The following is a 70,020-nucleotide window of genomic DNA, read 5'->3' as shown; positions in this document are numbered from 1 at the left end:
GATTTCATGTGATGGGATGAACAACCAGCTCATAAAATTCTAGAAAATTTTGTAATCTGTTTTCACAAGCAGATACAAACTGGCTTCAGCACATCATTTCTCAAGAGGAAGTCTGGTAGGGTCTGCTGGGGACTCTTGGGAAAAATCTTTGGTTTAAAAAAAAAGAGAAAGACACATACACACATATACCTTTGCTTCTTTGCTGTTGAATATGGTTATAGGATATAATGTGTGCAGCTGAGGCAGCCAGTCTGTGATAATGAGACCAAAAAACCCAACAGTTAGGCTGATGGAACCAAAGGATACAAAAAGCCTGTAAATATACCAATAAACGATTTTCAACAAGGGTGCCAAGACTGTTCAATGGGGAAAATATATTGTTTTAACAAATCCCATTGGGAAAACCAGATAATCACATGCAAAAAAAATGAAATTAAACTCTTACCTTATACCATATACAAAAATTAAGTCAAAATGGATCAAAGAACTAAATGCAGGAGCTAAATCCACTAAACTCTTAGGAGAAAATGTAAGGGAATGGAGTTTGGGAATTGAGTTTGGGAATGGAGGGAGTCTCAGAGAGGGTATTTAGATCAAGATTAAGATTGGTATCAGGAATGGGAGTTGGAGTTGGAGATGAGGTGGAGGGGAAACCAGGGTTGGGATGGCAACTTGGGATAAAGTTGAGAGTTAGAGAAGGATGAATTTGAGGAATAAGAGAGATTGAGAAATAGGGAGAGGGTGGACATGGGGTGAGTAAGACTCAGGGAGGGTCAGGATGAGGTTGGGAACAGATGTGGATGGAGGCTTAGGAATGGGATGAGTGTGGGGGTGTGGGGGGTCTCCAGCAGCACATCAGAAATGGCATGAATGCCAGGAGTGGGGTTAGTGGCCACAATAGTAGCCACTCCTGTTCAGTCCAGTTAGTGACTGGAGCAAAAAGAGGTCACATCCTCTCCAGAGCCATGTCTGAGATGCACTTCCAGGGCAAGTCCAACTTGAGGCTCTCCAAGTAGGTTGATGAAAAAGAGTTAGGAACACAAGCCCTAAAATACAGATCTGATTCAGGAGAGAAGACAGAAGAACGTGGCAAGAATCCAGGAAGTAAGTCTGAGAAGTGGGCTCAGAACCTCCTCTTCCTCACCCCCCCCCCCACAATCCCCAATCCACTGTACCTTAATACCCATCTTCCTTCATCCCATGCCACCTGTGAGATAACTCAGCAGGGGATTTTGTAAGCAAATAAAGATCCACACTGGGTCTGGGGAAATACAAATGACTAACACACACCTGAAAAATGCTTGGTCTCTCTAATAAAGCAGGACTCAAACATCAGTAAAATAACTTGGAAGTGTTTTAAGCAGGGGAGGCGTGTAGTCAGAACTCTTCAAACAAATGCCACATTATTGGATCAGATTTTTAAATTCAGTGTAGAATTTTCTGGCTATAGCTCAAGACACAAATGGTTTGGATTTCAGCTCTATAAAAATGTGAGGATGACGGGCATCCCTGGTGGCGCAAGGGGTTGGGACGCAACCTGTGAAGCTGTCCACAGCCACTTCAGCACAAGTTCCATCCCCGGCCAGGGAGATACCCACATGGTGCAGCAGACCTCTCCTGTCTCACCAGCTGCTCCCCTCAGCAGTGTATTTCAGTATATCTGCCTGTTCTGCTCCCCACTCTGTCTCTGGTGAATCCTCTCACCCCCCATACCTCTGACCTGTGCCCCAGTTCTTGTATGCATAAATAAATAAATCTTTAAAAAATTAAAATTAAAAAAAAATTAAAATGTGAGGATGTTGTACTGAAATTATGTGGTATATCAAAATATCAAAAACTGGTGTTTTGATCACTAGGTAAAGTAAGGATTAGACATCTGGTCAAGGCAGGGAGATGGTTCCCTACAGGGAGAAGCTCAATGTCCCAGGTGGGGCTGGATTCAGGACTGGGTGCAATTTAGGACAGGAGTAGGAGTTTATATGGGTAGGCAAGAGTTAGGATGGAATTGGGGTTAGAGATGGGATAAATATGAAGGATAGAGTTGGAGACAGGAATTGGGATGTGAGTTCTGCACAGTGCTTGATTTAAAAAATATTTTAATTTCCTTTGCAGGCTTAGTTAAAATGTTCCAGTCTCCAAGTAATTATAGGAAATATACTAATTCCCCTTCTGACCAACCATAGCCACCTCACCGTCTCTTGCTCCCCTATCCTGTGGTGCATTACTGGTTCCAACAAAAATATTAGTTGATAGTCAGGATTTTAAGCCATAGGGGTTTAAGATGACCTCTTCCCCAGCAACTTGCATTTTTAATTAAGGTTTTGGAGAAGCTGAGCTGTCTCAGAGATGCAGATGAGATAAAATGCCTTGTATAGTCTACAAGCCTGCCCAGAGATATCACTTCCCAAAAACTGTGATAGAGCACAGTCTTCTGTTGCTTCAGCTCTGTGCCTGGAGGGGCCAAAGATCTCTGGGCCAGAGAGATGAAATTGGCCAACAGCTATTCACTCACTGCTATTGCTTCTGTCATCCTGGTATTTGGTTTTTAATCTCAAGATCCTTCTTTCAACCTGGAGGGTAGAAATGACTTAAAAAAATAAAAAAATAAACAGTATGTTAGTTTGGGATTTCTAAAATTAGTTTTTTTTTTAATCAAAGTATTTCATGTACTTTATTTTAAAAAGTGAAATAGCTGTGATTAAAAATAGCAGCCCTCTACCCCCCATTTCCCTAAGGCAAAGGCTTTCAACTCCCGCACTTATTTCATCTAATCATGGTCTGCATATTTCTAAATATTATGCTTATTCTACTAGTTCTTGAATCTTCCCTCTCCCTCCAGTTTTAGATATAATCTATTGGCTTTCTATTTTGGCTTCTGAGGCTTAAAACTCTCTCCAACTTTTACCCCTGTCCAACACAAATATAAAGCAAATATAAATACAGTCTCTCCCATTGTCCCAGGACACAGATGCCACATTATTTGATTAAATCAACAGTTGATGCCTTGGTTATATGTAGATGTAAAACATTATTCACGGTTGGCTACAGTGTTTACATTTCCTTTCTTTGTACAAGTTGTGTTTTCCCTGGAATTAAGATAGGGTTTTCGATGTACTTTCCATGACGTCAATACCAAATGTCTCCCTCACATTCATTAGGTAATCTACCATTTTTTTTCTTTCTTGAAAACCTCTTTCCTGGAGCCCTTCACAGTCCTGTTCTGATCTGGACAAGTTACTCTACAGACCTGTTTCCTTTTTTTCTAAATAGTTTTAATTATTATTTCCAAGTGAATTTTAGGATCTGCTTATCAATTTCTACATGTTATTATCGTACTAAGATTTTGACTCGAATTGTATTGAATCTATAGAGCAATTTGGAGAAAACTGACATATTAAGAATATTGAGTCTTCCAATACATGAGCATGGTAATGCTCTTCAATTATTTAGGACTTTTCTAATTTATGTTGACAAGGTTTCATACTTTAAAATATATAGCTCTTGTAGATATTTTGTTAAATGTATCCATACATACTTTATGGTTTTATGGATACTATTATAAATGGATACTATTACAATGGTATTAACATTTTTCATTTTATATTTTTTTCTTACTTGTGTATATAATGTAATTGAGTTATATATCTTGACTTTGTATTCCAGGGCCTTAATAAATTCACTTATTGGCTCTAGTAGTTTTATCATTTAAAGATTCTTTTGGATTTTCTATGTACACAATCATGCTCTCTGAGAATAAAAACAGGTTTATTTCTTCCTTTTTGGCCTGGTTTTTATTTTTCTTATCTTGTTTCATTGGTTAGCCCCTCTAATATAATCTGGAGAGAAATTGTGGAGTAGACATGCTTGCCTTGTTTGCAGTATTAGGGATTAAGCATATAATCTTTCTTTATTAATTGTGATGTTAGCTGTATATTTTGCACAGAGGCCCTTTCTCATGTTGAAGAAGTTCTTTTCAAGAATGGGTGCTAAATCTCCCCCTTTCTATGACAACGTGGAGCCAGATTACTATGGTTTACAGTTTTTGTAACTACAAGTAGATTACTTCACCTCGTAAAATGTAGATAATAATAAAGTTTTATCTGTTCCTAGAGGATTAAATTAAATGAGCACACACATGACATTTAGAATCCTTAGCATATAACAATTACTATCTAAATGTTTGCTGTCATCATTCTTTGGTTTTACGCCTTAACTTGCTAGATTACAGGATTTTACTAAAGAAGGATATTTAGAAGATAATTTTTTGGACACCTTGAATTAAAAAAAAAAAAAAAAAAGCCTTGGGCCTGCCTCCCTGGTGACGCAGGCAGTTGAGTGCCACAAGTGAAGCTGTCCATAGCCTCTGCAGCACAGGTTCTATCCCTGACAGCCAGTGAGAATCCCACAGGGTGAAGCAGATCTCTCCTGTCTCGCCCACTGCTCACCTCAGTAGTGTATTTCATCAGTCCGCCTGTTCTGTTCCCTGTTCTGTCTCTGGTGAATCCTCTCACCCTCCTGCACATCCGGCCTGTACCCTGGTTCTGGTATAAATAAATAAATCTTTTTTAAAAAATTAAAAAATGAAAAAAAAGGCTTTATTCTGCTTTCACAATGGATTGGTATTTCAATAAAGTATTGAATTGCAGGTTGGAATTTATTTACTTTCAGAATTTCTTCTTCATTTCTCCTGGCTCGTAGGGTTGCCATTGAGACTTCTGATGTTATTCTCATTCTTTAGCTACTGTATGTGACTGAATTTTCTCATAGAGCCTTTCAGGATATTCTCTTTATCATTTTACTTTTAGAATCCATAGTAGTGATGTACCTGTGCCAGGCACTTGGTGAATCCTTTTAATGTGGAAACTCAGCTTCAATGATATTTTCTTGTATCATTTCTTTGATACTTTTCTACTTTTCATTTTCCCTATTCTTTTTTTCTAGGATTCCTTTTGAGAGATGAATTCTCTATTTTCTTATCACTTTTGTCTGGTTTTTCAGTATCTTCATTTTTATTATCTCCATGAAATTACCCATATTTTTTCTCTTCCAGTCTTTCATTGCAATTAAAATTTCTGCTGTTACGTTTTAAATTTCTAATAGGGATTTTTTTTTTCTGCCACCAATGTAACCTTTCATAGCCTCTCTTTCTTGCTTCAGGGATATGGTATTTCCTCTTATCCTTTATGGTTTTGTGAGCATCCTGTTTTATGGTTTTTGTGAGCATTTCTTTAGCTTCCTTCGTTGTTTCTGTCTTTTCTGGTCTTTTAAGTGAGTCACTGCTCTATATCTACTTTCTGACTTCTGTTTAAAAATATTTCTTTTATTTTCTCTCACATCTCTTTTTTATTTTACCTTGTGGGATCATGCCTTAAAAATCCCTCCAGGGTCATTTTTTTGGTGGATTTTTAGAAGCAGCAGAGGTTAAAAAAAAACAAAACATTCCTCTAATACCTTGTTTTTGATATAAAATTCTGATTTAAAAAGCATACTTATTTTATTTTAAAGTCATGTTTGGATTACTCTATTATCTTTAGTTCCTCAGGTGTGATTCTCCAGTTTGTTATGTTGGCTGCCAGTTGCAGTGGTTGTTAGTTCTTTGAAATATTTGACTGTGAGCTTATTTACTGAAGAGCTTTTTTTCATGAGAGTCTTGCGCGTGTCCCAGATCATGGAGAAGTCTACATGGCAGTGGCTGTCCTCACTGCAATTCTCCTGGGTCACAGGTTCAGAACATTTTCTTCTGTTGTTGTTATTGGTCTTAGGTTTCTACCCCAAAGGGCAGATTTGCCTCCTAGGCTTGGGATTCCAGATTGTTCCTGAGATGACGTCTTTCCCCTAGCACCCGGGGCAAGCAGCTCACTCTGGAGTCATGTCTCAGAGCTGGCAGGTGCTATCCCCAGTCAAGTATGGGCCAATTGTTCCCTAGTTACTGGCTTTTTGCAGGGAATCCAGTTCAAGTTCCTTGCTGGGCATGGGGTTTGTGGACCCACAGTCAGAAGTGACTGATTTCCCATCCTGAAGGTGCAGCCTCTGGGTTCTTATGGCTTCAACTCCCACTCCCTGATATGTCCATGAATCCCTAAACTCCCTTTTTACTCTTGGCCCTTTAGATTGATCTCTCTCCTCCCTCTTTCTGCTCCCCCCCCACACTTTTTTTGCTTTTGATCTCAGATATTTATTTTAAAAGCAAAAGTATACATTTCCTAATATTCCTCCAGTGAGCATGTGTGTGTTCTTGCTTTCTCGGCCTTCTCAGTTCACCATCATGACATGATCTCAGTAAAAATTCAAACAGTACTCAAAATAAAAACAAAGATTTCCTTTCTGGTCTTTATTTCCTTTCCTTCAAGATAAGCGTTGTTACCACTTTCTCCCAGTGAGTTTCAAATGCCAACCTGGAGGACACCCTGTCCCAATGTCCAGCGAACTCTCAGTGTGAGTGTGTTTGCGTGTGCTGCCTACACTTGTTTGCATGTTTGTATGTGTCCGAGTGATAGATTCTGCACTTTCCCAGAATTATCATCTCTTTCTTTGGGCTGGGCTCAAATCAGAGGGTGGCAGAAGTAAGAGGTAGAAGGTAAGTGGGGAGGTGCCTCTGAAGAAATCCAGTCACTTCCGACATGGGAAGAAATCATGTTGCCCAAGAGAAACCTATGAGGCCACATCCGTACCTCTCTCGGTTCCCATATTGTAAACAAGACTGTCTTCCTGAAAGAGCTGGCTTTGGCCCAAATTTGAAAGTGTTGAGGGTAGAGAGGGCCTTCGCAAGTAAGACCTGAGGGCCACGCAGCATGGGGCTCCCTACTTTCCCTGTGTCCCTGCGAGCTCCTCCTAGATGGGATTCTGATGCCACTCAGCCGTCACTGTTGTTGGGGTATCAGTTAATAGAATTAAAATTCAGTCTCTGCACTTTGCTCAGTGGAACAACGTTGGAGACACAAAATAGATAAACAAGGAAATGATAGAGTTGCCATGGGAATATGGCCATGGGTCCACATGACCAACAGGTAGCTATTGAGAATTCCGGGAACCCACAGGACACCTCCTGTGCAGAAGGCCCACCTATAGCATAGGTCCCAGCAGATAACAAATAGCAGAGATGGACTTCCCCATCATGAAAAGTCCCTTGGCAAAAGGACAAGGCCCCTGGGTAAGGGGAATACTTTTCTTTAGTCATTAAGCCTGCTGTGAAGGGGGTTTTAGAAATCTTGCAGGAGATCCTCTTTTCTGATCCTTCAAGGTTATAAAACAAGCCCCAAATCCTTCTTGGCACTCAGAATTCTACCGTCTTGCCCACTGCTTCTCTTAGCAGTGTATCAATAGTGTATCAGTAGTTCAATAAATCCGCCATTTCTGTTCTCCACTCTGTCTCTGGTGAATGCTCTCATTTCCACGCCTGTGGCCTACACCCCTGTTCTTCCCCACAACATTCACCAAGGCCCTTTAGAAAACAAATTATTAAGTAAAGTTCAGAGAAGCAGTTAACTAATAATGTATCAAAGAACTACGATGTACCCAACTTTGGGCTGGACCCTTGAAACAAGGTCAGGTGCTACAGAAATGAAAGCGGGACAAAGGAAAATTGAGAATGGAGAAGTGAGGAGTTGGCAAAATTTCCTGGAGTGTCAGGGTCAGTGGAAAAAGAGATCTCTCTGAGGGCCCCAGTGCACCACAAGCTGAATCTGAAGATTTGGAAAATGCTTCTTATTAGATAAAAGAGAAAATAGCTGCATGACATTCCAGGAGATGAGGTTTGATTAGGGAAGCTCCCGTTCTCAGAGCAGATGCTCCAAATCGGAGATTCTACAGGGTTGCACAAATCGGGCTATAGTTACACATGAACTGGGCGTGAAGCTTCTCTCTTTGCTCTGATCACGGTTATTAGTAATTTGGGGTTTCATGGAGGCCACTTCTTTGTACACTTTCTGGGCAATTTCTGACCAGGTCTAATATGAAAAACTCTCTTTCATCCGCCTCTCCTCCTCCATTTTCCCTTCCTCCATCCTCTATGCCTCCTTCCCTTTTTCATCTGACAGTAATTCATTCTTTTTTTTTTTTTAAGATTTATTTATGCATACAAGAACTGGGGTACAGGCCAGAGGTGTGGAGGGTGAGAGGATTCACCAGAGACAGAGTGGGGAACAGAACAGGCAGATCAACTGAAATATGCTGCTGAGGGGAGCAGTGGGCGAGACAGGAGAGGTCTGCTGTGCCATGTGGGTATCTCCCTGGCCAGGGATTGAACTCATGCTGCAGTGGCTGCGGATAGCTTCATGGTGCTGACGCTTAACCCCTTGCGCCACCAAGGAGGCCCCAATAATTCATTCTTTTGGGGTAGGCAGGCCCCTTGGAAAATGAGCAAGTACCCCTCAGTGAGGGGAATGTTTTGTTTCCATCATCAACCTGCAATGAGAAGGGGCTTTAGAGATTGTGCAAGAGGTCCTCTCTTTCTAGTCCTTCCAGGTCCTGAGCTGGCTTGCATGCACCAACGGGACACGTCAGCATGGCCTCTTGCTGATAGATGGGTCTGTGTCACCTGCGTGGCCACACGGGACTTAGGAGCAGCCTCTTACATTATGACTTTGCTGTGTGAGAGATATATTTTTTAACGGGAGAGAGGAATGTGGGGTTCCTGAGGGCTTTGCGGCCAGGGAAGAAGCCAGAGCTGTTGACAGAGGCCAGAGATATTTCTTCTGGCCTAGTTGTGAAATTGTCACTTTGATCTGTAAGTTCTATTGTAGATTTTATAACCAAAGGGGGGGCCTCCCCGGTGGCGCAGCGGTTGAGCGTTGGGTTGCGAAGCTACCCGCACCCGAGACTCCGGTTCGATCCCCGGCTGCTCCCCGGCCACCGGAGGAGGGTCCCACGTGGTGCGCAGACCTCTCCTGCCGCTGCTCCCTCAGCAGTGTACGTCGGTCCTTCTGCCTGCTCTGCTCCCCGCTCTGGCTCTGGTGAATTCTCTCACCCTCCCGTGCTTCTGACTGTACCCAGTGCATGTATAACAAAAACAAACAAACAAATAAATATAACCAAAGGGGAGCCCATGTCTAAATCCTTCCATGCAGAGTGTGCTCTCCATGATATGAATCAAGAGACATGAGAACAAAGATCTGCTGGAAGCACCTTTTACACTAACTATTTTCTTTCATGCTCACCAAGCGCCGTGGCAGGAGTGGTTATCAACCCAGTTTACACATGAGGAAAATAGGACCCAAGGGGATTGTGTACCTCATCCCGGGTAACCTCCCCACAGATGTTGATAGGGGGATAGGATGTCCTGAGCTAACTCCATGCAGGCTTTGTGGACTCCACCCCCATGACAGTGGGAATTACAAATCCTATGATCACCAACGGGAAGGTTACGAGGACCTGAGGGCAGAGTTAAGCAACTGCTCTCTGTTTGGGTATTTAACTAGCCATGTGGCGGGGGGGGGGGGGGGGGGGGTGGTCTCTGGCTTGGCCACGAGGCATGCTAGGTTTTTGTCAGCTCAGGGGGTCATTGGGACTCCAGGTCAGAGGAACGAACTTATCTCCCTCTTCTTCTCCCTGAGTTACTCATTTCCCATTTCCCCTTCCCTTGTAAATAAACCTTTTATCAACCTTTTGTGTGTGTCTGCAGTTTAGCATTAATAAGTCCCCTTTAAGGGCGCGGGTGAGGACCCACAGCCAGGCAACCCCATTTTACGTCAGGGTTGCCCTGTAACAATGTGACAAAGCTAGAGTTTACACGGAGTCTGAGTTCTCAGCTGCTGGTGATGCTGGTGCTGTGGTGCAGGAAGAGGCAGGTTCGAGACAGGCTGGGTCCTGATCTGGAGGAGTGACTTCCCTTCTCTGAACCCCTGCCTCCTTGAAGGGAGGAGAGCATTAGAAGTTTGTTGTTAGGAGTGGGCTTCCCTGGTGGCGCAAGGGATTAAGACGCAACCTATGAAGCCATCGCAGACACTGCAGCACAAGTTCAATCCCCAGCCAGGGAGCTATCCATATGGCACAGCAGACCTCTCCAGTCTCACCCGCTGCTCCCCTCAGCAATGTATTTCAGCATATCTGCCTGTTCTGTTCCCCAAATCTGTCTCTGGTGAATCCTCTCACCCCCCCCCACACCTCTGACCTATACCCCAGTTCTTGTATGCATAAATAAATCTTTAAAAAAAAAAGGTTTATTGTTAGGGTTCAAGGTAATGGACGTTGGGCTCCTGAAATAGACCAGGGCCTCCATAAATGACAGACTTTATTATGGTGGCAGAGAGGCTTGCAAAGGCGAGTCCATTGAGAACTGGCAAATAAGCCCAAATCTCATCACTTTAAGGGCAGTGTTTCCTGCATGAAGGCACAGGATCAGGGAGTAAGGGGAGAGTTGGGAAAGACCATTGTCAAGGGCGTTGGGCTGATCTGAGAGGAAAAGACAGTGTGGAAAAGGGATCATAGTCTTCCTTTGTGTTCCCACAAGGCCCATTCCCTCTTCCCTCGGGTCATTCCATTAGCACAAAAGCTCCCATTTCTATTAATCCCTCCCCACCCCACCCTGGGAACTCAAATCCTGTACTCCCTCATCCCCCCCTCAGCTCCAGTCCTATCCAGTTTGCAGCTAAGATCTGAGACTTACCACTCAGGAGAGCATCAGGCTGTGAAGGGATAGGAGGACATTCAGCAGAGTCTCAGCTGAAACTGATCTGGGCCCCTCCAGGGTTCCTGTAAACCTGGGAGTCTCCCAAAGGAAAGAAGGGTCAAAGGTGCTTCAGGGAATAATAAGCTTGTCCCCAAGGGCCTGCAGAGGGCAACAACTCAGGGTTGGGGCAAGGGAGATCTTGAGAGCTAGAGGGTGGGTGCTGCAGTTAAGACCAGCTCTGGTGCAGGCATCCCTGCCCGTGGACACTCACCTGATTGTGAGGGAAGTGAAGCTGGGTGTGAAAATGAAAAAAGCTGGGGATTTTGGCAATGCAAGCCACCTACTCAGGGAGACTGGCCCAGTTCCATTCCAGGTGGTTGGGCTGGAATTGGCAAAGGGGTGAAGGCATACTTGGCAAGAAGGCCCAGGAGCCTCCAGGAGGCAGGTGGGAAGAGCATCTTGGAGAGGTTCCCTGAGGTGCTGAATCACAGGCTTGCTCACTGGGTGCACATATACCGCTATAAACAAAGAAAGAGCTCAGAAAGAAAAAAGATGGTTAGATTTCAGCCCCCACTAGTAGTGAAAGAAAGCAAGGCCCACACACTCCACATACCCCCCCCCTTTCTTTTGACAAGATCTTATGGAAGTAACATTAGTTTATCCCATTACTAAGCATTGTAAGCCCACATCTGTCTGTACTTTCTGTTCACCACCAAAAGCTGAATTTCCACCCATCACCATACAATTGACTCCCTTTATCCGATTCACCTACCTCCTCCCCACTTCCTCTCTGGCAACTCCTATTGTGCCCTTATGGTCTAAGAGTTTGGTTTTTTTTGTTTTGTTTTGTTTCCTTATCTTCCACATATGAGTGAAATCTTATATTTGTCTTTCTTCCTCTGAATAATTTCACTTAGGCTAATACTCTGTGTGTTGGTGCAAATAGCAGCATTTTTTTTAATAGCTGAGTAGTATCCAATTATGTACATATAACACATTCTTCTCGATCCACTCATCCGTTTTCTGGCACTTAGGTTATTTCTAAATCTTGGCTATTGAGAATAATGCTGCGATGAACACAGGGGAGCACAGGTCTCTCTGAATCAGTGTTTCTTACTCTTCGATGAATACCCAGAACATACTTCCTCTTTCCTAAAGGAGTATTTGCCCTGGGCTCCTGCTTTCTTTCTGCATCTTTGGCATCTTTTTAGTTCTTTGGAAGGCTCCCTCTTCCTCTTCTGATCCCTTAAATGCTGACATTCTTCCAGATGCTGTTCTCTCTTGTCTATTCGTTCTTTATTATCCACTTGCCTTGGGTGATGTCGTCTGCCATCTCTGAAATGATTTCCAAAAAATGTGTTTATAGGTTAGCAATTTCTCCTGAACTTCCACAGTTAGATTTTTCTTTCCTTTTCCCTTCCTTCTTTCCTTCCTTCTTTCTGACTCCAGACGTGTTTTACTTCAATAGCAGTAGTAGCCATTGCAGAGCTAGATTTTTCAGTGCATAGTGAAATCCCTACTGGTGTCTTCATTGTAAGTCCAGAAATAGTGCCAGTGTTTCCTTCCCAAACCTGCTTCCTTTAAGCTATTTGTCTAAGCTATGGGTAGAAGAACACTTTTTGACTCCCTCCCTCTTTCTCACTGCCCCCAACCCATCCAATTGTTATCCAAATCCTGTTTGTTTGCCCTTAAAGATCTCTTAAACTCACCCCCCCCACCCCCACCCAATTTGTACTACTTTGCCCAGATCCTGCTGTTTCTGCTAGAGCCTTCTAACTGGACTCCTGCCTTGAGATTTTCCCCTGTCAGCCTATTCACACACTACTCAGGGAGCAACCTGATTGCATTATTCATCTGCCCAAAACTTTTTCAGAGTTCTGTTGCCTGCTACAGCTCCAACAGTTAGCATGACACTCATGTCTTTGGTGGGGTGGCCTTGCCTACTGGCCCAGTCCTCTCTGTCTCATCCCCATATCTGGAATGACTTTTGCTTTGACCATACTGTGTTCCTTAAAATTCCCATACAGTGTGCTGTACACCTCAGTCTGGATTTCTTTGGCTGTAAGTAACAGAAGTCTGCTTTAAAGAAATTGAAATGCCCTACAGGGAATTTAGTGGAAGGATCCCAAGGGTCATGAGATGCAAGGAGGGATCAGAACCAGGAGCAGGAAGGGGTCTTTTTTCTTGGGCTTTTTGGGAAGGACACTGATTCATCATCTGTACTTCATCTAGCAGGTCTTTTCCACTGCTCCCCCTAAGCACACTGGTTTTCTCCACTTCTTTCTATCCACTGGTACTCCATGAATCGCTATCATCCCCAATCAATGGAAAAGCCCAGGTAACACCCCAGTCTTTCATTTCCAGCTGTGGCCAGGGAGGCAGATTCAGGTAGACACACATAACCTGGAGTGGGGAGTTTTGGATGATACCCACAAGAAGTCTCTAAATTCTCATTGCTGAGCTTTTTTGGCATATAACATTCTATTTCACTGATGCCCTTCCTGTCTTTCCATCTGGCTAAAGTCTATTCATCCCTATAGAGTTAACTCAAGAGTTAGAACTTTTTGAACACCTTTCTAGGCTGAGATTGACTTTTTCCATAGTTCCCATAAAATCATTACATACTGTGTTCCTTAAAACTCTCTAACGCTTAACACATTTGGATTGTATGAATTGATTTCTTGACTGTATCCCCACTGGGCCTTGAGATCTTGTTTGTAGGGAAAGAGCCAGGTCTGAAATGGAAGTAGATTTAACTTTTAATTGAACTACTAGTTCATCCATCACATACAGGTACTTTGGGGACAGGATGGGAAAAGAAAATACCGCACTGGCTTATTCCAAGGGCAGTGTGTTCATCAGAGTCTCCTGAATAGCAGCCCTCAAGAAGCTGCACATTTTAGGAACTGCAAGTTTGCAGGGTGTGACCTCCTAGATGAAAATTGCATAACTGGATTTATTAGCTGGTATAAATAAATGAATAGCTAGAAGCAGAAAAGATCTGGTTTTAGAACAGATCTTAAAACATCACCTTTAGGGCCTCCCTGGTGGCACAAGGGGTTAAGCATCGCACTATGAAGCAATCCGCAGCCTCTGCAGCATGGAGTTCTATCCCCGGCTGGCCAGAAAGCAGCCCACATGGTGCAGCAGACCTCTCCTGTCTCACCCACTGCTCCCCTCAGCAGTGTATTTCAGTCAGTCTGCCTGTTCTGTTCCCCACTGTCTCTGATGAGTCCTCTCACCCCCCACACCTCTGGCCTGTACCCCAGTTCTTGTATGCACAAATAAATAATTCTGCTCCCCGCTCTGTCTCTGGTGAATTCTCTCACCCTCCCATGCTTCTGACTGTACCCAGTGCTTGTATAAATGTATAAATAAATAAATAAATCTTTAAAAAAAAAAGCCTCTGCAAGATATTTTCATTGTGCCAGTGCTGATCACTAACCAGCTCCAGGTGTTTCTCTGCTTTGCATGATGGATGGGAACACGGAATAAGTGAAGAGTCACTTCAGGACTGCCCTCTATTTTGGGGGTTTTTCTTCCTTTGAGTCTTTATCTATGAATATTGGAAGAAAAAGGTCAGGAGCACCATCTGCTGTCTGCAACTGAGTTACCTGGTGGCTGGAGAGGTGGCTGCTTGGTGTAGTGAATGAAGAGGGTAAGGAAAGGGAACTGGAGGTCTGGGTTTAGTGCTGCTTCTATCTACCTACTCTAGGTCTCAAGTCCTTCACCTGTCAAAAGGCAGCATCAGTCTATAAGAGGATCTTTTTAGGAAAAGCAGCTCAGGGCCCCCACTTGTAGATTGGCAGTTTGGCACGGTCCAGCCCTGGGTGACATTGCAGAAGAATGATCTGTGTGTATATATCCTTAGCTGAATGCGTGGAATCTTCCCATAAACAGAGGGTGTTTGTCCAACCCTGACCCTGGTCCCCAGAAGCCACTGTCACTGAGACCGCTGAGTCTTTCAGAAGCTACCTGGGAGTTAGGGTTAGGCATTTTTGGCGATTGAGCTGTTCACTTGGGCAAGAGTGGAGCTAGGCAGGTGTCCACGGTGCTATGTGGTCTAGCGTGATAAATCCCTTAGCATAATGCTGGGCATCAACAAAGTCTTTTAGAAATGCTAGCTGGTGTAGGAATACAGAAGACACACAGGACAGAGCACTTGGTGGGAATCAAGAGTTTGACTGAAGTTCTGGGTTGGCTTGTCACACAGCTAGCTTTGATAGGAAGCTGGCCCTGCTGTTTCTGACCAAGGGAACACGTCTGACATCAGACTTTTGTAGGGAAATCAGGGGTGTGTCTTCTCCAGAAAGGTGCAAGTGTGTGTCTCTGAAGCTGCTGGGGGTGGGGCCTCGAGTTGGGCTGGATCTCTACTCCCTCTACTTTCCCCCTCCCCATCTTCTCCACCTTGAGAAGATAGAATTGTTGGGAGGAGGTTCCAGTGCTTTTGACTGGGATTCAGGCAGAGTTGGGGGTGCTTACAGCCTGGAAGTGTACACGGAGAGAGAGAGGAAATAGAATACATATCACAAAGGGAAAGAATTGCCCTTACAAGTGGTTCTAATTTGAACAGGACATTTCTCACCTCCAGTTTAGGCAGCTGTGCCTGTACTGCTTCTGGGTCAGTGGAGTTTAGACTTGAATCTTGATCAGACTCATCTGGGGCCCCAGATTCCCATTCAGTAGGAATGGGACCTTCCCCCTTACCTTAACCTTAAGCTCTGGTGGAGTTGGGGACCTTTCCTTTGTTCCTCCAGGTCCACTCTGCCTTTGTCTACCATCTGCTCAGGAATGCTGACCCATGTGGACTGCCTCCCTGGATTCCCCAGTTGTCTAGTGTCTGAGCTCAGCCAGTGGGAACCCTGGCAGGAGATTGCTGGGCTGAGCCTCAAGGGGGGACATTTATTTATTTATTTTTAAAGATTCATTTTATTTATTTATGCATACAAGAACTGGTGTGTAGGCCAGAGGTGTGTGGGTAACAGAATTCACCAGAGACCGAATGGGGAGCAGAACAGGCAGATATACTGAAATACACTGCTGAGGGGAGCAGTGGGCAAGTCAGGGGAGGTCTGCTGTACCATGTAGGTAGCTCCCTTGCTGGGGATCGAACTCATGCTGCAGTGACTGGTGATAGCTTCATAGTCCTGAGACTTTAACTCCTGCACCACCAAGGAGGCCTGCCTTTTTTGAATTTTAGAGGTAAAATCCTAAAACTTTGAGGCTCAAAATTTTTTTTCAGGCCTCCCTGGTGGTCTGGGGGTTAAGTCTCCGCACTATGAGCACAAAGGCCTGCCAGGAAGGTCTGAATTCCCCTGGGCCACCAGGGAGGCCCCAAGGGGAGACATTTATTCCCCAATTCTGCCCTGGCTGCTGGCTGGGGTGGCTCCTATTGGGTGACTGTGCTCACAGCCTTTTCCCTAGACTCCTGTGCTGGCTCCCTCGCCCTGGCCCTTAGGCCTTGGGATAGATAGTAGATTCTCCCCAAGGATGTAGGCCATGGGGTTCTACATTTTTTTCATTATTTTGCCCAAGCCCCTCCCACACTTTTGCATTAAAATTCCCTTTATTCATTTTGAACAGGAGCACTCTTAGAAATGCTGCTCCATGCTCTTTAATGCTTTCTAGTTTCCTTTTGGTCCCTTGGCGCTTAACTAACTTAAGATAATTGTGACATTTTTCAAAAGGCAACTTGACCAGGAAATGAAGTGAAAAAAAAAAATACTGCTTAATAAGAAGATGCAAAGGCATCTATGCATCTATGCAAAGGCATAGAAACAGGCGCATCCACGAAGGGGCCACACCCCTACTGGTTTAGTATACTCCCATTCACGAAGTATCAGATCTCAGTTCCCTCATTTTTGGAAAAATCCTGCCCAACAGCAACAACAAAAAAAAGGGAACAATACAAGATAGTGTGAATTAATCATGACTATTTTGTCACCTTCCATTTCCTCTCTTTAACATCAACTCCTTGAAACAGCTCTGTGTATAATCTCCTGCATATTTTTCTGAACATCTATAAAATCCTGTATGTTAGGATGTTTTACACAATCGGAGTCACCATTTACTGTAGCAGAAGCTGGCCCTATTTTCTTTTTCTTCCCATGTAACCTCATTTTTAAAAAATTATTTTTAAAGAGTTTTATGGAAGTATAATGTACTCTATAATTCACCTGTTTTTAAGTTCAGCACCTGTTGTTTTTTTTTTTAAAGATTTATTTATTTATTTTTTATTCATTCATTTATTTATACAAGCACTGGGTACAGTCAGAAGCGCGGGAGGGTGAGAGAATTCACCAGAGCCAGAGCGGGGAGCAGAGCAGGCAGAAGGACCGAAGTACACTGCTGAGGGGAGCAGCGGGCGGCAGGAGAGGTCTGCGCGCCATGTGGGACCCTCCTCCGGTGGCCGGGGAGCAGCCGGGGATCAAACCGGTGCTGCAGAGGCTGCGGGCAGCTTCACAACCCAGCGCTCAACCGCTGCGCCACCCGGGGAGGCCCCAGCACCTGTTTTTAATTACAATTCAATGATGTTTAGCAAATATACAGAAATTTAGATTTAGAATATTTCCATTGCTCCTAAAAGAACCCTGTTAGCAACCACTCTCGGCCCCCTCCCCAGTCCTAGGCCTCCTCTCATCTGCTTTCTGTTCCTAGAGAGTTTCCTTTCTGGATACTTTATGTAAATGGACTCCTTCCGACAAGTAATCTTCTATTTTGCCTCCTTCCACCAAGAATCATGTTTTTAACCTTGGGTGTAAATCACCAACCACCTCCAGTATTTTTTTTTTTCCAGTATATTTTTTGCGGTGGCTTCACCTTCATAGTTTATCTGACCAGTTCCCTGTGGAAGAACATTAGGGTTGTTTCTAAGCTTTGATTTTTACAAATATAATGCTGCGACAGATATCCTATATACATTTGTCTACCTATGTGGGTGTTTCAAGAGACCAGATTGTTAGAAATGTATCTGGACCAGAGGGTATATGCGCTAAAATAGATAGGATCAAGTTGCCTTCCCTAAAGTTTGTACCTCTTTGCTCTCCTATCTGGTAGTAGATGATAAAACTTTCTACTCTGGTGAATTCTGACCCTAAAACTACAGGATAAAGGAACCCCACTTGACTCCCTGCGCTGGTTCCTGGAAATGAGAGTTGTCTGTCTTTCTGATAACTTTCTTCGTATATATTTTTTAATTATAATTTTTTTAAAAAAAGATTTATTTATTTATGCATTCAAGAACTGGGGTACAGGCCAGAGGTGCGGGGTGTGGGTGAGAGGATTCACTAGAGACAGAGTGGAGAGCAGACTAGGCAGATCAACTGCAACACACTGCTGAGGGTGTAACAGGGTGGTCCCCAGGAAAGGGGGAGGTTCCAGGTTTCCTGCCCCACCCAAGGAAGGGTGGAGCTGAGCAGGGAGAGAAGAACCTGCAGAGGAGACTGAGGAAGGAAGGAAGCAGAATGGAGACAGGAGACCTGGAGGAGGCAAATGGAGCTGAGAGACACGTGAAGAAACTGTGCTTGCCCTTTGGTCATGGACTGGTTGACACAGATGTGGGTGAGAGACCCATGGGGAGGTGACAATGGTGGTTTTTGTCTTGATTTTACTCTTTTCCCTCCAGACTTGTCTGGTTGTTTCTGACCCTTTTCTCTGGGTCAGATGGAAGATGCTTTAGACTTGTGGCAGGCTTTGGGGGCTTGCTTTGGGCCAATTCCATTTGGATGGACTTTTACCCACAAGGGGACGGGTAACTTTGGGTACTTGATTTAGAAACTATATTCTTTGCCTTTTCTGTATTGTTTCCTAATTGTATTAAAGTTCCTTCCCATTAAAGTCGCATATGTTTTGGGTTGATACTGCGGATGGCAGAACCTATTTAGAGCAGGCAGGTTTGCGGGGTCTGGGCTGCCCCTCTCCCTGCTGTGTAACAGATTTGGCGCCCAACATGATTTAGGACAGAGTCATCCATGGTTAGTCAGCCCCATGGGGAAACTGGGCTTTTCTATAGCACTGGCTACCATAAGCACAAATGTGATTTTTGGTTTCTCTAGTGTGTTTATTTCATATGTAGATTTGCAGTTGAAAAACTGGCTTGGGGGCCTCCCTGGTGGCACAAGGGTTTAAGCACCACACTATGAAGCAATCTGCAGCCTCTGCAGCATGAGTTCGATCCCCAGCCTGCCAGGGAGCAACCCATATGACGCAGCAGACCTCTCCTGTCTCACCCGCTGCTCCCCTCAGCAGTATACTTTCAATCTGCTTGTTCTGTTCCCCACTCTGTCTCTGGTGGGTCCTCTCACCCCCTCACATCTCTGGCCTGTACCCCAGCTCTTGTATACATATATAAATAAATCTTTTAAAAAAAAAAAACTGGCTTGGGCTTTGTGAAGATTCTGTGTGTCTCTGTGTAATTTGTTTGTAGTGACTTGCTAAGAAATTTGATTTTGTGGAAATTGTTCTGTGCCAACAGTTTTACTCAAAAGATTAGGTAGTAGTTTGGACCATGTGGCCAGATCAAAGATGACGTCTGATGCCACTTGGCAGACTCTTGTAAAACTCAGAGGTTTTTGTTGCTTGGGCTTTGGACCTTTTTTCTTTTTGTGATCTCTGCTGTCTCATTAGCATTTCTAAAGGCAATAATGATTCTTAAGTGATATGTTGCTTTGTCTTCACTACTTCCTGACATCTGCCTGAGGGGTTTTGCAAGCCAACTGTGGAGCAGTGGTGTTTAAATTAACAAATGTATGCCTGGGTGTTAAGGAAAGAGTAGCCTTAAGCAGTAACTGGTAATTGCTGGTAGCCTTGATGGATTCTTGGAGATAACTTGAATTTTTGCAAAGTCTGGATCAGAAAAATTAGAAAGATTTTGTCTGAGTCTGAAAGGATTTGCTGCTGTGAATTTTTGTCTACACAATTTGTTTTGGGCATGTTTGCCACTTGAATTCTGGATTTAATTGCTGGTGTAAGACAAGATTCTAAGTTTCTGCTTCCTACTGAGGAAGGTCTGTTGTGGAAAGCACTCTATGGTTCATCATGTAACTGTACCAGGTTTTCATACCTGTGTTTGTTTCATATGTAGATTTGCTGTTGTTGTCCCTCCCTAGTGTGGGGGAGGTGTAATCCGTGCTTTGATGTTGAATCTGCTCTTTCAGCTTCTGTTCCAGAATGCCTAACAGAAGTAAGGAGATTACTCCTTTCAATTGAAAGTTAATTGCTGATATTTTGATTTTGCTTTTTCAGGTTCTGTTCCAGGAAACCCAAGTATTGCCTGCTTGGTGGCTAACAAGTGATGACTCCTTTTGCTTAAAAGTTAACTGTTGATTTTGTTCTTTCAGCTGCTGTACAGGATACCCCAGGATTGGCTTCTAATAAAAAGTCTTGAACACTGAAAACTCTAAAGCAATAAACAAGGTCATGTAACTCTTATGATTAATAAAACGTTTTCTTCCTATTTCCAAAGCCTTCGGTTTGTAGGATGACAACTGGAACCTGTGATTTCTGCTGTCCAACACTCCACATTTTTTTGGACTTTGACATTTTTTTCTGAGTCTGTGTGTAACAGGGTGGTCCCCAGGAAAGCAGGAGGTTCCCTGCCCCACCCAAGGGAGGGTGGAGCTGAGCAGGAAGAGGAGAAGCTGGAGAAGAGACTGAGGAAGGAAGCAGGATGGGGCCAGGAGACCTGGAGGAGGCGCATGGAGCCTAGAGACACGTGAAGAAACTGTGCTTGTCTTTTGGTCGTGGACTGGGTGACACAGATGTGGGTGAGACCCGTGGGGAGGTGACAATGGCAGCTTTTATCTTGATGTTGATTTTGCTCTTTTCCTTCTGGGCTTGTCTGGTTGTTTCTGACCCTTTTCTGTGGGTCCCCACTGGAAGGTGCTTTAGACTTGTGGCAGGCTTTGGGGCCTTGCTCTGGGCCAATCCCATTTGGATGGACTTTTACCCACGAGGGGATGGGTAACTTTGGGTTCTTGATTTAGAAACTAGATTCTTTGCCTTTCCTGTATTGTTTCCTAGTTTTATTGAAGTTCCTTCCCATTAAAGTCTCATATGTTTTGTGTTGATGCGGCGGATGGCAGAACCCATTTAGAACAGGCAGGTTTGCGGGGTTTTGGGCTGCCCCTCTCCCTGTCCTATAACAGATTGAGTAAAGCTGCAGTTACATAAGATATTCCACATGGCATAACTAAAAAAAACTGTCTATATGTTGTATGTCTGTATATCCTTGTGTCTAACTGTCTTGGCCTCTAGAGGTTGAAAAATTGGTATACATGGTGCCTATAGAAATTGAAAAAAAGTGTCTTTAGTTATGAGAAAAAACTAAAGGTTATGGTTTGATTGTCAACATTGTACTACTGAATTAAGCCGGTGCCTTCATAGAGTTTGAATATTGTTGTTGCTGTTGTTTTCTGATGTTTATGGCAAAGCTTCCCAGAAATCTAAATTCAAGTAAAAATTTGGTAGCTTGTCATTTGGTTGATCTAAGGAAATTTTGTGGAACCTCAATAGAGCTCCTGAGACACTCCACAAAGTTAATCCTTTTCCTCCTGGGAAAGGCATTAGATGAATTTGTCCTATTTGGTTTACCTGATAAAGTAAAACTAGAAGGGAAGCATTGTCACTTGGGAAAATGGTAAAACTTTGACATGTACAGAAATGTTAACATTGGTTTTCTAAATCATGTGTAAAACCTCACAGAAACTGATATGTATGTAAATTGTCAGTGGTGAGTGTCTCCTTGTAATATTGTGTACTTTAATTGTTTGATATCTACAGAAATTGTTTCTGTAAAAAACAGGGGGGAGAGGCCTCAACAGATACCTATTGATGGAACTTTTGATGGGTTAAAAAAATTTTTGCTACAAAGAACTGAATAGACTGTTGGAGATACACCTGATTTTTACTAAGTTTTGACATAATATTGGAAATTTTGTTGCATTTTGTTCTGATTCAACAAAGTTTTCTTGTTTTAACTGACCAGGACCTGCAGCAATGTTAAATTATTTTTTTTCTTTTTTCAGCAGAGCTAACTTGTGCTTGCATTTTCATTCCCCTTGATACCAACACAGCATGAAAATAGTGGTAGTAATTTTTACTACTCATGTCAATGTCTATTTTTACATAATTTCCATAGGGATTTTATCTGCTTAAAACATAAACAACTGGAGATGTTTCATTGTGTGGCTTTGAATGGAGTTCTTCCAGGAAGTTGAAATAGAGCTGAACCAAGAAGAAGAGAACCTGCTGCTTTGTTTGTAGGGTTCCAGAGACCTCCAAAGAAGGTGAGGAAGTTTGCCTCCATTGGTAGGACTGGACAACCCAGAAAACGAAAAAGCCCTGGTACCCTTGAGAAGAGGAAGCCTGGAGGGAGTCGGTGAGACCAACTTTGTTCTTGAAGCCTACGTGGATGTCAAGAGTTTGCTCTGATCCTATACGGAGTATTCCAACAAAGCCAGCTAAAATTGCTGTTCAGTTATTGTATTGATTATTCTGCCCTGTGATTGTATGCAAAAACAGGTAATATGGTTTATAAGTAGATTTAGTTTGCAAACTTTTGCTATGTAGTTGAAACAATTTGGGATCAAGGTTGAGAACTTGGTGTTCTTTTTTTAACATAAGTTCAACCAATTTTAAGATTTTTTTACCTGTGATTTTGATACATTTGCTGTCTTGTGTTAGCTAATGCTCCAGGTTTTTTATTTTTTTTCTTCTGGCTTGGCTAATGGACTATTTTCTAGTAATGGAAAACTGTCATACTGGACATTCATGGACAATGATGCTGACTAATTGTTGCTTCTCTTACACACATTGTAACCCTGAAAAAAGACTGCCACCTAAGACTACACCCTGAGATCTGTGCCACTATAGATATGGTGGAATAAAAATTAAAAGGGGGGATTCTAACAGGGTGGTCCCCAGGAAAGGGGGAGGTTCCAGGTTTCCCCCACCCAAGGGAGGGTGGAGCTGAGCAGAGAAAAGAAGCTGCAGAGGAGACTGAGGAAGGAAGGAAGCAGGATGGAGAGCCAGGAGGACACCTGGAGAAGGGACATGGAACTGAGAGACACGTGAGAAACTGCGCTTGCCTTTTGGTTGTGGACTGGGTGACACAGATGTGGGTGAGAGACCCATGGGGCGGTGACAATGGCGGTTTTGTCTTGATTTTGATTTTGCTCTTTTCCCTCCAGACTTGTCTGGTTGTTTCTGATCCTTTTCTGTGGGTCCCCACTGGAAGATGCTTTAGACTTGTGGCAGGTTTTGGGGCCCTGCTCTGGGCCAATCCCATTTGGATGGACTTCTACCCATGAGGGGACGGGTAACTTTGGGTGGTTGATTTAGAAACTATATTCTTTGCCTTTCCTGTATTGTTTCCTAATTGTATTAAAGTTCCTTCTCATTAAAGTTGCATATGTTTTGTGTTGATGCGGCGGATGGTAGAACCTATTTAGAGCAGGCAGGTTTGTGGGGTCTGGGCTGCCCCTCTTCCTGCCCTGTAACGAGGGGAGCAGCGTGAGAGACAGGAGAGGTCTGCTGCACCATGTGGGTAGCTCCCCTGCAGGTTGGGGATTGAACTCATGTTGCAGAGTCTGCGGATAGCTTTACAGTGCTGTGCTTAACCCCTTGCGCCACCAGGGAGGCTGTAAGGGCAGGAGGGGCCAGAGCAGGATCTCTATGATCCGAGGAGACACAGTAAAGTAGGAGAGAGAGTCCTGGAGCCCTGAGTGGCTTTTCAGGCTTTTATTAGAATTTACCAAGTACACAGCTGGCAGGCCTCCCAGCCCCCAGCAAGTCTTCACTCTATCTGGGCTCTCCGGCCTTCTCTGGTGGGCTCTCCTTCTCTACTCCACTTCTCGTGATTCCTCTTCTGCTGGCATCCCTGTGATGCGCCCTTGTAAGCCCAGTCTTAGCCCAGGTGTACCCACTTACATGTGCCCACACCCTACTCCAGGTGTCTGCCATCAGGCATGTATTCAGGACCCCAAGGAGCCATCATCAATGCTAATGGCGGGAGGGCAGAAAAGCCTGATATCATTCACTTACCCCACAGAGGCCCTCTTTATTATAATTCTTAAAAGCATTTTAATTTTGAATAGTACAGATGCTACAGAAAATTGTAGAAAATTCATGTTTATGGCTTAAAGAGTAATAGTGAATCCCAGGTATCCATGATCCAGGTAGAGAAGGAGGGTTATTGGTACCCAGACTGCTCCTTCCTGACAGATGGAAACCTAAGTAAATATTATCCAAATCTTTGTGATAATCCTTTTCTTCAGTCTGCACTTATGTTTGTGTGGAAGATTAGTATTGAGTCAATGTAGTTAAGCTGGGTTTCCTCAAATTCCGCTTTGCCTAGTTCCAGGTTAGCAGTGGTCAGAAGGACCGTATGTGAGATTTGGGATGTGGAAGTGGGAGCAGCGGCCATTCTCTTTGTACTCTGGAAGCTCAGAGCCAGGTACCAGGTGCTGTTACACGCTGTTGCTTATCCGCTGCCTCTTCTTATTGGCCTGGGCCAGGGTCCCTCTTATTGGCTGCTGAGCCAGGTGCGAGCTGACATCTGTGATGCAGGGTGCTAGCTCCGCCAGACGCCAGAAGGTCACCCACACAGGTGTCAGTCTGTCCTTGGAGGTGCAGCCTTATCCTCACTCTTCTTCATTCACGTCTGTAGGGGCAGGACAGGACACAGTGCAGGTTCTCTCTGATCCAGCAGACCGGGTAAAGGAGGAGTCAGAGTCCTCAGTGGTTTTGCAGGTTTTTATTGGGATTACCAGGTACACGGCAGGCAGGGGCGCTGGGGGGCCGGTAGGCTGGCAGGCTGGCAGACCTCCAGCCCCCAGCTGGTCTTCACTCTGGGCTCTCCGGCCTTCTCTCAGCTTCTGCTTCTCTTGCTTCCCTCTCGGCTTTTGCTAGCATCCCTGTGACGCTGCCCTTAAAAGTCCAGTCTTAGCCCAGGTGAATCCCATCTGCCCACACCCTATTCCAAGTGCCCGCCATCAGGCATGCATTCAGGACCGCAAGGATCCATTATCTATCCTGACGGTGTGAGGGCAGAAAAGTCTGACATTTTTCCTTACCCTACAATGTCCATCTTTCCTTCTTGGCTGTTTGTCCTGCTACTCTCAGGTGTTAGCACCAGAGGAAAAGGCAGCATTCTGACCTTTAACCAGCTCTCCCAACTGTGTGCAGTCCAATCCCCATAACGAACTCCTCCTCCTAGTGGTTTGGGTTTTCTAATTGAACCCAGGGTGATAGAGCTTGTGTCCTCAGTAGAGGGGTTAGTTTTGGCTGTCTTTGAACTTTGCATTGGGCTCTATCTACTGACAGATTGAACTTCACAATACAGTTACCCCATCTGAGCCTGCTGCCATACCTGTGCCCCTAAGTCCCAGCTGCTGAGGCTCCAACAACCTCAGTGCCAGGCACAGTCGAGTGTGGGCACTGACGTAGCTTGGCTGCAGGGTGGAATGCTGAAATATCCAGGTTCATTGATACGGAAAGTCATTAGAAAAACAAAATATCTAAAAAATCAAACTGAACTGGGTTTTTTTTTTAATATGCCAGTATCACTACTATCCAGCCATGAGATTTTGGTTAAATTACCTGGTTTGGGCCTGTTCCCTTGTTTATATATTGAAAGGGGCAGCCCCTGGCTATCTCTAGGTCTCTTCTGACTTTGCTGTTGCCTGGGGGTGCTGTTTTCTATGTGGGTCTCCATGAGATGAGTTTCAACGTGACCTGCAAACTGGGGGCACATCTTCCTATCACCCACGTAGGGTAAGGAAAAATGTCAGGCTTTTCTGCCCTTCCGCCATCAGGATAGATGATGGATCCTTGCGGTCCTGAATGCATGCCTGATGGCGGGCACCTGGAGTAGGGTGTGGGCATAGGTAGATGGGATTCACCTGGGCTGAGACTGGGCTTTTAAGGGCGGCATCACGGGGACGCCAGTAGAAGCCGAGAGAGAAGCCAGAGAAGCAGAAGCAGAAGCAGAGAGAACGCCAGAGAGCCCAGATAAAGTGAAGATTTGCTGGGGGCTGGGAGGACTGCCAGCCTCCTGGCCCCCCAGCACTCCTGCCTGCCATGTACCTGCTAAATCCCAATAAAAGACCCGCAAAAAGCCAATGAGAACTCTGACTCTTCATTTACCCGGTCTTCATGGGATCAGAAAACCTGCACCGTGTCCATTCCTGGACCCTACAACTCAAGAGACCGGAGGCTGACCCAATTGAATTAGCAAAAAGAGACCATCTTGTAGAGACTGGGGTGGGGGGCGGATAGAGGAAGATGGAGGGCAGAGAAAAAAGGCAGACAGTATAGGCAGAAGAACAGGTCTGAGGGAGCCAGAAGGGCCAGCTCAGAGGGTGCGGGCAGGTCTAAGCTGAAAGGTGTTGGCCCTGGCACAGTGGGACTGAGGCCTGGAAACACTGGAGGGGAGACACCAACAACTCAGGCAGGTCCTGGATTTGCCTTGTCCTGGTGATGACTTGGTTGGTAGAGTATTTCTGCCAAGACTGTCTTTATAGAGAGATTAACCACTCATTTTAATGCAACTTGGTCTCTGCCCCATTGCTCCGCCTCATTGCACATTCTTATTTTCCTTGGACAGTCACGCTTTCTCTAGACTTTGCGAGGGGAGGCAAGAGCAGACCTGGAACCGGAGTAAAACTCACTTGGCTTCCTCCCACTGACGCTCATTTCAGGGAGCGGGCTGGTCCCTCTGCCCTGCCTGGTGAGAACACCACCGCTCCCTCTGGCAACTCAGGTGTTTGGTAAAAACACGTCCCCCTGCCTTTCTCTCCTGGTGAATCAGAAGCTGTTCTGAAGTGTCAGCCAGAACAACTAAGTCACCATTGATCCTGAGCTTAGCACAGTGCTTGGCATAGATTAGAGTAAGCTAGAAACAAGGGGTTCTTGGTGCTGAATTAATCCTGCCTGCTGAATGCAAAAGGCAACGCTTTCCTGAGTTAGGAGTGGCCGGTGCCTGCTAGTCAGCACTCCAGCCCAGAGCTTGCTCCTGCCTTTCTGGAGAGGAGGCTTTTCAGAGCCAAGGTTGCTGACTTCAGGATCATTGGAAGGGCATTGGAATTTGGTAAAATTTTGGTGAGGTTTGGGAACTGTTCAGTTCAGTTTCCTGGCTTTCTCATTTCCTTTAGCAGGTTGCTCGGAGCCAGAGCCACCCTAACAAAGGCCAATCAGAAATATATCCTGTGAACAGGTGCTCAGACAGGGTAAAACCCTGTCTGTTTTGATTGTTGCTGTTATCTCAAAGTCCTGGAACAGTAAGCATTCAATAAATATTGCAGAAGGAATGAGTAAAATTCCTCATTTTGTCTGGATGACATTTTAGAAATCATTTCCCCCATTCTGCACTACTGCTAAACCCTGAGAGAGAGAGAGAGAGAGAGAGAGAGAGAGAGAGAGAGAGAGAGAGAGAGAGTGTGTGTGTTTTGGGCAGGAGAGAAGAGAGTGCAAGGGAGACTGAGCTGGGAGTTGTTGGTTGAGTTCAGGACAACCCCGGTGCGGCTGACTTGGTGAGCTCACCCAGCCCTTCTCAGGCCCACCCTTGAGGCTCTTGACTACTTTTTAACTCTGAATACATGAGAAGCTCTCGATGACCCCAGGCCATGGTTTCTTCCATGACAAATGTTCAGCAGCGGGAGTCTTGGGCTGGGGATGATCATGGTAGAAAGCTCCATCTCTATTTCAATCCTTTTTCTATGTTCCCAATAAACAGCAGAGAGATTTATGTAAAGACTCTCATTTGGGACACCGCCCTTCACCCTTGACCAACTTCTCCATAACAGTTTGGGTGCTTTTAATTGACAGTCATGAAATACCCAGCTAAAAGTGGTTTATACAAAAAACATTTTATTATCTCATTTAAAATGAATTTATAGGAAGGTGGTTCCAGGGTTGATTCAGAGGTTAAAACTTGCCTTTTTGGAACTAAGTTTTGTTTTTTTTAAATTGTGGCAAAATATACATAAAATGCAATTTACTATTTTAAAGTCTACAGTTTAGTACATTCACATTGTTCTCTAATGATCACCACTATCCCCCTCCAGAAACTTTTCATAATTCAAACTGAATTCTGTATCCATTAAACAATAACTCCCCAGTCTTTGGCAACCACCTTTTGACAATCTGTATCCATGAATTTGGATCTCATAGACTTGGAATCATACAATGCTTGTGTCTGGCTTGTTTCCCTTTGCATAGCTTCAAGGTTCATCCATTTTGTAGCTTATATCAGAATTTCATTTCCTTTCAAGATGAAATAATACTCCATTGTGTGTATTCACTACTTGTTGCTCACCCATGCATCTGTCAATCACCACTCAGGTTACTTCTTCCTTTCTGTTCTTGTGAATAACGCTGCTATGAACATGAGTGTACGAATATCTATGTGAGTCTGCTTTTTTTGCATATATGTTTAGACATGGAATTTCTGGATCACTTGCTAATTCTGTGTTTAATTTTTTGAGGAATTGCCACCCTGTTTTCCATAGAAGCCGAACTCCTTCACATTCCATTAGCATTGTACAGAAGGGCCAGTTTCTCCATATCCTCACCAACAGCTGTCTTTTATTGATAGTAGCCATCCTCACGATTGTGAGGTGGTATCTCATTGTAGTTTTGATTTGCATTTCCCTACCTATTGGTGATGGGCTATTTGTATAGCCCATTTTTGAAATTTTCTTTTCATTTTTTTGTGCTGTTGTATACAAATTCTCTGTATATGTGCATATTAACCCTTTACCAGATTCTGATTTGCCATTGTTTTCTCCAATTCTTTTAGCTCCTCTTTTAGCTATGTTAACAGTGTCCTTGATGCACAAATGTTTTTAACTTTGATAAAGCCTAATTAATCTATTTTTTCTATTCTTGCCTGTCATTTGTTGTCATAGCCAACAAATCATGGTCAAATCCAACATAATGAAGGTTTTAAGCTTCCTCCTGTTTTACGGTTTTAGCTCTTATTTTAGGTCTTTGATTCATGTTGAGTTAATTTTTGTGTGTGCTGTGAGGTAAGGATCTAATATCATTCTTTTGCATTGAATATCTAGTTTCCCAGCATGATTTTGTGAAAAACTATCCTCTCCCTATTAGATAGTTTTGGCACCCTTGTTGAAATTAGTTGATCATTTAAGTTTTGGTTTATTTCTGGGCTCTTTAGTCTCTGTTCTTTGTATCATTTGGGTAGGCCTGAACATTTTGGAGTTTTGGCCTCATTGTCATATAGTGGCTGCCTGCCTCAGTTCCACACATCATAATGTATAACCATATTCAAAAGCAAGAACCAAGGATGTATGTGCATTGTGTGTCTTTCTCTTTTTTTTAATCCTGAATTTTTTCCATAAGCCCCTTGACCCCAATAGACTTTCTCTTGTGCAATGATGCACTAAAGCCATTTTATACCTGCTTGTTAAAACAGATTATTATAAACAGAATGTTTTGAGCTGGTTGCTCATACCATCACATGAAATCACCATGGTAGGAGTATTTACACCATGGAGCCTAGAGAATGCTACACATCAGGACTTTCCCCTGGAGAGTGATTTACCAGCACACTCTTTTTTTTTAATGTACTTTAATTGTTCTATTTTGTTCTTTTCTTCTAAGAATGTAATATTTTTCAGAGAACAGTTAGCTGGTCAAATTTATACTTAAGACATTTATTCATACTTGACCAGAGATGTTTTATAGGCTACTATGTGAATTGGTAATTCTAAATTCTTTTGTTAAATGTAAATGTTTTCCTAATACTGCTCTTAAATTATATCTCATTTATCTTCTTCCTTAAGAACTGTATTGGTTTACTGTAAATTGTTTAAACACCTGCAGTAAAGTAGAAAGTTTGTTAAGCATAGTGGTACTCTGGTTCATGCTTGAAATGGTGTGGCCAGAAAAAAAGCAAACATTACATTAAATATGAATGCAATCCTTACCAACACAAATTGAAACTTTTTTCATTAAAAAATCTTAGTCCAAAAAGTCTCATTCTATAAAGATTTATCATTTCCAAATCACAGTGAAAGAAACTTGAGCTATTTACCAATTTTTTTCCTACTATGCGCTCTGAGATACCTTACCAAAAGCTGGTGTCCGATACAACAGAATGACATTTGCAGAATGCAATATTGTAGTGACAGTACTGAGGTTGTTACAGACATAGTAAACTCTTCAGTATTAAATGATTATATCCTAATTATTTATATAGAACTTTGGTCCAATAACAAGAAATAGAGAACAGCAACTGGAAATTTATCTCATTCAGTGTTCCAAGATAAAAGGGTAAACCATTCTTTCCATTATTTTCTGTTGATAAGTCCTTTTATACATTGAAATCTGATCGCTGTTAGATTCTGGCATTTTGCCAAGCTACTTTATGAAGAGGATGCTGAAGGCTATCACTATACAGCACACTGTTACATAAGAATTCTTCCGTTCACCAATTCTGGCACACTTCCAAAATATACCCAACAATTCAGTTTTATTTCTGTCCAGGATGTTCGGTGCCAAAGATTGGATGTAAGCACAGGTACCTATAAGCAGCAAGATTACAGTCAGAAGACTCTGAAAATTGAAAATGGCAGACATAGTGAGGCTGGCGAAGCCCCAGCCACATCACCCTTCTGGGTCCAGGATGGAAGGAGCATTATACCAGCACACTCTTGCCTGGAGGTCTTGTTAGTCAGAATCAGATGATATGCTCACTTCTAGCTTACAGGAGTCTTAGAAACAATCTGATTTTTTTGGCCTCTCTCTTGGGAGGTAGACACCCTAACAGGCAAGGAAACCCATGGTATTTGCCACTAATGGTTCCCAATAGTGGGAACTTTTTGTAGTCACTTCAAAGAATGTCCTTAAAATACTCCAAAGACAGAATGCTGTGGGGTCAGTGGCAGGATGGACAGAGCTCTAGCAGTTGACATAGTAATTACACAGTAAGGAGTGGAGCACCAGGCAGGCTTACTAAACCATACAATGGGGCCTGGTAAGAATATGGCTTCAGCAACTTCCTGTGACCACAATGGGGGCTGCCTTGGCACAGAGGCCATGATCATCCAGTGCCCATGAGCCTTGGCATGAGATGCTGAAAGGAAGGGAGGAGCCTCAAGGGGCTGCCATGGGGGTGGGGTTTTAAAGGGTCGTTGACGTGTTCCCTGAAGAAGAGCCAACAAAGGAAGGCCTGCCCTCCTTGGCCAAGTACTCCTTGCTGATCAGGCCATGGCTGGCCATGATCTTGAGGAGGCCGTGGCGAAACTTCTGGCCAATGAAGGCATAGATGAAGGGATTGAGGCAGCTGTGGAAAAAGCCCAGAATCTCGGTGGCATCCAGGGCCCGGCCAATGTGGTTGCGCCGTGCACAGGTTTCCTGGATCACCCCCAACCTCATGAGCGTGTCCGCCACCAGCACCAGGTTGTAGGGCAGCCAGCAGAGCAGGAAGATGAGCACCACAGCAAAGATGACCCTCATGGCCCGGTGCTTCTGCCCCATGTGGGCGGCAAACAGTGTGCGCAGGGTGAATCCGTAGCAGAACAGCATGACCAGCAGTGGCAGGAGAAAGCCAAATGTCTGGGGCAGGGCCCGCATGATAATCCGCCATTTTGTTGTATTAGCTCCCATGTCCTCATAGCAGACTGGGCTGAAGGAGGGTGGGTGAATTTGCTTGCGGAAGAGGAAGAGGGGCATGGACAAGATAAAGGACAAGGTCCAGATGCCTAGGCAGATGAACTTGACCCAGTGCCGCTTCTGGGTCAGTGTGCGTGTGGCGTGGACAATGGCCAGGTAGCGGTCCACGCTGATACAGGCCAGCAGCAGGATGCTGCTGTAAAAGTTGATCTCCTTCAGGAGTGAGACCAGCTTGCACAAGGTTGTGCCAAAGATCCAGCCCTTTGCCTTGGAAGCAGCCCAGATAGGCAGGGTCAAGGCAAAGAGGAAGTCAGCCACGGCCAGGTTCAGCAAGTAGACATCGGTGACAGAGCGGCTGATCTGGCTGTATAACACGACCAGAATCACCAGAAAGTTCCCCAGCAGGCTCAGCAGAAACACCAGAACATATATAACAACCACTGCATACTTGTTGATTTCCCAAGATTCTGGCAAGCAGGGGGCAGAGTCTGGTTGAATATCAGGCAGTTCAGTGTTGTAACTGTAATTACCAGTGAAGTTTTCGAAGTCATAATACTCCCAGTTAAAAGCTTCCATATTTGAGGTACACTTAAATCTTGGCCTAGGGAGAGAGATGATGGGGTTACTGCGCAGCTAAGTTTCCCCAGACTCTAGCCTGACACCCCATGAACCTCAGGTAGGAGTCCTTGCACTAGTTTGTATAGCACATGGAAGTAAGTTCACCTCAGAAAATGGGGCTCTAAAGTTATGAAACAGGGCCTCCCTGGTGGCACAGGTGTTTGAGCACAGCGCTGTGAAGCTGTCCGCAGCCTCTGCAGCGCCGGTTCGATCCCTGCCGGCCTCTGAGCAACCCACCTAGTGAGCAGCCCTCTCCTGTCTTGCCCGCTGCTCCCCTCAGCAGTGTACTTCAGTCCTTCTGCCTGCTCTGCTCCCCACTCTGTCTCTGGTGAATCCTCTCACCCTCCCGCGCATCTGGCCTGTACCCTGGTTCTTGTATAAATAAATCTTAAAAAAAAAAAGTGAAAAAAAATAAAGTTATGAAACATATTTAGGGGTAAATGATCTGTCTTACGAACAGAGTACAGTCCCTTCAAAGTCAGAGAGAGAGGTCCATAGCACTTCTCATGGTGTCATCACCCAAAATTTGTTGAATCCCCTCTGGATCCAGGACTACTTGTCTGGGATGTCTCAGTGGTGAGCATCTCTGACAGTTGAGGCTGGATTTAAAGTTAGAAACACTTTCAGTTCTCAGTCTGGGAGATGAGGCAGGCAATCCAACTGGGTTGGAACCCTAGAAAATGATGAAGGTTTGACTACACAGCTGAGAGTTGAATCCTTCTGTCCAACTTTCTGAAGGTTAATAGAAGCGTTCTGGAAAGACAGTTTGTGTGATAGAGCATAGCATTTCAGGAGGCTTGAGCAAGAGGCATATTTACAGTTGATACAGGCCACCATTTGAGGGGAGGGTTACAGGTCACCTGCTCTGGGGATGTTTGTGTAGTCTGAAGAAATATACTAAAAATAATAAGGAGGTGACTGACTTTCTCCAAATGGGTAGAATGAACAGGAGTGAGCAGAGAAAGCCAGGGTGCTGCCAGCAGGCTGGGGTGGGGGCAACAGGAAGCAGAGAAGACAGGTGGAGACACATTATCCATGTTTCGGTGGGGACCCTTCTTGTCCTGCCATTGCATGCCCTCATCCTTCCCTAGCTCCCCTGCACCCTCGGGTAAACCAAACTTGGTGGGTTCTGCCCTCATTACAGGGTAAGAGAGAACCTGCTTCTAGGGGAAGCTGCAGCCATTCTGACCTATTATCCCAGTTTTCAAAGAGGAAGTAAACTTACATAAACCAGCTACTGAATTAACTTCCTTTTGAACCACAAAATACATCATGTTAGTGCTACTTCTTTATTAACAGATATGACAATCCTATCACCATACCCAAGTCTCTGCCCACCTGAAAACAAAACCCAGTGTTATAGAGTAAAGAAAGAAGTAAAAGGTCCTACGAAATACTTCACACTTGCTGGAAGGATGGCAATTTTTTAAAAAATGGACAATAAAGATATTGATGTGGATGTGGAGAGATCATATATATATTGCTGGCAGGAATGTGAACTAGGGCAACTGCTTTGGAAAACAGTTTGGCAGTTGTTCAAAAATTTAAATCATATGACCCAGCAGTTCCACTGCAAATAAAAACACAGGAGAATTGAAAATGGCCACACAAAGACTTGTAAGTGAGCACACACAACAGCATTCTTCATAATAGCTAAAAAGTAGAGACAACCCAAATGTCCATCAACTGGTGGACAGATAAACTGTGTACACATACGATGTAATATTATTTAACCATAAAAAGGAATGAAGTACATCCTACAACATGGATGAAACTTGAAAATGTTATTCTAAGCAAAAAAAAAAAAAAAAAAAAAAGAAAAGAAAAGAAAAAAAAGCCAGAAACAAAAGACTTCATACCATATGTTTCCATGTAAGTGAAATGATTAGAATATGCAAACCAGTAGAGATAGAAAGTAGGTTAGTGGTTTCCAGGGGCTGAGGAGAATGTTACTGAGTACAAAATGTCCTGGAGTTTGACAGTGATGAAGGTTGTACAACTTTATGAATATACTAAATACCACTAGATTGTCATATTAAATGGGTGACTTTTATGGTGTGTGAATTACATCTCAACCAATGGGTGTATATCCTTTCAAAGCAAATACAAATATTAAAATAACAACAACAAAGTCCTGGAATTTTTTTTTCATTAGTAGAAGAAAGTTTGTTATTGTCAATCCTATATAGCAAAGTAGAAAGCTGAATGGGATTAGGAGGACCTGGAAAAATATTGCCCACTCCCCTGAAAAGTGATAGATTTCTTAGCCATCACCTTGCTGGGAAGGTATTGCTTTCTCCTAAATGATGGAGGGCAGCTAAGCTGCCTGGTCAGCATAATGAGACCTAGAAAGAGGTGATAATGAGGGTGGAGCCCTGGCTGGTTGGGAGGATATGATGATAGGGGGCGAGGCAGATGGTACAGAGAGAATACCTGTCAGTAAGACCTGAGAGAAGCCACTGACTCTGCAGGTCCAGGACCAAGAACAAGTTTGCTCAGAGGACCAGAGTATGGCTAAAGAAGTCATGAGGTCAAGGGTGAGTCACCTCTAGAGCAGATGGTCAGAGATGTTAGTAATGGATGTGATAATCAGGAATGATCTTAAGATCCATGTGTCAACATGGAAGCAGATCATGAGGGATGCAGGGAACAGACTCCCACGTTTATAGGCATCAGCTACTAGAAGGCAGGGCTGGGCAGCTGCAGAAACTGCCCAGAGGAGAAGGCAGCAGTGGTTAATTATGTTTTACAGAAAATCCTCATCTGGATAATCCAGTGCCCGGCTGAGCTGGAGATGTAAGGGTGATCTCACACTCCCACGTGAAGGATCCACTTGAGGTCCTGGCCAGAGACCATGCAATGCAGAATGCAGAAAAGAGAGAACTGGGAGAAGGAGTGGGTGGGGTGGAGAGCAGGGGCATTAGGTCGGAGCAGAAAGATATCAGAAGGTTAAACTCCATCTCTGTTGTCTTAAGAACAGTTCCCCTTTAAGATGTGAAAGACCTTCAAGAGCAGGACCAGTAGACAACAATCCCAGTCATGGGAGGGAGGATGTTTTGTTGTTTGTTCATTTTTAAATTTACTAATCTCTAGAGAGGATGTTTTGACAGTTAAAGGGAGAAACTAAGAAAAGGGAGGTGACACATGTAAAATCTGCTCTGTACAGGTATCTGATGTTCCTTAGTCATTACAAATAGACATGACTGGTTTCTGCTTACTGTTGAAGATGGGCAGAGGCCCAGAAACCAGTCGCTGTGAGTACTGGGGTCAGGAGGCAATCATGTATGCATGGCTCGTGCTCTACGTTCAGGCTACAGACCTGCTCCACAAAAGCACACATCATACATTAAATATATTTGTAAGCTAAGTTCTTGAGACTAAGTCCACCTGTACATAGTTCATGTCCACTGCTGGACGTTTTGTGCTTTGCTTTCTTTCGTATTCTATAGGCCCAGAATTAAAGATATTTTCAGGAGTGATAAACCAAAAGACCTTGACCTGGCTGGTCCCTATGGACCACCCAGACATACTTTCAGTGACCTAGCAGCAAAGTCCCCTGTTAAGCAAATCTGCCAGCCCCTTAATGACTCACGTAGTATCAGAAACCCCATGGATGGGATAATTCTAATTTATTTCATGAAAATGCTACAGAATGGAGACATTTATAAGACCCTAAACACTTAAAGCAACCTTTTTAACAACAACAAATTCAGTTATTTTAGTTCAATTCCAGTATTCTTTCTCTTTATAAATATAATCCATGCACACATTTGCATTTAATATAGGGGAGCAGGAACCTGACAATGTCTGGCTCTTGCTCTGACCCACTCCTTTCAAGGCAGGGGAGCTGGCTGACACTGGCAGGAAGGAGGTGGCAGTGTCAGTTGCCTTAAGTGACTGTTCACAAAGGGTGCAGGGAAGAGGGACGGGGGTTCTCCCTTTGGGGTTGGGAGGCTTAAAGAGAGAATGTAGAGACTGAGGAGGGTGGGCAAAGGCCCACCAAGGGTGGGGATAGATCCCCGGGGTAAGTGGAGTTAGTTTGTCAAGGGAGACAGAGAACAGAGACATTCTGGATGGTGGCAGGAGTGGGCATGCCAAGACTTACCAGGATTCTGAGCTTTTCACCTGAAGACACCTTCAGAGGTTAGATGAGCAGACTCACAGGGCGGTGTTGATGAGAACCCAGTGGAGGAAGTGCGTGGTGGATTTGATTACTCAACTCTGGGGTGGAGCCCTTGAGGGTGCAGGATGTTTTAATAAGTCAAATAATTAATTTCCAGGTCAGCTCTTTGGTAGCTAGTCATTCGATGGACAGGTGGGCTTCATACTGGGAAAGGACCCATGCCTTTTCTAGACAATCTTTCCCTTTCACAGATGAGGAAATTTAGGCCCGCGTCAAGGAAATGCTTTGCCCAGGACCGCATGGATTTCTTTTGTCTTTGCCCTGATCTCAGCTGTATTTTTCAGCTGACTTGTCTGTCCCCTCACTTCAGCTGCCTCTGGCTTCTCTGTCCTTACTTTCAGCTGCCCTCCTGCCCTTGAAGGTCTTTCACATCTTAAAGGGGAACTGTTCTTAAGACAACAGAGATGGAGTTTAACCTTCTGATAGCTTTCTGCTCCGACCTAATGCCCCTGCTCTCCACCCCACCCACTCCTTCTCCATGCCACATTCCTTTGAGAACCCCTTCCACAATAGGGGCCTCCTTTCTCCTGTCTCGTCTTTCACCTCCCTCCACAAACATCCACCCTGACCATGAGCCCCTCTTAGGGTGCTGCCATTCTTCCTTGGCTTATACATTTAGGATTGGGTCTGCAGTAGCTACCATCGTGGGAGGTGAGACTTTCTGATTTGGAAAGAGAGCCTTTACTAACTGTAAAAATGCTATCCAATTCCAAGTACATTTTTGAAAACTGTTGAGTGACTCTAAGAATATGTTTTGTCGCATTTGCTATTGTTTCCAATCAGAAGGATAATAGAGGCAGACCAGGGAATACTAATTAACCATCCCCTCTTAACCCTCAATGAACCTAATGCCCTCCACTATTCTGACCCCGACCTATAGCTGCGTGTATCCCAGGGTTCAGAGAATGCTCAAAACCTGTGGCAAACTCACCGAAGAGGCCTGCCGTGAGGAGAGAAACATCAAGTTCCACTGTTTAACAAATGTTCTCAGGGATTGCCACCTCTCTCTTCCCATGTTGCGATGAGTCCTGGCTAGGTGAGTCTAAAACCAGATGCTCATCACACGTGGAGAGAGAGAGAGGGGCAGGTAGGAGCCAGCTGAGTGACTCTGGGCAAGTGACTTTTTCTTTCTGAGTTTCAGTTTTCTCCTCTATAAAATGAGGCGAATGATTTTTGGACAGAGATGAAATGAGGGTTTTCCTAAAAGCACTTAAGTCACATACAGCGCATAGTGTTAGCATCCTTGTCATGACCATTATTATAGAAATAGTTGATAACTATCAGCCAAAATTGCTCCCAATACAGGCCCCCATCAGAGGATCTGATGGCTGGCCAGTCAGGCTGATTTGATGCGTATCTTAATTTGCTTAATAATTAATTACATCAGTTGTGCTGTTGAGTGCTACCCATGTTCTAGCTTCTGGGAAAGTATCATTTAATCCTCACAACAACCCCATGAAATATACTTCTTCTGCATGAGGAAACTAAGGCTCTGGGAGTTAAGCAACTAACCTAGAATGACACAGTAGAATTAGGTTTAAAGCAGTTTTAAAGCAATTTATTTTACTTGCTTTCAAGTCCTATATTCTGTCCATTGCAAACTGGGATTGGGGCCCAGTCTCAGGTTTCTGAGTGTTGTTAGTCCCCTCTCTTTCCCAGACATAGATTTGACATTTCCTAACCGATCCACTTTTTGATTCATCTGATTAAAGTTAATTTCATTTCCACTGAGCCCACCACATGCCTGGGGGATAGTGGGATAAATAAAGGACTGGCTTCCAATCCTGGGCTGTGCTTGGTGAGGGTGAGCTTGGAAAAGTCATCATTCTCTGGACCTTGATGTGGTCTTTTGGAAAGTGAGGAGATTCTTCTATCTTGTACTCTCCAATGGGGTAGTTACTAACCATTGGTGGCTACTTAAATTTAAATTAATTAAAAATTTAAAAATTTAGTTCCACAATCATACCAGCCATGTTTCAAGTGCTTGATTGTCACTGTGACTAGGGGCTACCGTTATCTACGACAGAGCAGACATAGAACGTACCATTATTGCCGAAGTTCTTTAGTTCAGGGCTGCCTAGGAGGAGACTTAGTTATCTGTAGCTCTGAGCTTCTGCAGTTCATCACCTCAGTTCTCAGACAACTTGGAGGAGGAGACCGAAGTTTCCAAGACCCATCCATGTCCCCAGCAGCCCTAAGACTGCACAACTCACCTACCTGTTGCAGCTGCCGTCGTGACTGGAGTGGCTGCTGATGCCTCCACTGTGACTCAGGGCTTGGGAGAAGTTGGAGCTGTTGGACAGGAACAAAGTGAAGCAGGCTTTATGGGGAAACTTCTGACCTGGGATTACCAAGGGGAAATCCAGGAGGCCCACTAGGGGAGGTGTTCCCACAGAGGAGAAATGAGGTCTATCCTTGGACTTCCAATTCCAAGTCCAGGCTCTCCCTGGTGATTCTGTAACAAGTGCTGGGAATTTTCACCCTTGCCTGTCTAATGGCTTCTGGAGGAGCAGCTATTCTGGTTTTGAACTTGACTGTTTTGAACTTGCTCCTCCTTCTTTATAAGGAAGATATAGGGCTCCCTCCAGTCCCCAGTTGACTAACTTGGCTGAACTTACAGGCACACTTTCTTCTTTCCTTCTAGGGTCAGCATGAGAAGTGTTGCTCCTTCTCTTTCTGGTTAGCCCCTGCACCTGCTTCTCATATCCAGCATCCTGATTCCTGGCCCCTCTGGCTCTCAACCCCTTTCTCTTCAGCCCCTGACCTTGCTCGAGTCTTCCTCACCACGCTCCCTCTGTTCCCTGAGCCCTTTAGGTGCTGACTCCTTCCTGCCTTTTCACAGGCAAACTTCTTCAAAAAGCAGAGGGCAGTTGCTCTCCCCCTTGGAGACCTCTTGTTCACTGTCAACCCACAGCAACAGGCTTCCTTCCCGCTGCTGTGCTGAAGTGGTTTTTGTTAAGTGGTTTTTGTTAAGGTTACGTCTGATTGCTAAATCCAATAAAGACTTTTCTTAAATAAAATTGCTTTAATATTACCAAAAATAAAGCATGCATGTTGTGAAGAAAATAGGTGACACAAAAATTTACAAAGTAAAAAAAAGCAACAAGCCACCCCAAAACAAAGGCATACAAAGTAAAACTTGTAAGACTGCTTTCCTCCCTCTGCTCATCCATGTCTTTTTTTTTTTTTAAAGATTTATTTATTTATTCATTTATTTATTTATTTATACAAGCACTGGGCACAGTCAGAAGCGCGGGAGGATGAGAGAATTCACCAGAGCCAGAGTGGGGAGCAGAACACGCAGACTGACGAAGTACACTGCTGAGGGGAGCAGCGGGCGGCAGGAGAGGTCTGCGTGCCATGTGGGACCCTCCTCTGGTGGCCGGGAAGCAGCCGGGGATCGAACCGGCGCCTCAGAGGCCGCGGGCAGCTTCGCAACCCAGCGCTCAACCTCTGCGCCACTGGGGAGGCCCTGTTCATCCATGTCTTATGTACATTTCCCAGACTTTCCCCCATGCATATACAGACACACTTTCCTTCTTTAATAAAAAATTAGTTCAACTGGTTAAATTGTTCTGTGCTTTAACAACGTGTCTTGGACTGTTTCACATAGTCTGGAGCCATCTGACTTTTCAGTCACCATCTAGTAATAGTCCATGCTATGATTGTGTCATGATTTATTTGATAATTAGCTTACAGATGAGTATTTAGGTTCTTGCTAAGAGCATCTTTGGATGTAGATTTTGGGCAACTATATGAGTATTTCTGCAGCTAAATGATAACTTTTCAGTCATATCTGTGCATGCTTAAATTTGGATAATTTCATAATATATGCAAATCAAATAATTATGCTGTATGCCTTAACCTTAAACAGTTATGCATACAATTATTTCTCAGTAAAACTGGAAAAAAGTAAAACAAAAAAGAAAAATATGGATAAGTACTAATTATATTGCCCTTCAAAAAGATTGTACCAGAAGTGACCCCACTGGCAGCTGGTACAGGTGGATGTGGTTGATTCAGGCACACCAGCAGTGTCCTCTCACCATTCCGTTGTTTTTTTTAGGGCATGCCAACAGCTTGTGTGTTCACCGGTAACAAGAAGGCATTTGTAAAGAGAGGATGGTTGCTGAGACAGAGGACGATTTTAAAGGACTATTGGAAGAATTGGCTCATTCTGTGCTCAGATGGCCACCTGGTCTATGACGATGACCTGAGCAGGCAAGGCGTTGAGGACATGGTCCACATATCAGAAGACTGTGTCAACCTCTGCATGGGGCATGAGTGTCCAATGCCAGGATATTCAGCCTCCAGATGGAAAGCCAAAAGACTGTATGCTGCAGATTGTTTGCAAGATGGGAAAGCTGTCAATGTTTGTGCAGAATGTACAGGTGACTGGTCTGGAAATTTACACTCCAGGATTCCAGGACAAACATAGCTGTGTTGGCTCAGAAGTCATGTTTGATGAGAAGGTCATGGCTTCATCCTCACTCCCTTATGCAACTGATTCCACACTAACCCCCAAGGTGTCTGACTGTGATCCACACAGGGGCATATGCTCTTTGGAATTTAAGTAGTTGAAGCTGCAAATGGGCAAGTTTATGCTCTGCCCGGCCAGTGCTTGCCTACAGGAATCATGGACAGCAACCTGCCAGCCAAGTCTTCATTGGTGAGTGGTACAGAGGCAATGACTGTGATCTGGTGGTGGGCACGCTGGCAGGCAGCCACATGCATGACCTCAGAGCCTCTGTTCTAGCCTCCTTGAAATCTTGGTAAGCATCACTGCTCTCACCTGTGTGCAATGATATAATTTTCAGGGCATTTCTGTTGGTGATAAATGTTTTAGATAATAGTTTAAAAGTACTTTTGAAAGCAGTGACATTATAATTATAATGAATCCATGTAAATACCACAGAGAAAGGTTTGCATTGCTGTTTAGCGAAACACGGCCTCTTTAACAGTGCTGGCTTTTCCCCAGAGTTTCCTTCATAGGACTCTCAAAATAGTTTATTTGAACATAAACACCTGTTTTGAAAGGCATTCTCTTCTAAGAGTTAGGTGTAGTGCTTAAGGGATAATTAATTTTAGTGCTATGCTAGCAATATGGTGATGGATGGATGAGTGGTAAGAAAAACTGCATCTTCTTTCAATTCACTGCAAACTTTCACAGCTCAGACCAGTGCTGGCTGCGTGTTGCTTCAGGGGTTGCAGGATGAGCTACCAGCAACTTCTCCCAAAGCAGCGTTCTGGAGCCTGAGGGTGTCCGGAAAAGCTGGCTGCTCAGGATGCTGAGGGATAGTCTCCCTGGACAATGAAGCTTGATCTTTTTCTTTTTGATGGCTTATGGTAGTAATCACTGGGAGATATCACAAATTAGGATTTTATTTGAACCTCAAAGTTTTTATTTTTAGGAATGTCTAGCTATGTAAAAAAGAACACTATATGATTCTATATAGATGTATACATTGCTGTAGAAATGGTGACATGAAGTCATAACAAATGTGTATTGAAAAAAATTTTTGTCAAGGTTTTATTTATTTATTTTTGTGTGGAAGAACTGGGGTGCAGGCCAGAGGTGTGGGGGTGTGAGAGGATTCATTAGAGACAGACTGAGGAGCAGAACAGGTGGATCTACTGAAATACTCTGCTGAGGGGAGCTGTGGGCCAGACAGGAGAGGTCTGCTGTGCCACATGGGCTAGCTTCCTGCACAGGGATCACCTGGGCCACCAGGGAGGCCTGAAAAAAATTTTTGAGCCTCAAAGTTTTGGGGTTTTACCTTTAAAATTCAAAAGAGACGGGCCTCCCTGGTGGCACAGGGGTTAAAATCTCAGTGCTATCAAGCTATTGCGTCACCGCAGCACAAGCTTGATCCCCCCGCCCAGGGAGCTAACCCACAGGGCGCAGCAGACCTCTCCTGTCTTGCCTGCTGCTCCCCTCAGCAGTGTATTTCAGTTGATCCATCTGTTCTGCTCCCTACCCTGTCTCTGCTGAATTCTCTCACCTTCCTGCACTTTTGGCCTACAACCCAGTTCTTCTATGAATAAATAAAAATAAATCTTAAAAAAAAATCATAAAAGGCAATGACAATGATAAAACAGGTGGAGGAAGATTTGCTTTACTCAGTGACTTTATGGTTTTAGTGTCTGCTTGTGAATTTCTCTGCCATGAAGCATACTTCGAGGTCACTTTTCTACTTGTTGAGAAAGTTATGTTGAATGTGTGGAGGGAAAGTGAAACAGGACCTGCAGTCACAGTCTCCCCATGTGAGGCCTCTGCTCTACCTGCTCACCCTTGGCCAGTGCCCCTGACTCCTTGGCTTCTGCCACCACCCAATGGGGCCCAGTGTCTTTCACGTCTCTAGCTCTCAGCTTCACTAAGCTTCTCTCCTAAGTGCAAACTCCCACATACACTAACCTCTTAAGGGCCTCCAAGTGCTGCAGACTCCAAAGTCGACCCGCCTCATGGAACCCCCTGACGTTCTCCCGAGTGTCCTTCCAGCCATTCCTCCACCCAAGCTGGACATAGTCATGTCCCCTACGTGCCCCTCGTGCTTCCTCTCCACAGAGGCTGACTCCTGTCCATCTGTCTTGATCAGTGAAACTGCTCCTCACCATCTCCACAGTGTTAGCAACGCTTTGTTCTCTCTCATCTAATGCAAAGGCCATGCCAGAACTACGGATTCCAGAGTGGGCTGTGTTCCAGCCCATGACGTCACTGAGGGGTTGCAGACCTGGGCAAGGTATTCAGTCTCACTGGGTCTCAGCTTCATCATCTGAAAAGTGAGGGTGATGAGTGCAGCTACTACTGCAGAGGACTGTCACGCGGATGAAAAGAGTCTGTATTTATAAAGCACTTAGAACGGTCTCAGCTTATAGGTTGCCATGGCTACTGTTACTATCAACTGCTACCACTACCCCGGTACTGTTCCCCTAAGTAACATCTGCTCCCCTTCTTTTCCCCCCTCAATCCATCTTCCACTTTGTTGCCAGGATTATTTTCCTAAATTATGAATTGGATGATACCTTTTCCCCTTCCAACGCTTCAAGGGCTCCTGTTACCCTGAGGTGGCGTCAAACTCCTGAATAGGCACCTGGTCATCATGCACCGGGTCCTGTGTGCTTTATTCTCCAGCCTCATTACAGTATGCCCCCTCCCTTAGAGCCGTTAACTCCAGCCATCGGGAACCACCTGCAAGGCCTCCCCCCACCTCCCCAGAGGCTCTTCTGTTACCCCACGCCCAGGTATGCATCTCCCTTTTCCTCAGGGTACTCTCCCCCCTTGATCTGGCTGGCTCTCTCTTTCGTTTCCCAGTTCAACCCAGTTTCACCTCCACAGATCACCACGCCTCTCTGTAGTCCTCTGCACCCCAGCTTACCTCTATTGCAGCATCATTGGTGGGGTTTTGTAATCACCTGTTGGCAGCTTCTTCCTCTCCATTGTGAGGTTCTTGAAAGCAGAGATTTATACATGTGTATTTTATCTCTGTACTCCCAAACCAGTTACGGTGTTGGCATATCCAGGAGCTTAATACCATTTTGCTGAGCACTGAATGAATTGACCAATTGGGGAAAGTGATGTATGACATCTATTGAAAAAAGTAATTATGTAGTCCAGTTTCCCCAGGGCAGCCCCACCTGTAAGCACAAACATCAATAGTGATAACCCCAGGGCACTGGCTCAGCCCCATGGGCACACACGGGGCTCCATCCCAGCCTAGTGCTCCCTGGGGTTGGAGAAGTCTTTTGGGGACATTTCTAAAATGCTCCTCTGGGAGCTGCTGTGCTGGAGGTGTCCCCTGGAGCCGGTGCTGAGGGACTGGCACCTTCCCAGTGCCAGGGTCCAGGGCGGTCTCTGGTAACCTTTGTGAGACTCTTTGCAGGAGGAGGGTCCCCAATGTTTAACAAGCTTTCCTGGTTTTTCTGTGGAGCTTGGTGTTCTCCATTTGGACTTGGTGAGGACTCTTTGGGGGGCAGTGTTGAGCTAGAGGTTGGTCCTCAGCATTATCCTCCTATCCCTCCCAAACAGGCAGAAGGTCAAGTTCCCCCCTTTCTGGCCCCTTATTTCCTTCTAATGAGTTCTCGTTCAGGAACATCTTGCTTCCTCTTTGACCATAGCCCTCTTCCGCATCTGTTCTGGAAATCCTACTAGAATATGTCTTCTGCTGGAATAAAGGCCTCACCCTCACAAAAGTGTCTGAGCAAGTCTGGCCTCTAGGAAGGCCCTGCTGCCCTTTAGGGTAGGGTAGGGGTGATTTTGTTGCCTGATTACTCTGGGAGCTCCAATCCTGCCTCCCCTCAGCCCCTCCATTCCCTGCCCCCCACCTTGTTACTGCCTTTGCTAAGGAGAAGTTCTTACCAGCTCTCCAGGGAAGGAACTGCTATTGCAAAACTCTTGCTTCATGACATGTAATGGGATGCAACTCTGGGTGGTCCTAACCCCAAGAGGCAGTCCCCTAGCTCTGGTAAGAGTCACATGGTTGCCCAACTACTGGCAGGCCATGTGAGATGGAGGGCACAGGGGTAGTATGCATGACTATTTAGGGCCACAGAGTCAGCCTTAAAGCCCAAATAGGCAGCAAATAGCCTTGTCATTGAGTGGGGCACACTTCTTCTGAAAGCCTATTTTCAGAAACACCATAATTGAGTACCTGGTAAATGACTCACAATTTGTGTAGGACTTCTCAAGATGCCAGAGGATATGAGCCCTCATCAGCTGTCTTTATTGAAGCCCAGCTGAAAATGCTCCACACACAGATCACCTGGACTAGCATCTCCCTTCAGTGCTCATGCTCAGGACTCATCATATCACCGCAGTGGTGGGGCGTGAAAGACAAAGGGGCCCAAACCCCCATGTCTGTGTCTTTTCTCCTGCCCCCCAAATCAGTGCTCTAGGGAATAACTGAGATGCCACACACTGTTGGTGTGTGTGCGTGTGTGTGTGTACAAAGTACAACTTCTTTGAGTAGTTCTTTGGGGAATAATTTAGCAGTTTCTTAAAAGTTAAACACACACACCTACCAGTCATTTCATTCCTAGGTATTTACCCAAGAGAAGCAAAGGTATATGTCTGCACAGACACTGATCCACAGATATTGTAGGACACTTATTTGTAATAGCCCTAAATTGGAAATAATCTAAGTACAAGATCTGGCAACAGGTAAATATGTAAATAAATCGTAGTATATCCATGCAGTGGAATATCACTCAACAAGAAAAAGAACTTTTATTTTTTAGAAAGGCACATACAGCACCTCATTTGGATATGTCTGGAGCCTTGGAAACCTGACTGCCCTATAATTTCCTACAAATGGATTTTGAGAACTTGTTTGGAGGTTGTAGCGGGGAAGTGCGGCTACTTGTATAACCTTGACTAAAGAATGATCCATCTCATCATGCTCAGCGAAATAAGCCAAAAAGAAAAAGAAAAATACTGGATGGTCTCACTCATAGCAGGAATCTAGAAAACTTAAATAAGGGACCAGGAAAATGAATATAAGAAAGTGAAAATCAAAATCAACAAAAAACTATGAACCAGAGACACTTTTTGGGGGGTGGGGGGGCGGGAGGGGAAGGATTGGGGTCAGAATGGGGCGTTTGCAATTGTATGGGGGAATATAAAAATAAAATTTATTATTTAAAAAAAAAAAAAAAAAAAGAATGATCCATCTCTATTGAGGGAGGCCAGGCTCTTCAATCAAGCATCCAGGTTCGGAAGGGACATACATGGAACAGTGAGGGAGGGAGGAAACAGCTACCAGCCACCCAGATCAGCCAAGTCAACGCTGGTGATCAGTAGGGGGACCAACATTGAAGCCAGATCATTGTCACATCCTCACAAGGAACAACTGCTGCAGGCAAAACCATGGATGAATCTCAAAATAATCACGTTGCATGAAAGAAGACACACAGTAAAGAGTATATGTGGTGTGATTCCACAGACATGAAATTCTAGAACATATAAATTGGTCTGGTGAGGGAAAGCAGCTAAGTGGTCTTCTAGGATGAGAGGGGGACAGATTGGCAAGGGCAGGAGGAAATGTTGGGGCTGAAAGATGTTTATTCTTTTGAATACAGCGATGGTTTCAAGAGTGTATAGTGAAGCCAAAACTCACCAAATCATAGAATTTGTACAGTGTATGACCTGTCCATTGTATCTTGTGAAATCAGTTCAAAACAAAACCGGATTCCTGAAGTGGATTCTAGACAGGAAGCACCTAAGGACTCCGAGGCCGTGCAGTGCCATGAGGGTGGGCGTGATGGGCAGAGCCTCAGGGGAGACATGTCAGGGCGCCTGGATCTTATTCTTGGTCAAGGACGTACTGACGAGATTTTAGAGAGGATGGTGCCCAACTCCTTGTGTTGCAGAAAAAGCTGGGAGGGGCCTTGGCTGGCACAGCCCAGCTGCCGGGTGGTGGAGGCGGGGCTGGAACTCGTCTAGGGTGCCAGCCCCGCTCTTTCCATTCTTCACACCAGTCTGTCCACACAGGGCTGTTGGCTTTAGGTTACCAGTTTCTAGAAAGTAGGACTCATCAGACCAGAAGCCCAGAAGGGCTCACGGTCGGGTGGGACGGGGCGGCCCAGCCCTGGGCAGGCCCTCAGATGTCCTGAGCTTCACGTTTCTGGGTGCAGGCAGGACAGTAGTGCTCTCTCTTCTTGAAATCCCCAGCGCAGGCATGGCACACTAGGCCTCCGCACAGACTAGGGAGCAGAGGTGGGAAATCAGGGAGTCAAGCATTGTGTATGGGTGAGGAGTTGAGGGCAGGGCGCATCATCGGGTCTGTTTCTCACCTCCCAGCAGAATGGCCTCTGGTCTCCCATTTCCTAGAGTGTCCTGATGCCCCCCACCCCGGAGCCCTCTAATCCCAAATGGCAGGATCCCCCATGGCCCACATTCCTCTTGCTGCTGCTTGTTCTGCCACCAAGAAGGTAAGAGGAACAGCATCCTGGGCACAAGAAATCTCTTCTCAGGTGAAAACCCCACCCACCTGTCTATGCCCCAAAGGGCTACAGAGTCCCATCTTCCAGGGGACCAGTCCTTGTCTGACCCTGTTCACTGCTCTCCTTATCACCCCTAAATACCAGGCCAGCTTTAAGTGGCCTTCAGAAACACCTAGTTCTTGTGGCCCTCCCGTCCCCAGAGCGGGCAGGGAGCTGTGGGCTGCCCCTGAGGAAGCATGCCGTGCCTGTCTCATACCGGCATGGGTACCGCCGAGAGAGCCGGCCGAAGATCTTGCTACAGCAGACACAGCATCCCGGGGCCAGGGACGAGAGCTGCTGGACCTTCTGCCACAGGTGGTCCTTCTCTCTGACAGGGACGGAGGTGGGAAGGGGAATACAGGGAAGTAGATAGAGAAAAATGTAGAGGGAGCGAGAAAGATAGGGAAAGAGATGCAGAGATAGACAGTGACAGAGATACAGAGAGCAGGAGAGACCAATATAGAGAAATACAAGGAGACAGGGAAAGAGACACAGACATGGCGAAAGACAGAACAATAGAGTTAGAGTCACATGTAAGAGATCGGTGAGTCTCTAATCTTTTGGAAAGATGGTGGTAATACTCAGCTCCCCCTTGACCCATTATTTAAGATCCTGTTCATAGCCCAATTCCTCCGAGGAGTGCCCCTTGATCTGCAGAACCCCCAGGGGTTCCTGCTGTCAAGATTATAGGCCTACAATGCCCATTATTTCTTATTTGACACTTAGTACAAATTTCCTTGTAGTTTTGTAAGTTTATGTTTCTGCTAAACTACTACCTTCACTATTTATTTATAAGGGATGTGTAGGAATATTTGATAAAACTTTTTAGTCAAAATGATACATACACATGACTTAAAGATCAAATCGTACAGGAGCGCTTATATCAAAAGGCAATAGACACACTCCCCACTCCTCATTCTCAGAGGCAACCACTCCTTTTAGCATTTACTCTGTGGTGGCATTTCCATATTTAAGTAATAGGCTCACAGCTCTACTTCTTGACTTGTCAACAGAGACCATCTGCTGTGGTGCTCCTGCCCAGGATAGTAGAGGATTTAGTTTATTTCTTACCACCCTTCAAGTTCTCCTCCCCTTTCCTCACAATGTCATTATATCCCTATTTTTGGTTCCTCTATGGTTACTATTATAATGTTACATAATATGCTCACACATTTCTTTCTTTCTGTCTACTCTCACATTCTATTAACTACTGATGGTGTTTTATATGACTGCCATTCCATAATTCGTTGGTGCCCCTTCTCTTCAACTATTCTCCTTCTTCCAACTTTTGTCTTCCATTCTTGCAACATCCAATATGGTAGCCACTAGCCACTTGCCCCTTGTGTCTATTGAAATTTATCTTAGTTTTTTTTAAGATTTATTTTATTGATTTATGCATACAAGAACTGGGATGTAGGCCAGAGATGCGGGGGGTGAGAGGATTCACCAGAGACAGAATGGGGAACAGAACAGGCGGACCTACTGAAATACACTGCTGAGGGGAGTGGTGGGCAAGACAGGAGAGGTCTGCTGCACCATGTGGGTCAGCTCCCTGGCCAGGTATCAAACTCATGCCACAGTGGCTGGTGATAACTTGATATCACTAGGACTTTAACGCCTGTGCCACTAGGAATGCCCTAAATTTATATTGAAGTTAATGAAAGTTAAACCCAATGAAAACTTCAGTTCCTCAGTCATCCCAGCCACTTTTGAAATGCTCGATCACTGCATATTGGGAAAGGTAAACAGAAAACATTTCCATATTCACAGAGAAGTTCTATTGGAGTCTATTCTATACTTACTATTGTTTAGGTGGTAATATTTAGTTCTGTTCTATAATTACAATGGCCTGCTGTGCTTTACCTTTAGGTTAATTCAAATATTGAAAAAAATCAATGAATGGTATTTACAGTATTAGACAATACATAAATATATTGGTTAAGCAGAGTTAAACTGATGAATCTCAAAATAATCATGTTGAGTGAAAGAAGTCAGACAGGGAAATAATTTCTTGGAATTATTTGTTTTCCAGGACTTTCTAATTGCCTTTTTTTTCCCTCTTGCATGACTTGCCTGTCACACAACCTAATTTTTTGCTCCAATTCTCCATCATATCAGGTATTCTATTGACTCTCCTCCTTAGAGACTTTTCTCCTGGGCTTTTGATACTTCTGCTGCAGTCGAGACTGACTACTTTCTGGGCTGGCTGCCCCCTGCTTATCTTGGGAATTCCCTTTTGTTCTCTCTTGGCTAGAGCTACTGTTTCCTGAATCCCACATCTTCTTTCTTGGCTTACTTCCTAGTTTTCTGGAGTACATCCTTAACTAACTTCCAAAGAAAGGCTATGTGGGAGATGAATATTTTGTGACCTATCTGTCTGAAAAATGTCTTTCCTCTATCACCTCCCCTCCCCAGTTGTTTCATAATTTGTCTGTACATAAAATTCTAGGACAAAGTCATATTTTCTCAGAACTTGAAGGTGTTACACCATTGATTCTTAACATTTGTAACCTTCTTCTTCTTTTATAAGTGACCCATCTTTTAGGATACTCATCTTTGTTTTACTGAAAATTTACAATGATGTATCTCAGTGTGGAATTTTTCCCTTTTTGTTTGTTGGTCACTCAGTGAAATCTTTAAATCTGAAGATCTGTGTCTACCAGAACTGGGATAATCACTCATTTCTTATTTTGATAACCTCCTTTATTTTATTCTGTACCTGGCCAGTTGCAGACATAATTAGAGCCCCAGGATTGACTCTTTGTCTCTCATTACTTCTCTCATGTCTTCCATTTCTCTGGGCTTCCTATTCTACTTTCTGAGAGTTTGACTCATAGTTCTCTTCTTATTCCAGTGAACTTAAAAAAAATTCAGTGATCATATTTTTAATTTCCACGAATTCTCATCTTCACAGAAACTTGTTTCGCAGGAAATAGATTTTTCTCTGCTTTTTTACTTTTGTGTCTCCCCTTTATGTTCTAGATTTTTCTCAAATGTCTGAGGATCCTTGATTGCCATTTTATGTTAAGAAAGAAGGGGTTGGGCCTCCCTGGTGGTGCAAGGGGTTAAACACAGTACTGTGAAGGTATCCACAGCCTCTGCAGCACAAGTTCCATCCCCAGCCAGGGAGGTGACACACATGGCGCAGCAGACCTCACCTGTCTCGCTGCTGTTCCCCTCAGCAGTGTATTTTGGTCAGTCTGCCTGTTCTGCTCCCCACTCTGTCTCTGATGAATCCTCTCACCCTCCACACCTCTGGCCTGTACCCCCGTTCTAGTATGAATTAATAAATATATTTTTTTAAAAAAAGAAAGAAGGGGTAAAGCTGCTGAATCTCCAGGCACTGGATAGAATGCCCAACTTTTACTTAGGAGGGACTGGGCAGGAGCTACCTGCCCCACCAGACTCTCAACACCAAGGAGTGCTGTTCTTTCATTTGGGGCAACTACATTTCTGTTTTGCCTGCTCTACTGAAGGGTAGGACCCTGATTGCTGGATATTTGGCAGCTTGAGAGAAAGGGCTGTACAGCAAGGGCTGTACTCTGGTCTTTGTGATGACTTTTTCATTCAATTTTCTTGACTTCTGCTCCTCATCTCACTCTGCCATCTGCATTCCTGGCATCTCTGGGTTCTGGCATCTCTAAAGTTCTAACTTGGGCTAGATCCAGTATCTACTTTTTCAGGCATTTCTGGCTTCTGGAAATTAGCTGAAATCTCTCATTTGTGGCTGGATTTTCCACCTTTCTCTCCGTTGTGAGTTTTATTATTATTATTTTTACAATCATTTTCATGAGAACTCAGGATGGAGAATGTATGACATGTGGTGGGTCTATCATCTTGACATAAAAGTCAACTCTCATGGCTTATTTCCTTTCTCCCTCCCTCCCCTCTTCCTGCTTCTTCTCCTCCTCCCCCACTCCCCTTTATGGTCATATCTTCTGTGATGCTTCTGCAAGGGACAATATATTATGTAGTTTGGGGCCTTGTGAATAATTTCTTTAGTGCTGGGGAAAATATTTGTCTCTCATGAAGAATTTAGACAACTTTCTGTGTTTTGCTTTTTGTTCCTGCTGCTAAGATGCTCAGTGCTCAGTTTTAACTCTAACCTTAATCCTAACATTTTGGGGACATATATTCTTTTGCCTTCTATTAAATCTATTTTTACTTTAAAATCACACAAAAACACATACACTTTATATATGGCAGATATAGGTCATATATAAAGACATAACTATCTCTATATATCTATATCTTTTTAGATATATATTTTTTATTGTTAGCTACCTTCAATCTTTATGAGATATACAGCTAATTTTTAACATCTCTCTTCCTCCAAGTCGACAGTTCCTCAGAGGAGAACACTCCTTGATTCTTTGTTCTTTCCAAGTTGATTTCTCCCTTTTCTTATCTTCAATAGCACTTGCATTTTGTGCAAAAGGATTTAGTTCTAGATGACCATGCAGCAATTTTCTGTTTGTATTGGACCCTGGGTCCCAATGATCTTTTCCTGAACTAGATAAAGGATAATATAAATGTGAATTTTCTCCCCACTAGACGAAGGGCAGAGACCAGACTTTATACCTCTTCTCCATCCCTTGTGAGCTCAGTGGTCTGGAATAGATCCCAGGGAGCTCTGCCTCTGGATCCTAGCATAGCTGACCTGGGACAGATGTGCAGGCCCACTGACCTGAAGAAGTCTAATAGGCAGGCAGGAGTAGGACAGGCGACAACCCTGTGGTTACCCTCCTCCTTGGTCTTCCAATCCTTCTGAACCCATGGGTTCCTTTCCCATCTCTTAACCTTAGTGGCGTGTGTGTATGTGGGGTGGGTTGAAGCAGAGGGATGAGCATCAGAGGACTCTATGCAATTTATATGCTGTGTGTCCTGGTGGCCAAGTCAGCCTCTCTGACCCTCATTGTCCTCATCCATAAAATGGGGATAATAGCAGAGGTGGCTAAAAGAAGGAAAAGAGTTAGCATATATTAAAAGATTTGGAACACTGATGGCTGTTAGTGGAGTAGAATTTCCATTCCCAAGCCTCTATAGCCCATATCATCCTCTTCTGCACCCCTGCCCCACTGTTCAAGCCCTTACTGAATCAGTTCCAGCACCCGCCTCTTCAGGGCATGGACCAGGTCCCGCTGCCCCCCAAGCTCCTCAGCATACATGGCATCCCTCTGCTCAGCCTCCTGTTGCTTCTGCTCCAGTTCTGCTTGCAGCTGGGCCCTCTCTTCCTGACACCTGGGCACAGGAAAGATCAAATTCTGAGGGGGGAAAAAGCACTTGTGACTGAGCAAGGCTGGGCTTCTGCCTGACAAAGAGACTTCTGGGGGATGGTGGCGGTGCCTCCTGCAGCCAAAGTATACACACACACACACACACACGCACACACACACATACACACAAAATCACATGCATATACCACATGCATCACACCACATTCCACATATATTCCTACACAATGCAACACACAAGACATAAACATACATGCACAGCATTGCACACATATTGCACACAACACATACACACACCACAACACACATATAACTCACACATTTAGTGACTTCCTAGAAAGCTTCCAAGAAGTGGACTGGATGGAAAGGCCCCAGCTGCAGGGAGAAGGTCTTACTCCATCGCTCAGGCAGTAGGTTATTGTGACGGCAGATACGTCGTGCTGCCTGTGACCTGTGACCTTGGGGTGCATGCGTATGTGTGCCTGTCACCCTGTGTTGAAGGGCAAGACGCTGCCAGAGGCATGGCAATTAGTCGAGCTATTTTTTTTTAAGATGCCACAGTGGACCCTGCTGTGGGGAGGAGTTCTGGGAAGACCATGGAATCAAACTGACAGCAGGTAGCCACTGACATTCAGGAAGGGGCAGTTTCTGCAGCCTGAAGAAAGAGGGTTCTGGTGCTCAGGCTTTGGGTCAGGGTCAACATTTGAATTTTCATGAACATTCTAGTCTTCAGGTTCCTTGGGCATTAGTTGCTGACTTCGTTTTCCTGAGCTAGTTCCCTCGCCTGGAGATTCCAGGGCTCTGGTGTGTTCAGCACAGACCCTAATATGACCTCTGTGGCAAGCAGGTGTCTTTGTGGTGAGAAGGAACATCTATTAAGCACCTACTGTATGTCCATGGCTATGTTAGGTGTCAGGCACAGAGTGATGCCCATGCAGCGCCTCGTGGAGCTCGTGGTAGAGCTTGTGGTGTTTTCAGGACAGTGGTCAAAAAAAGTGACAGACCAATATCATAATTAAAAAAATAACAAAACTAAGTATATAACAGGGATAAATGAGGTGCTGAGAAAGAGGCTCTCCTTGAGACTTGCTTGGGGAAGGCCTCTCGGAGAAGGTGATATTTAAGCAGAACTCAAAGATGACAAGTCAGTCAAGAAGAGCAGAGAAGGGCACAGGCAAAGGTGCTCGGGTTGGAAGGAACGTGGCTCATGTGAAGAACACAAAGAGTGTGAGTGAAGCTGGGACACCATGAAGGACAGAGGGGGAGCAGCAGACATGTAGCAGCTAGCCAGGGTCTGATGGGTCCCTCCGAGGCGCCAGGTGGAGTGGACTTTACTCCCGTGCAATGGGAAGCCTCTGAAGTATTTTCAGCAGAGGGTGACAGACAATCCTAGAGCAGGAGGGAACGTGACCACAATATAACCATCTATTGAGTACCTACTATGCGCCAGTCACTTGCTTCATTTACTTTCTTGCAAAGTTATGGGACAAGTAGTATAATCAGCACGTTACAGGAATGAAAATAGAACTCCAGAGAGGAGGTGATACTTGCCTGATAAGTGGGGGTAGGGGGTCAGAAATCTGGACACAAGCCTGTTGAACTCTAAGCTCTTTTTACTATCTCACTCTTTCATCCCCGCAGGGGCTTCATTATCATCAGTGGGTCACTGGCATCGCTGCTGAGGGGCAGCAGGTGGGAGCTAGGGAGGGATTGTGAGGCCCTGGCACGCCTCAAAGGAGTTCAGTGCTGCCACCATGGGGTGGGAGGAGGGAGATGTGATGTTTGCCTAATTTTCTATCTAGGACCCTTCCTCTCATACCTGTCCTAATCATCTTGTCTTGAGGTCTCATCCAGAGGGCAGAGGAAACCCATCTGCTAGGAAAGATGATCTCACAGACCATTTGCGTTGGAGGGAGGACTTTAGAGGCTGGCATCTCCTTTTGCAAATCAGAGATCTGAGACCGAGAAAGGGAAGGCCAGATTCCCAGGGCCTCACAGCCAGGTCAGGAAGCAGGTACTGGGTGTCCCAGAGCTCAGTGCTGAGTCTATTTTCATAGCTCCTGCTGGTCTGTTCTGGGCCTGCTGCCTGAAGAATCTGTTATCTCTGATTCGTCTGCACCCATTGGCTGCACCCTGCACCCTCAGGCTCTCTACACTGCAGCTAGAGTCCTCCTTTTTAAAACCTAAGTTGGACCCTGAGACTCTCCATTCAGGACTTGGATGGAGCCTTTTGGAGCCCCAGGAGTCTCCCTCTGCTCCTGCCACTCTGGCCTGCTTAATCCTCAGCACACTTCTTCCAGGATGGTGCATTCCCCGCCCCAGCCTGGAGTTCTGTTTGCCTGGCCTGCTTTTCCCATATTTGAGGTTTCTGCTCAAATGAACTCCTGTTTTCTGACTCTTGATCTAGAAGACTCTCCAATGACTGCCTGACGTGTATTTCTATTTGAGGATGTGTTGTCTGTCTCCAGGGCTGTGAGAGCAGACATAGGCGTTCTGTTCCTGTTGTCCCCGTGCATATCCGGCGTAGAGGCACCATAAATGTTGTTGGCTGACTGCTGGGCCCTGGGGCACTGTATTCGCTGCCTCTGAGGTGCCCATCACCAACTTGATGCCCATGTTCCCTTCCCAGGAGTGAGGTGTTAGTCCCAAGCTCCTTGGGTTCCAGGAGGCAGGGAATGCATCCTCCTCCCAGCCTTAGGAGCTGCTGTTACTCACTGTCTGCATCCTAGTGGCTCCCCAGTAGACGCCCCAGCCCATGCCTGTCTCCTGAACTCCTCCTGAGGGCCCACTCAGCAGCTCCACTTGGGTGTCTAACAGGTGTCTCAAGTGTAATGTGTTTCTAGCTCAACTCCCGAACTTTACCCACAAGCCTGCTCTGCCACAGCAGACAGTCCCTGGCGACTCCAGCTTTCCAGTTGGACAGGCCAGAGGACACCAAGTCACTCTTGACTCCTGTCTTTCTCTGAGACCCAGCTCCACACCCCCAGGAGCCTGACCTCACAGTGCCTCCTGAATCCAGCAGCTTCTCTATTGCCCACTCTTCTCAGCTCCCTCCTGGGTGGTCTCCCTGCTTCCACCCGAGCTTCCCCAAGTTTTGTTCCATAGAGTAGTGAGCACGAGTCCTTGAAAATGTAGGTCAGCCCAGAGCAGGAAAATCTATACAAACAGAAAGCAGATTAGCGGTTGCCCAGGGCTGGGACTTTGGGAGGAAATGGCAGCACTGCTAATGAGTACGGGGTTTCTCGTTGGGGGGAAGAACATCTTCTAAAATTGACTGTGGTGACTGAGCCGCAACTCTGCGGATGCACTGAAAACCACTAAGTTAGTTTTTAAAAAGCAAATAAACATTTTTAACATCAAAGCAGTCACATCGTGCCCCTCCTTGCTTGGAACTCTCGATGGTTCTCACCTCACCCTGAGTCAAAGTCAAGATCCCTCCAGGCTCTCCCTAAGCCTGTGTCCATCACCTGCCCGCCCTTTCCAGTCACCCTCTCCGTCTTTCACTCCCCTGATATTCCTAGAGCTTGCCATGCCCCTTCCCACCTTAAGACCTTGCCTCTTGCTGTTTCCGGAACATTCCTTTACCATGTGTCCAAATGGCTCACTCCTCTATCCCTTCAGGTCCTTGCTCAAATGTTACCTTTCCAAGATGGCCTTCCGTGGTCCTGCCATCTTAAATATCACTAGCATATCACATCCCCTTCCCTGCTTTATATTTTTTCTCCTTAGAACTGATCACAATCTGACATTCTATAGATTTCACTTGCTTCTTCCATTTATCCACTGTCTCCACTAGAATGTAACTTCCACAAGGGCTGGAATTGTCTGTTTTCTGCTCCAGAGTATGTTGGGCACATAGGACAGGCCTGGCACCCAGGGGACCCTCTGAGGGTTTGTAGAATGACTGAATGATGGCCAGGATGACATATGACAGGACAGGGGTCTGAGACAGGGGTTCTCCCAGCTGCAGGGAGCAGCCTGGGACCGAGTGTTCTCCCTGGAGTCTCCCTTTTGCTCGCCCCAGCCTGTTCGACCCTCACAGAAGACCCTGAGATGGGAAGGTCCCTGCCTTCACATGGGGCCTTAGTCATGTGGTCTTTGCTCACTAAACCACTGGGCTCAGCTGAGTATCTGATGGGAGGAGCCCCCAGGGTCCTTTTTGGTCTGGTTCCTGGGCCCCTGGGCAGACAGTAGACTGCCCTGTGATTCAGTCTGAATCACCCCCACTCAGACTCCACTAGGGTGTGGAGGGGAGGTGGAGGTGCTGGCGCCTCCTGGCTCAAGGGTGGGTGTCGGGCATGCAGGAGAAACAGGGGTTGTGGGCAGGCTGTGGCCCAGAGACAAAGGGAAAGCCCCAGTCAGATCAAGGAAGATCTCCCGGTGGAGATATTTAAAAAAATAGATGAACAGAGACACACAGACTGAGGGGGAAGGTAGAGACAAAGCCAGGCAACTTTGGGCCTTGAGGTCAATGTGGTAATAGGGAGAAGAAGCCACTGGGTGAGAGGTGCTGAGGGGAAGAGAGAGGGAAACACTGGCAAAGAGACAGTGTCCAAGCCCACGGCCTGGCTCAGCGGCCATGTCTGGAGCTCATCCTTCTGCTAACAGTTGGTGCTGCTTGGCTCAGGCGGGATCTTTGAGTCTTAGTTGCCTCATCTGAAAAGTGGGACTTCTTAGAGGGCCTCTCTGATAAGGCTGTCTGAGGAAGTGCCTAGAACCATGGTAGGGAGATAGTAAAGAGTGGGCAAATGAGACAGTAACCAGTAGGATTATGATTATCAAGAGAGAGAAAGGAAAAGGAAAAGGAGAGGCAAATAAACAGAGGGAAAGAGGGAGACAGAAAGGGAGAGCAGGGCAGGAGTATGGCGGGCAGAAGGCAGAATGGGCAGAAAAGAGAGAGGAGAGCTCAAAAGAGGCATCAGAAATGAGCAACTGTGGTGGGAGGGGCAGCAGTCATAAGAGGCCGATCCCCTCCTGGGGTTACTTGAGAGGTCAGTCAGGGAGCAGGCTGGCAGAGGGGAGGGGGGAGCCCCTGGAGAGCAGTTATGCCCTGCGTGCCTCAGCATCCCAAAGATATGCCCAGTACAGGACCTGGTGCCCAGGAGGTGCTAGAAGGAAGCATGGTGGCGTGACTGCTGAGGAGAGCAGGAGCCAGGGAGCATCTCCTGGCCCTCAGGCCTCCTGGCTACAGGCCCATTCCTGCTGGTGGTTGCCAAGGTTACCTGCTGAGCTGTTCCTGCAGGGCTTTCAGCAACCCCTCCTGCTTCTTCAGCAGCTGCTCCTGGTGCTGGGTCTGCTCACAGGTCTTCTGGAGCCCAAGTCTGAGACTCTGGGAGAGAGGGAGGGAAGGAGGCAGGGAAACTGAAGGAAGAGAGCAGAAACCCCAGCCCAAGACTTGACCCAACAAACATCCCTGAGAGACAACTGTGGGTGGAGGGAAGGACTGGGGACAGTGCTAGGTCCCAGCCCTGTGTGAGGCTGGGACCACCATTTCATCCTTCCCTAAAGGACAGAAGTTACCGATTTCAAGGACATCTGCCTAGGGAGGAGGGTAAAAGAGGCTGGGAAACAGGGCCGCCCTGGTGGCGCAAGGGGTTAAGACACAACCTATGAAGCTGTCCGCAGCCTCTGCGGCACCTGTTCAATCCCTGGCCAGGGAGCTACCCACATGGTGCTGCAGACCTCTCCTGTCTTACCCGCTGCTCCCCTCAGCAGTGTATTTCAGTCAATTTGCCTGTTCTGTTCCCCACTCTGTCTTTAGTGAATCCTCTCACTCCCTGCACCTCTGGCCTGTACCCCAGTTCTTGTATGCATAAATACATAAATCTTTAAAAAAAGAGGCTGGGAAATAATCTTGGGTCACCTCTAGAAGCATTTACAGTGACACATTCTGAGAAATGAGTTGTTAGGTGATTTTATTGTTGTGCAAACATCATCGAGTAAATTACACAAACCTAGATGGTATAGCCTACCTCACACTGAGGCTAGATGGTATCGAATATTGGGACCATTGTCATAAATGCATTCCAAGTTAACCAAAATGTTCTATGCTACATGACTGCACAGGAGTGGCGAGGTGGGATTTGCAATAGTAGAACTTAGACATTGGGAAGAAACCTGTCAATAATGAGGAAAATGGAACTTGAGAACAAGTAACTGACCCAAAGAACTACTGGGGATCTCAAACTTAAATGCCTACAGAGGTAAGGCAGATAGTACTGATGAGTCTGGTGTAAGGCAATAGGGAGTGGTGGGGGCTGAGGTGAACAGAAAAAGGCACAGATTTTCAAAGGTGCACTCAAATAATAATAATCCAATGCAGGTCAATAAAATTTAGTCTGTGGACTAGAATGGTCCTTAGGCTACCACTGAGGACCCCCACCCATGGGACAGTTAGAGAGGAGAGCATGGACAAGTTCTCACCTTGACCACAGCCTGCAAGTTCACCTCTTCCTGTTCCGCCTTTCTGGTCACACTGGTCACTCCTGTTTGCTCTTGTGGCTTCTCTGTGGTAGAGCTTTCCTTTGTTTGTGGGTCCTGAAGCACCTGGTGTTCCCCTGAAATGCTAGATGCCTTCTGCTCCTGCCTGCTCCTCCACACTGTGTCCTCCATGGTGCCTATGGGACTGGGGGTCAGCAGCCTCTGGACACGACCCCAATCTGCTTCCCTCTCACGAGTATTCTCTGCTGTTCTCTGACCCTCTGCCCTGGGAAGAACCCCTCTGGCCTCCGCCTCAGTCCCCAGTATCCCTTTCAGCGCCCCTCTGACCCTCTGCTCCTGTCCCTGGATGTTGGATATTGAGTTCTCCAGGAAGATCCCTGTTTTGGGGTCTTCCTTCTCCTGGTCTTGCTGAAGCTCCTTCCACTTTGGCTCCCACCTGTCCTGGGGGGATATGAGGCTCCTGGGATCTTCTCTCTTCTTTTCCAAAAAGGAGGGAAGACGCTTGAGTTGCTGGGGCCTGGGGAGTCCAGTCCACCTGTCTTCCCTGGGTGCCTCTTGCAGACAGTCGACTTGGTTGGCATGTGTCGCCTGTGACTGGACCCCTTTGGGACCTTCATGTGTGGTTAGGATCTGCAGAGAAGCCCCCAAAATCATCATCCATCTCAGCACCAATTCACTGAGCTGGAGCAGAGCAGCCACAGCCCTCACGCAGCAGATCTGCTAGCTATATGGATTCCTGGCCCTCCCACTGGAAGTATTGATTCAGTAAAGCTAGAGACGGCCCTGGAATCTGAATGTGAACACCCTGGTGACCCAATGTCTCTGCTTTGATGTGGTCAGGGGACAGCAGTGCTTCTCTAGACCCTTCCTGCCTCGCCTCTAGCCCCATCCTTCTCCCTCCTTCACACCTATCTTCTGCATTGATCCTCTCTCCCTCCATCCCTTCCTACCTCTCTCCTCTGATCCATCTCCCAGAACTTGACTTCTTTGAGTTTCACTTTTCTCATCTGCAACATGGGAATAATAATACTTGCCTTGTAGAGCTGTGGTGAGAACTCAGATTGACCAAGAGCAGCAAGAGACCCCTCTACCAGGAAGCCTCTGCTGTGACCCATGCGCCTCTGCGCCAGCCCATTTCACATGTGTGCGGCAGCGTGTTCCTTCAGGGTCTGTCTCCCAACCACACTTGGAACTCTTTCAGCTCAGAGACGAGCCCTTGTGGTATCTCCCTCACTCTGCTAATGGAACCGACAACGCAGCTACCACTGGCTGAACGCGCCACAGGCAGCCTCGCTCTGTGCCACACACACTGTGCATCATCACAATCAGCCTGTGAGGCAGGACAAGTTACTTGTCCGCTAACTATGGTTAGAAAGAGTAGGAGCTGGGACTTGAATCTGTCAATCTGGCCTCCAGCACTCCCTGAGTGGAAGTGAGCTATCTGCAAATTGTCCAGCAGGGGTCGTTCCCTGCTGTTTTCTATGAGCTTCCAGACACCTCTAGCACCTTCTCCTCCCTAGGGCCCCAGTAGCTCCCACAGATGGTGCTAGTGGCCCCTTTCTCTCTCTGATATCCCACCACCTTACGAATATGCAGCCTCTCTTCTTTGTGGTTCCCCAGCCCCCAGATCCACATGCTGGCTTCTGTCTGTCTGTCTGTCCGTCCTCCAGTTAGGTCGGGGCTCAGTTACTGCTTAACCTGGAGGTCCCAAGAGAGATGGAGAAGAAGCGGCTCAGAGTGAAGTCAGGCAGAGCACCTGTTTTGGGGAATCTTTGATTTTTCTGGGTCTTCTTCCCTTGGTCAGTCTGGAATTGCAGCAGCTGGACCTGCAAGTGAAAGGGGTAGGGGCACCCTGGGGTTCTCTCCAGCATTTACGTCTCCTTGGATGTTGGCTATCCCATCTTCTCAATCCCCAGTCATGCTTCCATTCTTCCCACCTTCCATTCCATCCCCCTTAGGCGTGCATCCCCCTCCATCCAACCACATGTTCCATCCCAACCACCCACCATTCATTCATCCTTCTAACCCACTCTCTACCCCAACCATCCAACAGCTCTTTAGTGAGCGTATATTTTCTGCAGCATGGCGGAGTAACGTGCGGGTAGGCTGGGGAAAGAGAAGGCTGGGAGGTGGGGAGCCAGGGGATCAGAGAGCATGAAGGGAGTGAGGAGCAGATGGTGTGGGAGACCGAGAGCTTGGACTTGCTTGGGATGGGCGGTGACAACGCCATCAGCCATGGAAGAGAGGCGTCCCTCTGCGCTGCACCCACTCACTCTGAGAACATGGGCCAGGCCCCATCCAGGTCAGGACGCTGCAGCTCTAAGTCGAAGGACACCTCATTGAGAGCATAGAGACAGTCCAGGAGGTCTTCCTGGAGTTCGGGGCACACCAGGGGGCTCCGGGGGCCGTACCATTCCCTGTGTTAACAGTCATCAGAACCCTTGGTCTGTGGTCCTGGTGCTGTTCCCTCCCCAATGTCAGGGAATCCACCCCCCGCCCCACCATAACAATACTTCCCGGGCTGTGGCCCTTTGGGAGCAGGAGGCCCGGGCATCACAGCGCTACCGGCACCCTCTGCCCTTTCTCTGTCTGACTCATTTTAGCCATCTTCGATATCCAGTCACCCTTCGGGGCCAGAGGACTCTTTCACGGAGGAGGGGCCCTGGGCACAGAGGGTGTCTGGAGATGTCCCAGTCCCACCTGGTGAACCCCGGGTCCAAGAGGCAGAGCTGCAGGGACTCAGCCAGCTGCCCATGGGCAAGGCAGAAGCGGATGAAGGCGCGGCCTCTTCCCAGCGGGGTCTTCAGCTGCAGAGTGCATGGGGCAAAGTGGGGGTTAGAACAGAGGAAACTCAGCCCATGCCCAGAGAGAGACGATGGAAGCCAGTGGGTGATGAGAAAGGGTGTCATGGAATTGGGGGCCATGGGAAAGGGAGGCTGGGGGAGCTGAGCCCAGGGATAGTGAGTGCTGAGCAGGTCTGTCAGAGCAATAGGGATGGAGAAGAAGGGGTCAGGCAAGGCAGTGTCCTCTCCTCTCTGGCCCCCTGAGCCAGACCTTCAAGGGCCTGGTGGCAGGGCCCTGTGGGACTAAGGCCGCCTCCCCGCCACTTGGCTCTGGATACCTTGTCCTGTGAGTGAACAAAGCGGGTGGACTCCGTGTCCCCCCGCTGCCGCCCCAGGGCAGTGCAGAGGAAGTCCCAGTAGTCCTTCCGAGGTTTCAGGAAACGCTTCTGCTCTTTCTGGTCAAACTGGGAGCAAGATCAGGGAGAGGGAATGAAGACATGCTTGCTCCTAGGACCTACCTTGTGTACCAGCGTGCCCAGTGGGCACAAGTAGGAGGGAAAGGGCTCGGGCAGACAGATTGACTGCCAGTCCTGGCTCTGCCCTTACTGGCTGGGTGACCAGAAGCCAACTGCTCCACCTCTCTGAGCTTCCGTGTACTCATTCATTGATTCATTCATTCAGGAAATACTAATGAACACTTAATGGTGCGAGGCTCTGTTCTAAGCCCTGGGTTTCCAGCACTGAACCAAATGACTTCTGATATAAATTCTGGAGTTTGTATGCTGGTAGAGGAAGCAGACGATAAATAGACTAAACGCATGAAACTTAGAGTATGTCAGAGAGTGTTGACTGCTAAGGAGAAGAAATAAGGCTAGGAAAAGTAATAGAAACGGGTATGTGTACCCAAGTATGTGTGTGGTTTACTGTTTCTGTTACAGAATCAGATTAGGTTAGCTGAAGAGGTACCTGAAGAGGTACACTGAAGAGGTACACTGAAGAGGTACTATTCAAGTGCAGATCTGAAAGAAATAAGAAAAGATGTCATCTGAATTTCTGGGGCCAGAGCAATCTAGACAGAGGGAATAACAAGTGCAAAGGCCCTGGGGCAGGTGCTTTTCCAATGTGATTTAGGAAGATCATGGAGACCAGTGTGGTCACAGTGCAGCAGATGAGGGGTAGGTTGGCAGGAGAGTCACACATGCACCCTGTGTACACACACCAAACACACAAATCTCACAGATATAGAGAAATAGGAAGGATGTGTGTGTATTCATTCAGTTGTGGGCAGGCTGTTTAGCACAACCCCAGGTAGGGCATATAATGGGCTTAGCTTAGCACACAGTAAGTGCTCAATAAAAGCTAGTGGTAGTGATGATTGGGGCTCTGATCAGCAGCAAAGAGGATCAGCTTTCAGAGGATCCCTGCCTCTGAAACTTCAGTTTTCAGAACAGGAGGCCACCCCCAGCACTATGCTCCCTCCTTCAGCCTTGTCCCGTCTCATTTCCCAGGCAGTAATGACAGCCTTCAAGAGTCTGAGGGACACACTGAGCGAGATGAGGTTGTGCACGGTAACAAAGGGGTCAGTGGCTCTTGCATCAAAATCTAGAAATGTCCTCCTGGTTTCCTAGGCCTGGAGAGAGGGCAGGGGAGGGAAGGAAAGAAAGCAAGGCAGAAGAAGGGTATGTAAGGGTGGGTCCCACCTGCAGCAGCCACTCCAGGCAGCCACAGAGTCTGTGTAGCTCGGCGCTGGCGTCTGTCACTGCCTGCTGGCCACCCCGGTATCCCTGAAGGACAGCATAGATGGCAGCTGTGGGGAAGATGGCGGACGCAGACATCAGCCAGCGAGGCTCTGGGGGAGAGGCTCCCAAGACCCCTCCCTCCTCCCCAATCCAGTCCCAGGAAATCTCTCAAGGCACACTCACCTTTCAGGTCCCTGATGATCTTGAGGGCGGCTCCCTCTTCCGTCATGACTATTTGAAAGTGATGTGATTCCTTGTGTCTCAGATGGTCAAGTCAGGAAGAACATTCTGGGTTCAATGCCCCAATGTCTCCTTCTGCGAACGAAGGAATGGGAGCACCGGGAAAGACCGGGACATGTCTGGGGTCACTGGTGAGTTAACTGCAGAATAAACCCCCAGCTGTTTCTGGTAGGCCAGTGTGGAAAGAAGGCATGGACCCCACTTTTTGGAGCCAGTGCTCTGCTGTGCTCTGTATCTTACAACCTTGAACTCATCCAGTCCCCAGAAGAACAAAGGAGGATGTTATCCCCGCATTATACAAGGCCAAAGTGTTTGGAGAGGGTAACTTCCGCTCACTGTCACAAAGCTACAAAGATGACACCAGAATTTGGCTTCGGTCTTTGAGCCCACAGGGCCATGTTCTCAGCCCTAACGTGGTGTGAGCACCGCTGAGTGTGCACACCACGTGGGCCTGGGCTGAGGGAAGTCACCCTTCCCCCCAGAGGGGCCTGGCCGAGGCAGTCAGCCTCCTGGAGTCACATATTCATCCTTTCCTGGGCCCAGCTGATTGGAAAATGTGTGTCTTTGGATGAGAGGGAGGCCCCAGAATTGGTCTGGGCCAGAATGCTGGAGGGCAGAGGGATCAGGGAACCTGCTTTTACTCCTGCCACTCTCCCAGGGGAACCTCTTTGTCTGTGTGGGTCTTGGGGCCCAGAGTGGAATACTGTGGCCCCCCGAGACCAGTGGGCTTATTCTGAGAGGTAGAGTGGGGGAACACAGGTGTCCTGTCTCCCAGGCCATGGCTGGTAGCATTTGGGAGTGGCAGGGGTGAGGGGGAGCGAGGAAGCTGTGAGATATGGTGGTGGAGAAAGGAGAGGGAAATGAAGGTGAATGGGGTGGGGGATGGCCTTCAGGGAACCCCAAGCTGGGAGTCAAGGGGCCCAAGTTTCCACCCTGGCTCTGCTACTAATCCACCATGTGACCTTGGGCACATCATTTGCCTTCCTTGGGCCTCAGTTTTCCTATCCAGAGACCAAATGGTGGGACTGAGAGTCTCTGCACCCCTCTGCCCAGAGTATGTGAAATTCACCAATATCTAATTATGCCTCTTCCTCTTTTTTACTCTATCCAGGATCTACCTACCCCTCAAACTTAGTGCCGCTCCCTTTCTCCAGCCACCCACAGCCTCAGGACCCCCCGGCTACTCACCTGGAAGACCTGGCTGGTTGGGGCATGGAGAGCAGGCACTGCCACCAGAGCTGGTCCCTTGTGACTGTGGGCCCTGCCCAGCCCTTCCTGGGATTGGCGCCTGGGGAGTGATTCATACTAGCCCAGCACCCTGAAAAGGGAAGCCCTGCACAGAGGAAGAGCAGGAGCTCAGGGGAGAAGTGGTAGGGGCAGGGCCCAGGGCCCCGCGACAGCAAGGGCGAGATGCAATGGTTCCCCTAAGGCAGTCCTGGTAGATTCGCTGTGGCTGCCACGGACTCCAAGGTGGTCGAGGCAGCTGCTGTGCAGAAGTCCTGCTGGGTTTCACAGCAGGCAGTTGCTCCTGTCTTTCTCCCTTATGACCACCAGGTGGCACGTAGAGGCTGTGCGGTGGCACCACCTGATCCTCTGTGATCTTGGCTCTCGCTGTGCTGGAGGTGGGAAGAGGAGGGTCTTCCTACTGGTCTCCTCTCCCACTTCCATCTTTCAAGGGGTACCCACGAGTGCTGGGGGTGCCATCCTCCCAGCCCTGATACCCACCTCTGAAAGGATGGACAAGAAACCGCTGGGGAAATGCCGTGTCCAGAAATGGACCAGGTAGGTGGGTTGCACAGGTGGGCTGTCCTTCCTGCCCCAGCTGTGCCCTGGCTCCTCGACACTGGGGTCCTTCTACAGCCTGGTCCTGGGTTTTCCAGGCTGGGCTGCCCCAAGGGTAGAGAATAGGTGTAGCAGGCACCTTGGCACCCGGGAGTGCTACTAATCTGAGGAACATGCAAACTTAGCTCACCGGGTACCCAGGCTGGGCTCTGCTCTCCTGCCCCTACTCCCTACCTGTCTCTCCTGCTCTGGGACTTGGGCACCTCTGCACACCACTCAGTGCCCCCTCCCTGTCCCTCCCTCTCTCAGCCCCCCCAGCCCCCCTCCCCCAGCTCTCTCATTATCTTTCCTTATCTGCTTCCTGCCTGTCTCTTGGGGGGTGGGTCTTCCAGCCTCCCAGAGTCAGCACCCGCCGCCCGTCCTGGGTCCCCACCGCCGCTCCTCCTGCGCCCCCCGTGCGTGCCTTCGGGTCTCCCTCCGTCACTGGCTGCCCTCGGCACCGCCCACCCCCCCGGGCCCGCACTCCCCCGCTTCTCGGCGTCGCCCGCAGCGGGCTCCAAGCCGGCACTGGCTGGGGGCGTCGCCGCCCGGATCCCGACGTCTGAGGCGCCCTGGGCGGGGGCGGGCCGCTCCCGGGGCGCTAGTGTCCCCGCCCCTGGCCGGGGCCCGCCGGGTGCCGGGTGGGATGGGCTGCACGGTGAGCTTGGTGTGTTGCGAGGCGTTGGAACCCGGGCCCCCCGGCGGCCCCCAGCCCCCGGGGACGCCCCAGCCCGGGCGGCACGGGCCGAGCGCTGGGAGCCGGGGGGATCCGCCGGCACCCAGAGCAAGCGGCTACTGCTTCAGGTAGGGGGCTGCGGGGGCCGGGGGCCAGGGGACGCTCTGGGCTCTGGAACGGGCGGCAGACACGGCCCAACTCACCTGAGACAGGTAAGGAGCCGTCCAGGAAAGTGCCGGTCAGTGGGGGCAGGCGGCCCTAGGGACTCAGGTGGGGCAGGACCAGGGGAAGGGGCTTTGGGTTAGGTGGCGATCTTACCTGCGGCCTCAGGAGGAGCGTGATGTGGGACTTAATCCTTAAAGGAGCAAATAGTTCAGGTGAGTTTTCGGAGTCATCGAGAGAGCCAGATCTAGGAGTGCTGGAGACAGCCGCGGTGTTAATTCCCCCTGAGCCGGTTCAGGGGTTGACCCTGTATCCCTGGGAGCTGTGGCTGTTGTCCCTGACCAGGGCTCTCTGTAGACAGGAGGGAGGGGGCCCCCTTCACAGGTTTAGGGGCACCAGAGCCGGGATGGACCTGAGGATAGTGGCAGCTGGACCCTCATCCCTGCATTCTCAGTTCTAGGTGAGAACCTCCCAAGTGGCTAGTTGACCCAGAGGGGCCGAGTGGGCTGGGGCTGGGAGGCAGGTGCTGGTTCTGGGTGAGGCATCTATCTGGGAAGCTCCAGGCCTAGTATAGGTGTGGGCATTGGATTTCCCCCAGGAGGAGAAGGAGGTATTTGGGGTCCCTGGAAACTAGATAACCCCACTTCAGGTCATCTGCATAATCCAAAGCTGCCTCCCGGTTTGGGGGCTGTGAAGGCTGCAGTCTCCTGAGACTTATTTGCTGTGTGGGGATTGGATTACGCTGGCATTTTACATCCCATCACTTGGGTGACTCAAAATGTACCCTGTGGCCACATCCCTGCCCCCTTCTCAGGGGCAGCCAGCGAAGACAAGTGTGGGTGCATGTATGTGCACACTGAGGGTCAAAGTGACCCCTCTGTTCCCTTTGACTGAATGCCCTTCCAGGACATGGATTATGGCATATTTGTGGTTATAGTACCCAGTGCCAGACATAGGGCTTCACTTAGAACCAGAACTTTCTGTCCTTGCCAAGCTCTGATCCCGGTCATTGCCACAGTGACTGGCCATGGTGAGGGACAGGCTTGGTGGGTGGAGCTGTCCCTGATCCCTCCCAGCAGCTGGCAGCCCAGGTGAATCTGAGGGAGCCTGAGGCCAGCTTTAGTGATAATGTGAGGCCCAGAGGTGTCAGCTAGTCACCCCAGAATACTGCTTCTCCATCTTCACAAAGGGGCAGAGGGTCCAGAGAGGGTTGGTGACATGGCAGGACCCTAGGTTGGGTCCCCCCTGGGCCATCAGGGCCCCCCCCGCCTCTGTCTCGGCCTCAGCCTCTCTTCTGTCCACCAGGGTTTCAGGGGAGGTGCGTTCATAGCCGCCTTCCTTGCTGCCTCCTGTTGCAGGCCCTTCACTTCGCCCTGTCTGTTGGTGGGTCACCTTGATCCCCTCTCTCTCTGCCTCCCCCATGCACCAAGCGGCTTTGACATGGGGTGGGTGGCACTTGAGGGTGAGCAGGACCAGGGATAGACTGAGGGCTGAGATGGAGGAAAGCCAGGGGCCCTGGAGGTGGGTGGTGAGGGGAAGGGGGGAGGGGCGGGCGTGTGGCAGCCACAGGCACAGGGAAGGGGACGAGTGCCTGTCTGCATTCGGATGAGCTGGTTTCTGAGCGGCCTCTAGAGAGACCTTGACGCTTGCCCATGCCGCGCCCACTTCTTTATCTGCAGGAGGAAACTGCAGATACTGTTCCAGCCCATGCTGCTCCCGGGGCTCTGGCTGGGGGCTGTCACTGGCTGCTTTCTCCCCATCCCAGTTCTTGCTTTTCATCTCCCCTTTGGGCAGTCCTCTCCCACCCAGGCCACATTGCCCTCTTCCTTACAAACGGCAATTGTCCACCCAAGTAGACTCTCCTGGGCTTAGGCTGCATGGCCTCCTCTCTCAGTGGCCTCCTCAGGGTCTCAGATGGCTTACAGGCCCCTTTTGCTTCCACATGCCAGCCTGCCAGCCGCAGGAGGAGGGGAGGTGGGGCTTGGCATCCCTCCTGAGCATTCCCGCCAAACCTTCCCTGACCTGGGCGCCAAGGGGCCTGGCAGGCATCTCCAGGAGCCAACCTCGCCTCCTCGTGCTCTGCCATATCCCAAGACAAGTGAGTGCTTGTCGGGGGATGGCGGGAGCAGAGGGGAGGAGATTCCTGACTACTTCTGCCTCCTCTCTCAGAAAGCCAGTTCCTGGGGTCAGTTCATCTGACCTTTGCCCAGAGCCCTTGGTGAAGCGTGTCTGCGGGGGCTGCTCCTGAAGCCTCCCTGGCCTTCCTCCCCTTGTGGACATTCTAAACCTAACTGTCTCCGCTAAGGCTCGGATTACTTCCCATTTGTCTGGTTATATATAATCACAGACCCCCAGGGCTGAAAGCGATCCTGGTTAGTGGTCCTGAATCATCTGAGGTCACAGATCCCTGTGAGAATATAATGAAAGTGATGGCTGCTCTTGCTAGGAAAATATGCACGGGCGGGTGTACACACACAGAGGTACACAAACACTCATACACACAGAGACACAGACACACACACAGATACACATACAGTCACAGTCACTGCGCACACACACACATACACACATGCACACATTGTCTTACACCTTTTTTTTTTTTTAAGATTTATTTATTTATGCATACAAGAGCTAGGGTACAGGTCAGAGATGTGGGGGGTAAGAAGACTCACCAGAGACAGAGTGAGCAACAGAACAGGCAAACTGACTGAAATACACTGCTGAGGGGAGCAGCGGGAGAGACAGGAGAGGTCTGCTGAGCCATGTGGATTGCTCCCTGGCCGGCCGGGGATTGAACTCACGCTGCAGAGGCTGCAGATTGCTTGATAGTGCGGTGCTTAACCCCTTGCATCACCAGGGAGGCCCCTGTCTTACTCCTTTTCAAGCCCAACCATGGTTCTGGGCCATCCAACTCCTGCATTTCACAAAAGAGCACAGTGACACCCAGAGAGGGGCAGTGACTTGCCCAAGGCCACACAGTGGCCTTGTGACAAGCAAGTGACAGAGCCAGGACCACAATCTAGGAGTCCTGACCCTAGGCAAGTGGAAGTTTTGTTCCTGGGGACAACTTTTTCTTCCCCAGGGACTGTCTGCAAAATAGGCAGATCTGGTGATTCATTTATTCAATACGCCTTTTTTTTAATAGTTTTTTTATAGTTTTTTTATAGCTTTATAGTTTTTATAGTTTTATTACCTTAATTTTCAACAAAATTTGTTTCATGTTAAGTTTATGTATTTTTTTTAAGATTTATTTATTTATGCACACAAGAACTGGGGTACAGGTCAGAGGTGCAGGGAATGAGAGGATTCACCAGAGACAGAGTGGGGAGCAGAACAGGCAGAAAGACTGAAATACACTGCTGAGGGGAGCAGCGGGTGAGACAGGAGAGGTCTGCTGTGCCATGTGGGTCATCTCCCAGGCTGGGGATCGAACCTGTGCTGCAGTGGCTGCGGATAGCTTCATAGTGCTGAGACTTAACCCCTTGTGCCACCAGGGAGGCCCTAGAATAAATGCATTACTGGAAACAGCATGATTCCCTCCATCGGGAAAGTAAAGACTGGAGTGGAAGACAGTGGGCTTGGGTTTAGATGGGAGCGAGGGCAGAAGAGGCACTAAAGCAAGGAGCTGAAGTACAAGTGGAAGTTAGAGAAGCATGTTCGAGGGCCTCAAGATGGAGACGCACTGGGAGCTCTGACAGAATTGCAGAGACTTTCTCTGGCTGAGTCTGGCTCCCCACAAGCCCCGCTTCCATGTGTCCGTGTGCACGTGGATTGGAGAGCAAAACCGGAAGACCGGGAGGAAGTCATGTCATCTGGGTGAGAGGAGATGGTGGTTTGGGTAAGGGAGGAGCAGCCACTTGGAGGGCACAGTGGGAGGTGAGGCCGAGACTTGTTCTGGGGGAGAAG

At 47.0% G+C, this 70,020-nt stretch overlaps 3 protein-coding genes and 1 pseudogene across 4 annotated transcripts; 1 reads left to right on the top strand and 3 right to left on the bottom strand.

The window, feature by feature from the left end:
- Nucleotides 1-29,425: 29,425 nt before the first annotated feature.
- LOC119254842 (protein kish-A-like) lies at nucleotides 29,426-30,228 on the bottom strand. Its single transcript, XM_037521898.2, has one exon. It carries the CDS (start codon nucleotides 30,203-30,205, stop codon nucleotides 29,987-29,989), a length of 219 nt encoding a protein of 72 aa, XP_037377795.1. The 5' UTR covers nucleotides 30,206-30,228; the 3' UTR covers nucleotides 29,426-29,986.
- Nucleotides 30,229-30,744: 516 nt separating this feature from the next.
- On the bottom strand, nucleotides 30,745-38,311 carry CXCR2 (C-X-C motif chemokine receptor 2). Of its 2 annotated transcripts, none has more exons than XM_037521897.2 (2): nucleotides 38,259-38,311; nucleotides 30,745-31,841 (listed from the first exon to the last, which is right to left on the bottom strand). In XM_037521897.2, exon 2 carries the CDS (start codon nucleotides 31,814-31,816, stop codon nucleotides 30,749-30,751), a length of 1,068 nt encoding a protein of 355 aa, XP_037377794.1. In that variant the 5' UTR covers nucleotides 31,817-31,841; nucleotides 38,259-38,311; the 3' UTR covers nucleotides 30,745-30,748. The 2 variants fall into 2 exon arrangements, with proteins under 2 accessions (XP_037377794.1, XP_037377793.1); XM_037521896.2 differs by lacking the exon at nucleotides 38,259-38,311 and adding an exon at nucleotides 35,964-36,026.
- A 1,799-nt stretch (nucleotides 38,312-40,110) lies between these two features.
- Nucleotides 40,111-40,817, top strand: LOC119255196 (pleckstrin homology domain-containing family B member 2-like; annotated as a pseudogene).
- A 5,819-nt stretch (nucleotides 40,818-46,636) lies between these two features.
- Nucleotides 46,637-63,461, bottom strand: RUFY4 (RUN and FYVE domain containing 4). Its single transcript, XM_037521895.1, has 11 exons — nucleotides 63,399-63,461; nucleotides 63,177-63,283; nucleotides 61,815-61,940; nucleotides 61,394-61,500; nucleotides 60,967-61,110; nucleotides 60,450-60,519; nucleotides 58,676-59,323; nucleotides 57,475-57,581; nucleotides 52,113-52,259; nucleotides 47,236-47,346; nucleotides 46,637-46,739 (listed from the first exon to the last, which is right to left on the bottom strand). Exons 1-11 carry the CDS (start codon nucleotides 63,442-63,444, stop codon nucleotides 46,637-46,639), a joined length of 1,716 nt encoding a protein of 571 aa, XP_037377792.1. The 5' UTR covers nucleotides 63,445-63,461.
- Between the last annotated feature and the right edge of the window lie 6,559 nt (nucleotides 63,462-70,020).

The sequence above is a fragment of the Talpa occidentalis genome, unplaced genomic scaffold (genome assembly GCF_014898055.3).
Source record: "Talpa occidentalis isolate TD23 unplaced genomic scaffold, MPIMG_talOcc4v2.1 talOcc4.3, whole genome shotgun sequence".
Taxonomy (NCBI): Eukaryota; Metazoa; Chordata; class Mammalia; order Eulipotyphla; family Talpidae; genus Talpa; species Talpa occidentalis.
Note: the sequence above shows the minus strand (reverse complement) of the source record. Positions and strands in the feature narration are given on the sequence as shown.

What these genes read in the sequence shown, in the direction of transcription:
- LOC119254842 (XM_037521898.2), bottom strand. Translation starts at nt 30,205, where the DNA reads ATGTCTGCCATTTTCAATTTTCAGAGTCTTCTGACTGTAATCTTGCTG.
- RUFY4 (XM_037521895.1), bottom strand. Translation starts at nt 63,444, where the DNA reads ATGACGGAAGAGGGAGCCGCCCTCAAGATCATCAGGGACCTGAAAG. An exon ending in GATCATCAGGGACCTGAAAG is followed by an intron (nt 63,284 to 63,398) that starts GTGAGTGTGCCT and finishes TCTTCCCCACAG; the next exon opens with CTGCCATCTATGCTGTCCTT. An exon ending in CTGCAGGAACAGCTCAGCAG is followed by an intron (nt 52,260 to 57,474) that starts GTAACCTTGGCA and finishes TCCTGTGCCCAG; the next exon opens with GTGTCAGGAAGAGAGGGCCC.
- CXCR2 (XM_037521897.2), bottom strand. Translation starts at nt 31,816, where the DNA reads ATGGAAGCTTTTAACTGGGAGTATTATGACTTCGAAAACTTCACTGGT.